General features: G+C 39.5%; 1 protein-coding gene across 4 annotated transcripts; it reads right to left on the bottom strand.

Moving 5' to 3' along the window:
• Positions 1 to 14,098: 14,098 nt before the first annotated feature.
• On the bottom strand, positions 14,099 to 58,257 carry LOC136878970 (gastrula zinc finger protein XlCGF57.1). 4 transcript variants are annotated; one of them, XM_068228899.1, is made up of 6 exons: positions 58,198 to 58,257; positions 57,795 to 57,998; positions 50,751 to 50,827; positions 45,685 to 45,867; positions 24,787 to 24,857; positions 17,180 to 20,530 (listed from the first exon to the last, which is right to left on the bottom strand). In XM_068228899.1, the coding sequence occupies exons 3-6, from the start codon at positions 50,823 to 50,825 to the stop codon at positions 19,636 to 19,638; spliced, it is 1,224 nt and encodes a 407-aa protein (XP_068085000.1). In that variant the 5' UTR covers positions 50,826 to 50,827; positions 57,795 to 57,998; positions 58,198 to 58,257; the 3' UTR covers positions 17,180 to 19,635. The 4 variants fall into 4 exon arrangements, with proteins under 4 accessions (XP_067008726.1, XP_068085000.1, XP_067008721.1 ...); XM_067152625.2 differs by lacking the exons at positions 17,180 to 20,530; positions 58,198 to 58,257 and adding an exon at positions 14,099 to 14,385 and having other exon boundaries at positions 57,705 to 57,811; XM_067152620.2 differs by lacking the exon at positions 58,198 to 58,257 and having other exon boundaries at positions 57,705 to 57,811.
• Positions 58,258 to 72,089: the final 13,832 nt, after the last annotated feature.

The raw sequence follows: 72,089 nt of genomic DNA, 5'->3' as shown, positions 1-72,089 counted from the left end.
TCGTCACTACAGAGAAAACAAATATAAATCGAAAAAGACACAGTTCAGAACTCTTCAAAATGTACAATAGCGACATCTTCTGAGAAACTTTAGAATTAACATGGTTGTTAAAGTTCAGGCTTCCTCCAGTAGAGGAGTTTCAACTGGCGCAATGTTTGAATTAGCGGCGTGGACGTGTACCGCCCGGTACAGACCTCCCCCCCCCCCAAAGTCCTTCCAAGGGGAGATACCTAAGAACACCAAATTTTGTTTTAAAACAAGGTCCGAGTTATGATGTTGATATAGAAATTAATTGCAGAAGGATTTACAAACAAGTTTTCTTAAATTGGTTGGGTCCAGTTTCAAAATTCTTTGTAGTGACTTTTGATGGAATGTCTTTATGCTTGTAGTAGTTGAATTCAGAAGGAAAACTTTTAATTCTTGAAAGGAAAAAAATTTTCTAAGTCCACCAAATATTGCAGTTGAATCCAAAAATGTAGTAATTGTTGATATGAAATGTCCATGTAGCTGATTAAGTATATAACTTGATGGCGAGACCAGCCGCAGCAGCTTGTGTCCAGAGGAGGCCGCTCGGACCCCTCAAGTACCCTGAGATACCGCTCTCCCGCACTATGAGAGGGGTAGTGGTGCTGAAGCACGCCGCACACGCGGCGAATGTTTACAGACCGCGGGGAAGTTGCAGGAGGTGCGCCGCACATCAGCCTTGGCCGGGAGGAGGGCTCCGGCTCGCCGTACACTGGTTGACCTCACTGAAGTAGATCGGGCCCGTGCTCTACTCCAGTAGCGGCACGGCGCCGCGCGGCTGCGGGGGCACTGAAACATTAAGATCTCGGCGGCAGAATTTGTTGGACCATAATGATTTTCGGGTACAGTACTTGTGGTGGAGCTGAGGGGCCAGCGGCGTGGAAATCTTTATTTCACTTTAATTAGCCACTGGTGTGGTTGAGCAGGAGACGGGAGCGTGGTAATGGCCATGGCAAGGACAGGATAGCAGTTTAACTGGTCGGGGGAGGTTGTACAATGAATATTAGGAAACAAAGAACATAATTCCAAGGGCAGAAGGCCTCAAAATGAAACCAAAAATATAACCTTCAGATTCCTTTCAAAATGTAACAAAATAAAAACCAGCTAAGTTAGTGCGGAAATTACACAGGTTTCACCTGGGACAGGTGAATCCTAAATATCCTCTCGGTGGCTGGATTGCTTAATAACAACGTAAGAAAATCTACAATAATGCACGGCCCATGAAATATGGGGGCAAGCTTGCCCGCGGGAACAAAATTCCTGACCATCACCTGGTCACCTACCTTCAAATTGGTGGGCCTCCGTCCACGATCATATCTTTCCCTAACCTTTTCATGAGACACTTTAAGATTGGCTTTAGCCTTCTTCCAAAGATCTTTAATATTATCTGGATCGATTGTCTCAGGTAGAATATCACTAAGAGACCAAAGGTTAGAGAGCGGCGTGTTGGGTACAAACTTGAACATCAAGGAAGCTGGAGTAAACTTATGAGATTCATGAACCGCCGAATTCAAAGCAAAAGCTAACCAATGCAAGGACGTGTCCCACCTAGAATGATCGTCGTGATGATAGGCAATAAGGGCCGATCTCAGATTACGATTGACCCGTTCAACTAGAGATGGTTGAGGGTAATAAGCCGAAGTAGTCACATGAGATATGGACAGATCAAAACAGAATTTACGAAAGAGATTGGATGTGAAAGCTTTAGCATTATCAGATACAATATATTGACACGGACCGAAAGAAGCAAAAATGGAATTTAAACAAGTAATGGTGGACTGAGCGGAAGCCAGCTTAGTCGGGAATAACCAAGAAAATCTAGTAAAACCATCTACACATACAAGGATGAACTTGTTGGCGTTCCCCTTTGACTGGGGGAAGGGTCCTACGTAATCGATGTAGAGACGTTCCATTGGGCGTGATGCTTGCTGAGAAGACAATAGACCTACCTTGGTGGACATGGTGGGTTTACTAAGCCAACATGATTTACAAGATTTTACCAGTTCACGGATTTCTCCGTCCATACCCTTCCAGATGAACATTTCACGAATCTTTTCCCGGGTTTTAAAGATGCCTAAATGCCCCCCTAATGGGGTCTCATGATAGTACTTGAAGATCATTGGTACAAGAACAGCTGGAATTACAACATTCATTTTTTGATCATGCCTCGACGGGCAATATAAAACTCCATTCCTCAAAACATAAGGGACAACATGTCCCCCAGAAGAAAGGGTTTCCATGATCGGAGCCAGCGTCGGATCTTCACGTTGATATTTCAAAATATCCCTAAAAAGGATGGGAGCATCTGTTAAGATGGCATTAACCTCAGATAGTATGGACACGGGAGGTGAAGAGCTATCATCCAGATCAGGAGTCTCTACATCGTTAGAAAACATACGGCTTAGTCCGTCAGCAACCACGTTTTCAGAACCTCTGATATGCCTAACATCAAATTGGAAGGCCGAAATTCGGATGGTCCACCGGGCTATACGACCAGTACGACGCGGCCTACCTAAGACCCAACTTAAGGCTTGGTTATCGGTCTCCAAGTCAAATTTGAGATGTTCCAGATAGAGACGGAACTTTTCTAAAGCAAATAAGACTGCCAAACCTTCGAGCTCATAGATGGAATATTTGGCTTCTTGAGCCGATAGAGTCCTAGATGCATAGGCGATGGGTCGCCTTCCTAGATCTGTCTCTTGAAGAAGGACTGCAGCTACCGCCGACGACGACGCGTCGGTTTGGACGATGAATTTCTTGGAGAAATCGGGCATAGCCAGAACAGGGGCATTACACAGAGCTAATTTAAGATCTTCAAAAGCGGCTTGTTGAGAAGGTCCCCACTCAAATTTGACGCCTTTCCTACGAAGTAAGTTTAAGGGCGTCGCTCTATTGGCGAAATTTGGAATAAATTTCCTGAAGAAATTCACCACACCTATGAACCTAGCAATACCTTTGATGTCCTTGGGAGGCTTGAAAACACGGATGGCCTGAGTTCTAGAGTGATCGACTGCAACACCACCCGGCGACACAATATGCCCTAGGAATGACATGGAGGGCTTAGCGAAGGCAACCTTGGACAACTTCACGGTTAACCCAGCCTTACGGACGCGACTGAGGACTTCTCGCAGATGATCTAGGTGTTCTTCGAAGGTCTCCGAAAATACGACGACATCATCAAGATAGTGGTACAAGTACTCAAACTTGATGTCGGAGAAGACCTTATCTAGCAGTCTCGTAAGTACAGCTGCTCCCGTGGGGAGCCCGAAAGGTACGCGGTTGTATTCATACAAATTCCAATCCGTGGCAAACGCTCTTAAGATCTAAGATGGTGAAGAACTTAGCTTTACGAAACCAAGAAAAACAAGAGTGAAGGTTTGGAAGGGGCACGGATTGTAACACCACCTTCCGATTGAGAGCCCTATAACCAATCACAGGCCTGAAGCCACCTTGGGGTTTCGGGACTAGAAAAATAGGCGATGAGGACCGAATAATGCCGTCCTTCAGCATCTGATTAATGATTTCTTTCAGCGCCTTCATTTTAGGTGGAGATAGCCTATAAGGTGGAAAACGGACAGGAATCGAATCCGTAACCTCATTCTTGTATTCAATAAGGTCAGTAACACCAAGAGTATCCGAGAACACCTCTGGAAACGACTGACACAGCTTACGAATACTATCAGCCTGCTCTTCAGGTAGATGTTTAAGATCTAACAACATCTCATCCTGGGTAGGCGAAACAGATGAACATGTTACAGAACTACATTTTAACAAAGGGATTTTGGAATTACTATCAAATTTGAAAGAGCACGACTTGCTCTGAAGGTCGAGCACTTGACCGGTGTGAGAAATGAAATCAGCTCCCAATATAATGGGGCAAGTCAAGTGCTTGGCCACAAACAGTTTTAATTTCCAAGTAAATTTAGAAATCCGAATTTTGGCACATAAGAAACCTAAAATTTCTAATGGAGAAGAATTAGCCGAAACATATTGAACTGAAGATGAGCAATAGTCAGGAAGTTTACAAACAGTTTTCAATTTGGAGTACCATTCAGCCGAAATAATAGAACACACACTGCCTGAATCTAATAAAGCTGTTACCGGTTCATTATTTAATTCAATTTTGAGAAAAGGAACAGGTGCGGGGGTATCCGCCGCAATCCTAAGACATTCTTTGGGACCTTCAAAAGATAAATTTGAAGACAGAGTTTTCCCTGAAATTTCGACATGATTACTTGGGGCTGAGCCTCGAGGAGAAGGGTTCGCCGACTCAGCCGAAGCCCCTAGTCACTTATTATTATTATTGGCCTTGGTGGAAGTTGCACCAGAAGTTGAGCAGGAGGGAGCGCTGTTAGCATGAGGGCAGTTCTTGGCAATATGTGAAAACGCGCCGCATTTAAAACAACCTTAGGATGAACTTGCTCCATTATTTATCCTACTAGATTTGATCAATGGACATTTATTGCGAAGATGGTCAGGCGACCCGCAAGCGTAACATTTACGGGGTGTGATGGGTCGGCGAGGTGGAGGCCGAAAACTACTAGAGGATGGAGGGGGTTCTTTCGCTACACGCAAGGTATCGGCGTATCTGACTCCTTCGGCTGAGACAGCCATAGCCTCTAACTCAGCGAAAGTTTGCGGACGCGACGGAAAACACAAGTATGAGCGGTATGATGGAGAAATACCTTCCACTATGGCCTGAACAATTCGATCTTCGGGAAAATGAAGGGCAAATACCCTAGTGTAAAACTTAATGTCTTGGATGAATTCTGCCAAATTCTCATCCAACCGTTGCACTCGGTAGTAGTACTTTTGAATGAGCGATGATCTAGCTCGAGCGGGGATAAAATTTGCCAACAGATGGGCATGGGAGTCTTCTATGGATGACTGTTCCGCAATTGCCCTAACTATTTTGTCTGAGAGGACACCAATGGAATAAGGGTAAATTATCTGAAGGGTTTGACACGGAGACAGAGAAAAAACAAGGGCATGATCTTGGAATTCAATTAAAAACCTTAAGAAAGCAATAACATCAGTAGTGGAGTTAACAGAAAACTTGGAAATACCTCTAAGTAACATAGCTAATGGATGGGGTAAGCTGCTGAAACCAGGTGACATAGTAGAAAGGGGCCTAATTGGCGGAGAAGCAGATTCCGAAGGTGCCCTATTTAACACAAAGGGTGGAATAGACATGCGACGATCGGACTCGGTTCCTGATGGGGCAGATGTTCGTTGTGTAGTCGCATCAGTACTACTTCCTTCCTCTTTAGAGGATTCCTCCACATTTACAATATTTACTACCATAGGCTGGTCAACTTTAGGAATAGCAGATCCAGATAACAAATGGCTAACTCTGCTAGACATTTTAGACAAGTTTTCGGCAAGGGCACTAGCTTCCCTACCCTGAAGTTCATTTAACTTCAGAGACAATAGATCACACACCCTCAGTAGATTGGGTATTATTACCCCTGTTCTTATGTGCCTGGAGGGCAGCTTAAAGGTGGAGTTTGGTGTGGCCTTTGAATAGGCTTGAAGTTTAAGAGCGGGTTGCTCTTTCTTAAATTTGGTTTCTGTGTGCCTCGAGTAGGCTTAACTGGGTAATTGGGAGCAAATGCTCCTTGGCATGATTGGGGTTTTCTGCCCCTGTACTATTTTGAGTTGATTAGGAGATGGATCACTTACTTCAAAAAAACTAACTACAGATGCTAGCTCAGTAGTATTATCATTGATCGTGGAGAGAGCGTCGTCAATATCTTTTTCTCCCAAAGTCGGGATGGTAATAGGCAAATCAAGGGAATCTTTTAACTTATTGGAGTCGACTGCAACCGTGCCTCCAGATTGAACGTTTCTGAGAGATAGTTCATAAATTAATTCCTCTTTACGCAAATAGAACGGATGAAGAACCTCGCGAGGGCCGGACATGGTGACAGAATTTTTTTTAAAAAAATCAAAAAAATCCAGCAACTGAGAAAATTGTTAGAGTTCGGATCAAAAACAATGTTCAGCCGTCAAAAGGGGCTAAATTGAGACCCATTCAACCACGCTCTGCTACCACTTGTTACGGAGTTATCCGTGGTAGTTAGAGGTGAAAGAAGGTGTTTACGAAATTAAAGTTAATTTAAAACTTTAACAAAGGTTATATTTTCTTTTCAAGATCAAGAAATAACAAGTATAACAGGAACACAGTTGTATATCAACAAGCTAAGAATGTACAATTACAGTTTATTAATGTATTTTGGGCTTCGAGCCCCAGATTCACAATCCCTGAGCAGTGAGCCCAACTTTACTTATACACAAGGTTCAACAAAGGGGCAGAAAACCTTAATCATGCCAAGGAGCATTTGCTCCCAATTACCCAGTTAAGCCTGCTCGAGGCACACAGAAACCAAATTTAAGAAAGAGCAACCCGCTCTTAAAGTTCAAGCCTATTCAAAGGCCACACCAAACTCCACCTTTAAGCTGCCCTCCAGGCACATAAGAACAGGGGTAATAATACCGAATCTACTGAGGCCTATTAAGTAAAGAAACAGGTCTATTACATGGCCCCAAAATACCAACTTGAGTGCAGGCGTAACGTGCACTCCTAATACACCCTTTCTTAAACCTATTTGGCTCTTAGGCCGCTTATGCAAGGGCTAATCCCATACTACGGAGGTGACACGATAGGAAAATTTATTACATAATGAAGCGAAGAAAAACGGTTATGGAAACGTAGTCACCTCAAAAACCATATGAGATAGAGCTCGAGAGGGTTAGGCACTCTCTATCCCGTTTTGTAGTTAAAGAGACGGAATTTTTATACCAAGTGTCTTTTACATTTTAAAGGAAGGTTACATGATAACAGTTTCGAACCTGCCCCGAGGGTTAAACTGCTGAGCTAGCAAGCAAAGAAGTTATTAAAAGGCCATTACCTGATGGTTGAACTGCCGCCTGAAGAAAGAGGCGCTTCCCGCCCCCTGCTACATAATCACACTAAGAAAGATGTTACTGAAGTGGCCAGGAGACAAGAAAATCAGCAGTTTATATATCCTCGCGGAAAATTCGAGACGTTTCATGAATGAGAACCCACACCCCCCTCAACTTTATTGGCTAGGATCAAGCAACATATCCCATATCAGAGAAGACACACATTATTGGTTAAAAATTAATTAAAGAAATTAGGATTGGCTAAATTCAAAACAAGCGGAAAGAGAAGGGTTATACTGCCAACCCAAAAAATGACTGAAAGAAATTTAACAAAGAATAAACTTATGAACACAAAATTTCTCAAAAAACAGTTCCTTCACTTCGCACCTGGGTGCACAATTGTAGTTCTTCAGTAGTGCCATCTAGAAGAGAATGTTCACACTCCTCACTACAGAGAAAACAAATATAAATCGAAAAAGACACAGTTCAGAACTCTTCAAAATTTACAATAGCGACATCTTCTGAGAAACTTTAGAATTAACATGGTTGTTAAAGTTCAGGCTTCCTCCAGTAGAGGAGTTTCAACTGGCGCAATGTTTGAATTAGCGGCTTGGAGGTGTACCGCCCGGTACAGTATGCATATCAATTTCTTCTCTCATATAAAAATGCTATGCCTTTGCTGGCGGGAGCTAGTGTTTACAGTGCACTGTGTCTTCTGGTATGGGCTAGAGCAATCTTGTTACTTTCATTGATCTGTCTCAGCTTTATCCTTGGCTTTGACAAAATGAAAGTGATTGAGGTATGCCTGATGCTAGTAATGCCATTCCTTCTGCAGCCAGTCCCTCTTATGAATGGTGTGAAAATATTGCTCATAGGGTCGGTTGGTGCATGCATTTCAGTGGGCTTGGCAGACTGATATGTAATAGTAACTTCTGGCTCGGTGAGGAAAGCAACGGGAAACTACCTCACTCCTCATTTCCCTAGTACGCCTCTTCAGTGATGCCTAGGCCATCTATGACAGCTGATGGTGGAGCTGTTGAGGATTCAACCAGCATTCGGGCTGAGGACTAAACATACATACATACATACATACATACATACATACATACATAAAAATGCTATCTTACGCACTCCTTCTCCTCCATTTTATTCAGTACATTTTGACTGTTTATTTTTTGTCCCTTCTGTCATTATCTCCTCTACATCTTGTTTTTCTTCCTCTATTCCTGGTTCCTCGTTGACTGGCCCTCCTTTTAAAAAATTACGTGTTGCTCTAAGTGATTCAGACGTCAATATATATATATATATATACACACACAGACGGCTCAAAAAACTCTTCCGGCGTTGGAGCAGCATTCTTTATTGTCAATTAAGCATCATTCTATATCTAAAGCAGCTATTTTCTCACCTTCGTCTGGGTCCCTAGCAAAGAGGATGGAATAGAATAGGGATGTAACTCAATGATAAATTTCGGTACCAAGCCACTAGGCGCTAGTAGTTTCAGTCTTCGATAAGAGGTAACGCCCGAGTGCGCATTTTGTGCAATACCTTACTGCTATTATCAACAGATAGCGCAGAGAGGTAGCATCCGGCGCACTCATCGGGTTATGCTTACAGTTCCCCTCCCCTCCCTTCCCCACCACCCGTCAATAATAATGCAGTTCTACTACTTCCATGCCCAATACATTGTAATTCATATATTTTTATTTCCAAGTACTTACTATGTTGTAAATAATGACCCGATACCCCTAGTTCGTATGGCATACTGTGTTTCAGAGAACATGACCTCACGCCTCGAAGCAGCTTTTAACTTCAAATGAATGATTGACACACTAACACAAACCTGATGTTATAACAAATAAGAAATCCCTTTAAAAGCAAGACAGCAGAGCACACCATATGCAAGAGAATGAGGTATCACATCAATATCCAAGTATCACATAAAAATAAAAATAACAGAATTAAATGCACTGAGACAGGAAACATATAGACTACCGGTACATTAATAGAACCACTCGGCTTTCAGCCCCTGAGGTGTTCTCAAACAGAAAATATAGGAGTTCAGGAGGACTGGCGAAGGTATATTTTTAATAAACAAGCACAAGGAACAAAGATTTACAGCACAAGCACTTGGAATTAAACAGCACAAATACTGTAGCATCCTGGGAACTATCGCTTAAAATCGATGTAAGTTCGAACAAGGTTAATCGATTGGGTAAAGTCGGATGCAATGCAATCCAGCAATATTATCTTCATAATACTTGACATGATACGACTAGTTCTTTGTTAGAAGGGCCCACTGATTGAGATTATACTTGAAATACTTCATTTCGAGACAAACTGCCTTTAATTATTAATATCTCTCATTTCATGCCTACTTGCGTGCCATCTACAGAACATGTATACAACTATCTACACGTTATGAATGACATCCAGCGCCATCTAAAATCGGAGACGAGAACTACCTGAAGCTAGCTACAGATTGGAACCATAAGCCCCATTAAACTATCACCGGGTTGGTCCCTAGTTATATGGGTATATATAGGAATGAACAAGCGGATTTATTCGCTAAGCGAGCTGCTCGTGATGGAAGATCCTTTCTTCAACTTGCCGTTCCTTTACCCGATTTTTACCCTCTTCTTAAACATTCTGCTTATCGTCAGTGGCAAGAAGATTGGACTCGTTCTGCCTCTTATAAAGGTCGCTTTTATTACAATATCCAGCTTTGTAATCCTCCCTATCCTTGGTATTTGAAGGGTAACTATTCACGCCGTCACATTACAAACATTATTTGCCTTCGCTTTAATCATGCTCTTACTCCTCTGTATAAACATCGATTTAACCTCTCCCTCAATCCTCCTGTATATGTGGTACTCCGCATGCTGATGTAAATCATTTATTTTTCCAGTGCCGTGTTTATGATTGTTTTCGTCAGGCTTTTATTTCTCGTCTTGTCAGTCTCCAAAAATCTGTCCCCACCAATGTCTCCTGTTTGCTTACCGATATGTCTCCTGCTATAATACATGCTATCAATCAATATCTGGATGATTCTCACATTCTTCTTCTTCTTCTTGAAAGGTGTGGTTGGACTCATGTGTTATCGTCCAGTCACGAAAACATTAATTACTTAACACTGACACATGTATCACTCGTATTGTACTTTAAAAAGCAATTGATAGAAAAAAAAACACTCCGTAGGAGTCACACAAGAAACGATGATAACATATAGACAGAGGGTAAAGAGATTTATATCCTACCAAAATTATGATAAACATTTTGCAATGGAAGAGAGAGCGTAAAGAGACTGTCAGATGATTATAATATAATATGTGCATCATCAAGAAACTGATTTATGCTGTTCACAAGAGTAGGAGTTAGAGAGGATAATAAACACGAAATACTTGTGGGGAAGGGGATGCCCATGTTAAGCAAAGAGGATAGGAAGCGCTGGCGGGGAACATCAAAAGCAGGACATTGTAACAGAAGATGATTACTGTCAGTATCAGACAAGCCACAAGCACAGGAAGTTGGGGGAGGAAGATGAAAACGATTTTTATATTGGGGAGATGATTCTCACATTCTTTTGTAAACTGCTGTATTTTTCATTTTTGCGCGGTTACATACTCCTGCTTCCACTGTTTTTGATTCTGCGCACTTCATTTGTTTTTTTGTCTCTCGTTGCCTAAGATGTGTGCATAGACATGGTGTTCAACTGTTTTGGGGACTTTCATCATGTGAATAATTGCGTGTCATTTAGCATTATCAGCGTCCTATAATAATAAGTGTTGTGACTGGGTGAAATAATAGAGCCCATAACTGCTCCAACAAAAACAGCAATAAGTAATGCTTACGTTCAAGTCAAACTTAAATCTAGATGTTATTCCAGATTCCGGCACAAATAAGTCCTACTTAATAGCGATATACTTCATAAAGCTGGACTTATTGGAATCCATAGTCATTGAAGTGCTACTTACAGTATGTATTGAAACGAGTTGAACTTCATCAAGTCAAGGAGATAAAATGGATGACGATTTTGAGGAAATGTTAGAAGAAATGTTATCAATGAGGCTTGCCTGTTCCTCCACTATTGCAGCTTCTTGTTTGCCTGCGATTTTATGACACAGGAAGCTTTCAGGTAAGTTCCATACAATGAAAAATTGCAGTTAAATTTAATATAATGGGATATTGCTCAGTAAGGTTATGCTTCTTTAATATGGAAGTATGATGTGTAACTATACATTTCTTGTGGTTTATATTTAATTCATATCAGTACTTCCAATGAATGTACAATAAAAGCCCATTGCTGCTCCTTGGAGGAAATATATATTTTCAAAATGAAGGAATATTCGGCTTATCTATATTTATCTTTGTATTATTTATAGATAGTTGTTGGGGACCTATGCTCACTGTCACAACCTATAGTATCGAGGGTGGTGGCCAAAATATCACGTATTCTTGCATTACACATTATCCACCACATAAAAATGCCAAGCACACAGCAAGAGAAAGCAGCCAACCGCTTACTTTTTGAGGAAATAGCCAGAGGTCACCATCCCAAAAACTCTTCATTCCTGGAGTGGAGGTTGCTATTGACTGTACCCATATCCGTCTTTGCTACTCGAAATTCGGGGCCCATGCAGAAGCATTCCAAAACTGAAAAGGATATTTTTCCTTGAACGTACATCTTCTGAGCTATGGTATAACATGTTATTTGATCACCTTTAAAGCTATGACCAGCAAATATTTATTCTCGTTCTTTTTTTATTATTTAGGCTGTTTCTGGATGCGAAGGTGAATTTCTAGATACTGTGTCAAGCTGGGCTGGAAGTGAGCATGATAGCAGAATATTTCAGCTCATGGCTCTATATGCGTTATGTTCAAGGAGAATTCACTGGTTGTCTGCGAGGGGACTCAGCATATGGCTGCCAGAGAATTCTGCTTACTCCTTTTTTAAATCCTGTCACTCCAGCTGAGCACAGGTAGTGTGTTTTAAGTTAATTACATTTTTTATGCAAGATTTGTATTACATCCTATTATTTATACAAAAATGTTAAAATGTTTTTCATTCTATACATACAACAGGGCCCACAAAAGAGCAACAAATGTGGTGGAGAGACTGGGGTATGGAAGAAGCGGTTTCCTTGTCTCATGGTTGGCTTGAGAAACAAGCAGGAGAATATCCCAAATATCATTGTTGCCTGTGCAGTGCTTCACAATTAGAGCCTTGAAATAAATGATGACTTACCAGAAGAGGATCCTTATGCGGCTGTTCCCCTTTACGAGCCTGTACCTGTTGCACCACCTGTACAGCAACCAGGAGGTTTGGCCTTCAGGAGAGAACTGATAAACAGAGTGTTCACAAGACTTGGTGATGATGTGTAAATTCATAAAAAATTCACTACTGGTAACAAGATCAGACATCAGAAATAGCTTTCACTTGCATTTCAACAAGCCAGAGGAAAAAAAAAAAAAAAAAAAAACTTCCCCCTCATCCAGACTGTCTCAAACCAGTCCTGGCTCGTGACACCTTCCTCGATCGACAAATCAATAATATCTGTTCTGACCCTGTCCTAGCTAGTATTAAATACAGCTTGGCTCCAGGAATTCATCCTTAAAACAACAAATGTATGTAATTCTCACACCTCATTATAGTCTCTGCTATTCAAATATCACATCGTAACCCAATATTTACACACGTTAAATAACCAATCGTAGTTCACAAGATTTTCCCATGGTAAAATTTCTACTAATTTAATTTGATAGAATTGTGCTTGAATTGAAATAAATATCTACGATATGATTTTACTGAAGTAACATAATAAGGAAAGATTGACTTACATATTGGGTGTTTCACTCATGCCGTGTGGTTTACAATTATACCTCATATCGGATGATTTTGTCGATTTATATACGGCATGGCATTGCCCTTGAGCTCCTCCTCCATTGATATGACTGCTTCATGTCCGTGTAGAGATGTGGTGTTGGTTGATTATTGGTCCCCTCCCCAAATGTTTGTTGGCAATGGGTTAAAGTAGAAATTTATTTATTTTATTTTGTCTTATTTTATTTTACTTTAACATTGTGTCCCACCCATAACACATATTCCAAACCTTCAAAAACATAAAGATTATTAAAGTATTGCCACTAAATCTTCCTTTACATCTTAAACAAAGCTGGTATGTATGGGTACTTCAAGGCAGAAACAGGTTCCAAGAAAGACAATCCAGGCATCATTAATGAAGAAGGGGAGTGTGCATGCGAGGACTTACAGAAGGCAGAAGTATTCAGTCAGCCATATATAAAGACTGTTGGTTACAAGGAAAATGTGCACATTATATAGAGATTACTAATACTGTAATAACAAATTAATGGAATTTACTTACGATAACAAAGACACAAGATCACAATATGGAGATAAAGTTGGAATTCAAGAAGACAAATTTAGGAAAATATTCATTTAGACTCTATAGGAAGAGGAGTTGGGTATTGGATTAATTTACCAAATGAGATGTTTAATACATTTCCAAATTCTTTGCAACTATTTAAGAAAAGGCTTGGTAAACAACAGATAGGGAATCTGTCATCTGGGCGACTATCATATATGCAGATCAGTGCTGATTGATCGATTGATTGAAAACTTAGTATTCATGTTTGAGTGAGGGATATCTGATTATTTGCTTCTTATGTAATTCATATTTTCTTAGAATACAGACATATACAGTATTCATTTAATTTTTTTTTAAACTCTAGTCAATGGAGTGAAGGACAACTTGTATAGACATACATTGTTAAGATGTTAAATGGTAGTAGGCTTACTAGCTTGGATTATTGCTTGTTTTAATTTACTCTAGATTAATTTAGAGATACTAACCTACATTGACTATGGATATGGAAGTCAATTAAAAAGAAAAACTGACTATATAAGTGTAAGGAAGTACAGAGAAAAACCAAAACAAGATAAAGAAGTTTGAAAATACCATACATCAAGAGGCAGATACAGGATAAAAAATGAAAGAAATAACTAATTCCAGCATAATGTGGTTTGGCCACGGAAACTTTATGGACAAATTTTCACATTATGGTGTTTTATATTTTTCTAGTTCAATATCTACCAGTTGTTCTTTCTTATTGCTACACGCAACATGATTTCTGCAACTTCTACTTCTAATTTTGCTTTGCTTTGCTTTTTTTTTTTTTTTTTTTTTTTTTTTTTTTTTTTAGCGAACAGCTGATCATTTTGTCCCTTGAGGTTTTTACATGTTTGTTTCCTCATTGCTGTGGTTGTATTATTTGTTGTTGCTGTTCTTGTCGCCACCATTGCTGCTTTGTTTGTGGTTGCTGGAGTTGGTATCAGTACTTCTGCAGAGATTCCAGATGGCCCAGCAGTTACAATAAATAAGCCGTCATAATGAACTCTTGTGCTAGGTGCACTCTCTACTTCTTCTGAGTTAAGCACTGTAATGTGAATCAAACAAACTAATTATATTGCGTAAAATTTGTCATACAGTAAATTATTTGGCCTTAACAATAATGTACATATGTTACCTTCATGTAAATTCAACAAGCGTATAAGTTGCTTTAACCCTTTCCGCTCGTGTGTCGACCTGAGGTCGACAGCCGTCACTTAGCGTTATAGCTTGTGTGTCGACCCTGAGTCGACACAATGTTTCGCCGCTCATTGCTAGGTTACCTGGCAAGCCAGGACTTTTGTACTTCGTTTCGTAAGTGCTGGTCCCTTCCAGAAACCGAAAGAAACAAAATACGAGTGTTTTAGTTTCTCTTTGCTCGGCAAAATTGCTCCGTTTCCTTGACAATGGAGAGCAGTCACGTGAAGCAACATGGCGGCGCACAGTCTGACCGAAGCTGAGATTCTTGCGTCTATTTCGGCTGATTTTGTTGATAGTGACCATGAAAGTGACGAAAATTTTGAATCTGGCGATGAAAGTGATATATCCATTAGTGATTCAAGTGATGATATCGATATCAGTGTCGCAAGAAATCATAGAGGAGGCGGTAGCATTATGACTCGTCCCGGTCCCAGTCATACAGTGCTGACTTCAAATATACCTTGGAGATCGTGGAGAACTGGTGATGCAGGATTACCCAAATTTCCTTTCAGGTTAGTGAGTGGATTCATAACGTGTGGCAATAGACCTAAAATAGAACTAGAGTACTGGCAGCTATTTTTTACTGATCAGTTGCTAACCTCTATTGTCCATGAGACGAACAAATTTGCCGAAATGAAAATACAGCAAAATACGCCACTTCAGAAAAGATCTATCTGGTTCTCTTGGAAAGCTGTGACTTTAGAAGAGCTGAAGGCATTTATTGGTGTAATTATCAACATGGGGATGAACAGTAAGGCAGAAATGCAGGATTATTTTAGTGAAGACTGGTTGGATAAGCAGGTGTTCTACAAAGATGTGTTCTCTCGAGACAGATTTCTACAGATATTCTCGAATCTCCATCTTTCTTCCCCTGATGCTGATAGGGCAGGCCCACAATCTAGAGGTTCGAAGGTCAGAAATATAGTGTTGTACCTGGACACAAAATTCAGGGAACACTTCATTCCAGGAAGGAATCTGAGTGTTGATGAAAGCACTGTAGGTTTCAAGGGTCGTGTCGTGTTCAAGTGTTACAATAAGCAGAAACCAACAAAGTGGGGACTCCGTATTTATGTACTGTCAGACTCGAGTACCGGATACGTATGTGTTTCAATAACCACACAATCACTTGTTAGGCAAGATTTACCCTTCACTTGCAGGATAGTTATTCATTTGGTTACAAAAGTTTTGCAAGCCACCAACGAAACTGGGTTTCATGTCTTTATGGACCGGTTCTATACCAGTTACGACCTTGCAGCTGAGCTACTGAAACTAAAGGTCCATATTACAGGCACTGTAATGGTAAATAGGAGAGGTCTGCCATTACAAGTGAGAAAAGCCGCAACAAAGAGAATGAAACAACATGACATTATTGCACTCCGAACAGATAACACTTCTTGCTTGGTTTGGAAGGACAAGAGAATTATTGCTATGCTGTCTACTTTCTATGACGATTCCACTCAGCCTGTGCAAAGAATAAGACGTCAAGGTGCCGAGGAAATTGCAGAGAAACCTACAGTCGTATGTGCTTATAATCAATACATGGGGGGGCGTTCATCTTTCTGACCACTATGCTAGCTCATACCCATTCACACGTAAATCAGTGAAGTGGTGGAGAAAAATGTTCTTCTGGCTTCTGGAGATCACAATAGTGAATGCCATCCTACTCTTCAAAGAAGGTAACAATGGAATCACCCATCTGAAGTTCAGGAAAAACTTGGTAAGACAACTTGTAGGAAATGTGCGGAATACACAGAGCAGGAAAAGGGGAAGACCTTCCTCAACGGATGAAGAAGTGAGGCTGAATGGCAAGCTACACCTGCTGTACTCCCATCCTGAAGGAAAAACTAAAGATTGCAAGGTTTGCAGTGACAGGAAAGTTGTTGGAGGGAGGAGAGAGACAGTCCACTTCTGTAAAACCTGTGAGAAGCAACCAGGGCTCCATCCAGGCATTTGCTTTGAACGCTTCCACACACTCAAGGCATACCGTTAAGAAAGTGAAAAACATTATTTTGTGCATTGTAAATACCATAAATTAATTAATTTTGTAGTTCCTTCCTGTATATATTGTTACAACCAGTACTTAATACAAGGTTTAAAAAAATGAAGAATGCTGACAGAAATAAATACGAGAAATCAGGACTTACAAATAATTCGAGTGGAAAGGATTAATAATAAAACATTTTATTTCCAATGTTGTATCTGATTGCTGCATTTCTCTTCTGTTATGTTGTATTGAGGACTCTCTGTTTGTTAATGCTAATTCATTCGTCATGTCGGAATCCACTGCTCCCGTAACTTGTATCATTATATGTGGTGTTAGTTGGGCAACAGTAGGATCAATGCTCTCGACATTTACTGGAGGACCACCCCCTGTAGCCGTCACAGACTGATGGGCTTTGGTCAGCAAATCCCTGTGATGGCATTTCATATTTTCCCATAGCTTCCTCAACTGTTTGGCATATTGATAAAATAAATTATAACCAAATTAGTGCTAGGTATAATACTTACATAATCTTTGCTTTTTTAATAATATTTTAATCATTATAAGAATATTACTTACATTTTCTACAGTATGTATTGAGGAATTGAATTATTCTTTTTACTTAGAAGATACCGCATCCATCTTCTTATTCTCTATAATTTAAGAATGTTTCAGTAATATATACTTGAAAACCTCCTTTTCAATGGAAGTAAAATGCTTGTGTTGGCTTTTTGTAACCATTTAAGAAAGAGTACCTAAAATTGAAGCTGCAGAGGAGGTTATAACAGAGGCAGGTAAAAGGACAAATAAATAAACAAATACAATCAGAATAACGAGCACAGCGTAGATCTTGTTGGCCGTGTCTGAAGGATGATTCGCATATTCAACTGTTGTGATGATGGCTTTGCTATTTCTCATACTATAAAGTTTGACTTAATTGTGCTGAGCATCTGCATAAAAATAACGCTTTATCAAGTCTAGCTTAACAAAGTAGAACTTGACCTATGACTATGAATACGAGAAACGTTTAAGTCGACTTCACGAAAAAGTACAGCTTTGTTAAGTCGTTCTTATTTGAGAAGTAAGTCACCGACTATGAATACCGGCCTAAGTGTTTATATAGATGGACTGAACTTCAACTAGCTTCACTGACCCATAACAGCATTTTCAACTCATATGTTTCTGTATTGGAAGTTATTCATTAAATTATCAACCTGCACTGATTCCAGTAATCAGTAACCCAACTTCATGAGGAATAGATCGCCAAATTCAAGTTGATCCTACAAAACAAAGATCCACAAAAAGAACGATTCCACCAAGCGGCAGGCAACAAGCATGGAAACCCCCTCCCGCCGAGAGTCGACCCGAGTACCAGTGACGACTGAAGTTGCTAGTGTGGCAATGGCCCGTTAAGCATGTCAGGTGGCCTGGAAGGATGAGCGACAGTTTCATCATATCAGATAAGTTTTGAACACCATTTCTAGCATAAATTAGGACAATCTAGGATTTGCATTTTTGTAAATATGAGTTTAATAATGCCTTCAGGCAAGTCATTATATACATGAAAATAGGCTTAGACCCATGCATCTATTAGTTCAGGGACATTAGCTTTGTCCTAGATAGGGTAACGGTCTAACGAGTTGAATGTCTTGTCAGGTAAACTTATTCCTGTCTGTTTTATTTGAATGTCTGAGGTGATATGGTCATCCAGAAAGTAAGGTCAATTGTGCCTGATATGTATAAAACTGGGAGATCAGTATAGTGAAGGACAACCAACCTAAGAATAGGAGTGTATGTCGTGACAGATTAAGGCATGCTTTTCTCAGTTGCGCAGAATAAACTGTGGACGTTCAGTCCCCACTGTTGAGTTAGAAAGATTCTTCTGGGAAAATATTGGCAGGTAACGCATAGCAAAGCGTATGAATCAAACATGGGTCTGCAAGATAAGAAACGTGATTTATTGAGTAACAGTTCCGGATAGCCCAAAATGAAGATGCTGCAGACAGGCCTATCTGATGTTGAATTACGAGTCTGGGGAGAAACTTTACCAGCCCAATGAGAGATTTTGTTACGAGATATAAGAGAGCCATGGCCACTCGCACTATTGAGATGTTTCCCCGAGTGGGCAGATAAGAAAATAGCCAGCTGAGGGAAGTATCCCAAGTGACAGGCTGGGTGAAGACACATTTAAGCCATGTGTTATGTTACAGTTATGCGGCGACCTTCCCCAAGTAAATAAGATTCTGCAGTGAAAAGGAATGTTTTGTTTGGGACGTAGAAAGATGGACGACCTTTTTAATCACCCATCTCGACAGTAGGTTAATGAAGATCAGGTAAGCTGCCGACTGGGAAGACGAGCATGTATTTTTATGTATATTTATTTAAGTTTTTTCAGGTATTTGTATGTATCATATTTTGTTGCACATGTGTCTTGGGATGTGAGGATTCAGTCCTCATTCTTGATTATGAGAGCAGGCTCATATTTAACTTCAGTGATTATTTTGGTGGTATTATAGTGGTCCAAAGTCAGCGTGTGCTGTATCATTTCCCTAACCTCTGGAATCATGTTAGTGGAAATAATGTGCGAATCTTACATTCCTAATCTCATGTACATGAACATTTCAAATGATAACATGTACAATGTTCAAACTTACTCTTTAAATAAAATCACGCCATGTTAATAACTTGCAGTTCCAAGAATGATAAAGACTTTCAGATGATTCGGGCAGAGACCAATAACTTTCAAGGCTATTTTGATATAAATTCATTTTTCCTGTTTTGTTTATTGTTTTTCATATTTTTGGGGAAATTTTACTTTTATTTTATGTTTTTCAAGACTAAACTTTTCTATCCCTCATCTTTGGATTCTCATTCATGAATAGTTGTTAGTATCCGTCCTACTTCAATTTTAGATCATTGTTAGACCCATTTTACAGACAGACCATCCCTCTACCGACTGAACCGCCATGCGGAAGAAGAGGACATTAGGTAAGGTACAATACAGTACCATCAAATCTCACGAATGAATGAAATTCATAATCTTGTGGTGGCTTCTGAGAATATTTCAAAACCATCCTTTCATCTATCAACATGAATCACTTGACTGATATTTTTCATCTAAGAAGTCTCCTCAGCGTCACTAGATGAAAGACCATGCTCAGGAATGTCAGGATCAACAGTCAATTCTTCAACATCATTACTTTTCAAAACTTCTTTTATTTTTGAGAGACTTTGTTGATCAGTGGAGATTTCTTGTGCTACAACAAAAGGAGTATTCCACTGCTTTGTCGAATTAGCGCTGTTCCCTCTATAAACAACAGGCAATGTGGGCATGCCCACCACAATAGTATGAGTTGCCTCATGCCTCTTTAAGGAACTTAACCGTTCAAAATCCTTAGAACATACAGAACATTTGAATTCTCTAACTTGATCGTGACTGGCTGCATGTTTCTTAAGCACACTTTTCAAGGCAAAAAGCTTGCCACATACCGAACAAGGGAATTTCTTTTCTTTAGTATGGGAGATTAAGTGCTGTTTCACATTACATCTCAAAGCAAACTGCTTATTACATACAGGACATTCATATTTCTTCTCCCCAGAATGAGACACCAAGTGACGATTGAGGTGATCTCGTTGGACAAAGTCTTTACCACACACTGGACACTTGTAGTTCTTCATGCCTGTATGAATGAGCATGTGTCTATTTAGCGTACCCTTTTGGCCAAATTGTTTAGAACACAAACTACAGCTATATTTTTTCTCTCCTGTATGGATTATGGAATGTCGATTCAAGTGTTCTTTCTTAGAAAAGAATTTAAAACACACATCACACCTAAAATTCTTTTCACCAGTGTGTGAGAGTAAATGAGATTTTAAATGAGTGCGACGACCAAATGTTTTTGGGCACAGTTCACACAAGAACCTATTTTTACTTTTAGGTGGTGGTGAAGGTACTGAGTTGGCATCGATTATGGGCTTGCCACAGGAGCAATTTAGATGATCGGTATGCGAACTGAAAAATAAAAATGAGAATAGAATGCTATCCTATCATTTTATAGTGTAAAATTTAAATACAGGCATGTTTATAGTTGGTTTCCAAAGAAAGAAAAAAGCACATATATTTTCATCACAGACTGCTATGCCTTTCAGTGTTCCATCTACAAGCCACTGAGGGTTAACTAAGTGCTTCAATAAACTTCAATTTGCAACTAGCTTTGTGGCTTACCATTAAAAACTTAGCCTAACCACTGCTGTTTTGGTCTCCCTCTACTTCCCGTATCTTCAATGGCCAAAACCATTAGGTTCTAAGGTAACATATCCTCCTCCCCTACTGACATCATTTGAGTCTTGGAATTGCTAAGTTTCATATTGCAGTTGCTGTACCTATTTGAAAAATTAAAAGCTATTACCTAGTACTTTAGTTTTAACCTCATGCCATACTTTGACAGTCCAAACATAGGATAGACATTCCCGTCCGTGCACACAGACTACCTTCAAATGCATATTTATCATTACAAGCCAGCAAGGTTTGTTCTACAAGTTTCAAAATCTAACCAGTAGATGTCTGGAACTACCTGAACTACATTTTTATACCATAAACGGTTTCTTCCTCCTGGAATAAGACAAATAAAATGTGCTTCACTGCATGTTATTTGTAAACAAATATGGCAGCAGCCTGGAGTGGGGCAGATTATGTTCTTCATGATTGCCTCGAAAATATTGATGTTTGGATTCACTATGAAAGCATGCAAAGTGAAAGTAATTCATCTTCAAGTGATTTTAGTGAAAATGAATCTGATTTAATTTCCAAAGAGCCAACGTCAATGGATAATTCAAGATTTACACACGGTGCAACAACATCAATGGGCAGGAAGATCAAAAATCATTGGATTTGGGGACTTGTAGCTAATAAACCCACTGATGTCACATGTAAGCCAGTTTGTGAAATTCACTCTGAGGTAAAGAGAAGGTTAGGAGATAATCCAACAGAACTGTAAGTGGTCACTGAATTCTAATCCCACATTCTTGGATCATATAACACAAGATAACAATGCTATGGCTATATCTTGCATCTTTGCCATATTCCACTCATACTGGTCACATTCCCTTGATGCTTCACGGTCAATATACTGGCTCCTACCCATCAAAAAAGGCTCTAACTCTGAAGAAATTAGTGCCATCCAGGTGATGCAGAATGTGTGCAGCATTGGGACTGCAAGAAACCTCATTACAATACAAAAAATTTTAGATCAAAACAAGGGGTTAAGAGGTACTTGAGTATAAGAATTTCAGGCAGAAGTTTTTTATATCGATGGCCTAGAATGAAAACCTCGTATCTCACAAAGTTCTTCCTATCAATTACTTCCCTTAAGACTGGTTACGCCTCCCAGCCACACATAAATACGCAGTCCATCAGAACAATGTTCGTTGTGTTCTTTATTCCTATGCCGACATGTGAAGGAAAATGAACCTTATCGTACCGTACTATAGGAAAGTATGTCTGCGTGACGTATTTACTAACTCCTAGAGTATACTTTTTATAAGGTTCATTTTCCTTTACGGGTGAGCATAGGAAAATAAACCCAATGAACATTGTTCTGATGGACTGCATATTCATGTGTGGCTGGGAGGCGTGACCAGTCTTAAGGGAAATAATGGATAGGAAGAACTTTTTGAGATACGAGGTATTCAATCTAGGCCGTCGATATTGATCATGTTACTAGTTTTATGTTCCAGTAATAGGCTCGATCTTTATTTTGGTCTCAGAAGTTGATGAGTTGTTGAACTATTACTTCCACCTGTCACTATGCAGAAAGGATGCTTTGGTTTTCCATTACTGATGTTGCGATGAAATTTTCCAGTCTGCATACAATGCTGACTCCATTCAACAGCAAGGCAAAATTTGATGAAAGAAATCTTTTTAACCCTTGTCTAGTCGCACGAAAATGATTACGTTACTAGTCGCGCACGGAGGTAACCTCCGGGGTTCAAAATGCGCGTCATTTTCGTCCTTTGAGATGTTGTTTTGGTATGTTCGTTTGCAATATTCTTCAGTATAATTAAAAGAAACCCTTTTAAGTACTTGCAGGTTATTTTTACACAGCTTGTTTGATCTAAAAGCAGAATACTTGAATAGCAGAATGTCGAATGATCTTATGATATTAAATTCATGAGACTCACCATTACCTACGACGATCACATCATATGAAATATGAAATAATATTTTTCTAAAATAAGTTTAGAAGAACAAAACAACAAGGTCACGACCTCCAAAATAAATAAAAAATATGCACTAAAATTTAAGGTATTTTACTTAATCACACATGGAAGAAACGTCCACGCGATGTCACTTGTCAAAACAATGATCCCACACTCACACACAGGATGCACGATCGCACTGAAAAGCTGACAGGATGAGTCCAAATGGACAAGGAGAAAGGTAGAGGGGTGGGGAGACCCACAGTTCAACTGGGAAGTTCAGTACCGTGCAAAATGTAATCGGCCCGGAGGAAAACTTCGTGAGCGACTAATTAAGGGTTAATGATGAACACTATAAAGTTAAGTGATTCATCCAAAAGCTGTAATAGAACATCATTTTTAAAACATAAATGGAACACTTTCTGATGATGATGCTTGTTGATTAAAGTTGCCTAACATCTAAGGTCATTGGCCCTGAAACACTTTCTTAACCACTCTTGTTAACATTAATGTATGCAACTATTGAACTACAATAATTACATATGTATCTATGTCCTATTCATAAGATAACCACGAACATAAAACTGATAATCAAAATAACTCTTACCTCTAAGTGAAGAAGCATTAATAATAACAGCATGAAATATAATATTTCACATAACATACTCCCAGGTTAGAACCACACTTGCTTGATTTCATGCAGTGTTATTGTGTGAAATATCACATAAAAAGCACACTAATTAGGATGGGATCGAACACACACAGAGAGATTTCCCGCCACGGGACAAGAGACAAGGCACATCTTAAAGGTCACCCACTCGAGAATGGGCCAAGGTCCATTTTGTTTGCATGTTTTCCCGTTCAGTACCTGGCCACACTTGCAGAATTAAGATGCTGCAGTATTTGCTCTTGTTGGAATACTACGCATGTTCCAGCTGCATTCGTTTTGTATTTTCATTTTGAGAAATGGAATTAGACAGTGAATTAATAATTTTGGAGACACAAAGGTACCTGTACCTTTACGATGCAAAGATCCAAGAATTCAAAAACAGAGACATGAACAGAGATACATGGTTATCAGTAGTGGGTGCTGTGCTGGGTGAGACATTGTGTTTCTTTTTTTCAACAAAGAGAAAAGAATTTCAAATTAGTCAGAGATATTCTGCAATACTCAAATTTCTCTTGGTTGTCTTTTAGTTTAGGAGCACAAATTGTCGACTTGATGACCTGTCACTTATTACAGAAAGCATCCAATATTTTCTTTGACGATAAAACACACATCATATAACACAACAATGGTGTTATTATTTAATGGAATTCCTTCCATATGCAGAGCAATGGCAATGCTTTGCTACTTCACAATATAGAAGACACTAATAAAATAACTCCGTGCAAACACGCAAGTGTGGGCACATGCCCTGTTGTCCAGTTGCATAAAAAACACGCAGAAATCCAGCGTGACAAAATGCAAGTGTGGCCATCCACCTCACAGATCATCCAGCAGCATGAAAAACATGCAGTAACACACCTTGAAATCATGCAAGTGTGGCCCTAGCCTCAAAATTAGGTGAAAAGTAAACTGAAAATATTTTGTGACAAGAGAAACTTACATCATTTATCACTCATTATTATTACTAAAAAAACTAACGAAACCTGTGGTCAATAGCCAACTATGGAGCCTGGCCTGCCAGAACAATTACTGGTGCCCAGCCAGAAGGATTACAGATAATGTAGTGTCACGTGGTCAGGGTGACAACATAGCCTATAGCTTCACTTTTGTGACAGGATACTCGTTCCCTTATTAGAAAGCTTCTCAGTTGGTCCCATGAGGCTGGGCAAACCCTGCTGTACCCATCAGTCTAGAATTAAAATCCTTGGACTGGTCAGAATCAAAACCAGTGCCTCCACAGAATAGGTATGTATGCTACCGCTACAACACTAATATTACTACTGGAAACTGCCCCTGGTTGTTTCAATACAAGTCATCTCAGCATAAGAACTGCCATAATTTTAACATTTGGTTGAAGTTTCAAGAAAATAGTAAGATATTAATTCAAAGACAATACTTACTGTATGTGCACCTCATTGAAAAGATCTGGATTGAGCCTGTCATCCTTACTTTCATCTTCATCCTTTGAAGCCTGTAATTCAGACAAAGAATGGATACAGACTGAAGGAAAAAATTGCTAAAATATTCCATTAGAGGCTGTAACTTACAGTAGTACTACTAAAAGGCTTTCCCTTAACTCTCACTGCCATATTTACTTTTATAAGTATTATGTTTATACCTAGTATTATGGGGAAAATTTTAATTCAGTGAAGACATTAATATTCAAGATGTACAACTCTCATCATCATCATCATCATCATCATCATTTTCCTTTATCCAGCTGTAGCCGGGTAGGGGCAAATATGGTTCCTCTCCACTTTCTTCGGTCTTTCCACCACTCCTCCAACACTGTGTCCCAGTCCAGGTTTCTTTCTATAATGCTGCGTTGGATGGTATCCTTCCATCTCAATCGTGGTCGTCCACGGCCTCTGCTTCCTTGGATTTGCATTTCCATCACCTTTTTTGGCATTCTTTCGTCGCTCATTCGCTTTATGTGCCCAAACCATCTTAGTCGGCTCTTCTCTATTCTATCATTCATTTTTTCCACTCCAATTTCTTCCCGGATTTTCTCATTCCTTATTTTGTCTCTTCTACTCTTCTGTATCATACTCCTCAAGAATTTCATTTTGGCTGCCTGTATTCGACTCTCATCCTTCTTTGTCATTGTCCAAGTTTCTGCTCCGTAAGTTGTTATGGGTACGTAATACATCTTGTACATAGTATCCTTTGCTTCCATTGGCACATCTTTGTCCCATAACATATTTCTTACACTATGATAGAAACAACTTCCAGCTTGAATCCTTTCACTAATCTCAGCATCCAGTCGAGCATTCTCCATTAATTCACTCCCCAGGTATTTAAACGTTTCCACTACTTCCAGGGACTTGTCTGCAAGTCTAATCTGACCTTTCCCTTCTTTCTCCCCTCTAGTCATAACAAGAGTTTTACTCTTTTCTACACTTATTTTCAATCCACATTCTTCAATCTTCCCATTCACCACATTCAACTGTTCTTGAACCTTCCTGTCGTCTTCTCCCCAAATCACAATATCATCTGCAAATAACATCATGTTCATTTCTCTTCCTCCATATGCTGCTTTTGCTGTTCTCATGATGTCATCCATTACTATTGTAAACAGGATTGGTGATAGAACACTTCCCTGTCTCAGCCCACTAGTTATTTTGAACCAACTTGTCCTGCCAACTTGTGTTTGCACGCAACTACAACATTCCTTATACAATGCCATGATCATTTTTATTAATCCCTGTCCAATTCCTTTTTGCACCAGACTGTCCCAAACTTTCGTCCTAGGGACACTGTCATATGCCTTTTCAATATCAATGAATGTCATCACCATATCATTCCCGTACTCCCAATGCTTTTCCATTAGTTGTCTCATAATGAAAATGGGTTCTATTGTTGACCTTCCACTTCTGAAACCAAACTGATTTTCCTGTATCTGCTTCTCAATCCTCAACCTTATTCTACTTTCCAGTATCCTTTCCATTATCTTAGCAACATGGGATATTAGAGTAATTCCCCTGTAGTTCTTCAAAACTTTTTTATCACCTTTCTTGAAAATTGGGATGATTATTCCTTTTTGCCAATCCTCAGGGACCTCCTTATTCTCCCAGACATTCCTGAGAACCCGATATGTCCACTGCAGGCCTACAGCTCCAGCTGCCTTTATCATCTCCACTGAAATTTCATCTATTCCAGCAGTTTTTCCATTCTTCATCTTTCTTACTGCCATTTCAATTTCATTCATTGTAATTTCTTTATCTATTTCTTCGTCAACTAATTGCCTTTCCTGGTCGTCCATTGAATGACTGTCATCCGATCTTATGTTCAGCAGCTTCTGAAAATACTCTCTCCATCTATTTCTTATTTCTTCTGGCTTTGTTAAAATTATGCCACCTTCATCCTTCACAAATCTGGTGTTTACTTGATCTCTCTTTTTGTTTCTTAAGATACCATACAGTAATTTCTTGCTGCCCTGCGTATCATCTCTCAATGTCTGTGTGAATAAGGCCCAGCTTTTCCTCTTTTCTTCCTCCACTACTTTCTTGGCCAAATTCTTTGCCTCCACATATTTTCTTCTACTTTCTTCAGTCTTAGATGTTTTCCATGCTTTCCATGCCATTTTCTTTTCCTTCACTTTAATCTTTACCCTATCATTCCACCAGTGTGTTCCTTTGTCTTTCACATTTCCTGATGTTCTACCACACACCTTTTCTGCACATCCAACCAGTGCTTCCTTAAATCTTTTCCATTCCTCTTCAACATTCCCCACCTCTGTCCTGGGTACCAAGGGTATTATTTCCCTTTGAAATTCTTCTTGTATGCTTTTCTCCTTCAACTTCCATACTTTAATTCTTTTCTCTCTTCTTAATTGGGGTTTTTCAATCTTTCCAACTTTCAATTTTCCTATCACAACTCTATGATCTCCACCAAAGGCTTCTTCAGGCATGGCTGTTACATCTACAAGGTTCTTCCTCTATGATTATATAATCAATCGTGGTCTTTGTTCGTCTGTCTCCCCAGCCATACCTTGTAATCTGACTGTTCTTCTTCCTAAACCAGGTGTTTCCAACAATCATTTGATTCCTCATGCAAAAATCCACCAACAACTCGCCTTCTGGATTTACATTTCCATATCCAAAGGGCCCTACAACATCTTCCTTTCCTTGTCTTTCCATTCCAACTTGTGCATTTAGATCTCCCATCAATAGTACTTCCTTATCTTCTATCTGTCCCTCCACTTCCTCCAAGAAGTCCTCTAGATGTTCATCTATGCAACCAGTTTGTGGGGCGGGGCATACAACTGAAATAGATCTTTCACGCGATTTTCAAACTGGAGTCTCATCATCATCATCCTATCACTGACGTACTTTGTATATTCCAGATATTCTTGGATTTCTCTTCTAAGTATGATGGCCACTCCATTTTTTGCTTCAGGTCCTCCGCTGTAATACAGCCTGTATCCTTCTCTCAGAGGGATCTCCCCTGTACCCCTCTTCTTGGTCTCGCACAGTCCAAGTGTGGCTATATCTTTTTCTATCATGAAGTCAACCAGTTCTTCTGTCTTTCCCGTCAGTGTCAGTACATTAACTGTTGCAATTTTGATGTAGTTTGGTGCTGGTTGCCCATTTTTCACAGTTCCCCCAGCACCTGAAGAGCTGCGCGTCGCTTTTAGCAGGGGACGCCCTAACCTTTTCCGAGGCACCATATCTGCTTTGTCCATATAGGCTATTGTTACGATGGGCTCGCCACACCCAAAGGCATTTTATACCTACTGCCAGGTTCAAAATTAGGCCGCCCCTAACATGGAGACAGACGCCTTTCATAGCCGCTCCTCTGGAGTACAGACGCTACGGGTATGCCCCTTCCGCCATCTCTGCCGTACTGAAGTCCACCTTCTCCGCCGTAGATGCCGTTGAGGTCTTCACTCGTAACCCTGAGCTGGGACCCATACCAGATGTTACACACCGGGTCAGTGTGCTCTGGGACTCACATAGGCAGGGGCGCCACTCCCTGGGTAGGGCTGCCTCCGAAGAGGGTCCCTACCTGCTACCTTGATGTACAACTCTATCACACCTAATGTATTTGAGCCATGAGGAATTATGTCTAACATGTACTGTTTTGTTAACATCTCCTGTTCTACAATTATGATATGCAGTTCTTTTGCAACTATAAATGATCTTTCATTTTGCTAGTGGATTTACGTCGCACCAATACAGATAGGTCTTATAGCAACGATGGGATAGGAAAGACCCAGGAGTTGGAAGGAAGTGGCCATTGCCTTAATTAGGTACAGCCCGAGCATTTACCTGGTGTGAAAATGGGAAACCATGGAAAACTATCTTCAGAGCTACCGACAGTGGGATTCAAGCCCACTATCTCTCGGATGCAAGCTCACAACCGCACGCCCCTAACCGCATGGCCAACTCGCCTGGTATAAATGATCTTAAAGGGATCTACCTCACATTAAATTACTCCTAAGTGCCTAGCAACTGTACAAGGTTTTGATTTCTTAACCTTTAGCATAAGAAGTAAGTGTCAATCAAATGTAGCACACAGTGGCCAATAAAGATTCTAATGTTGCAGCTGATGTATAGAAAAAGTGAAAGTACAAGTTGAGAAAGTTGAAGAAGAGAGCTGTTAGCATTTGAGTTCGGAAATGGAAGTGCATGTCTATAGAAGCCTGAGAACTTGTAGATATCTTGCAGAATATCATGAGCCTCTCAAGAAGACTATGTTCTCTCTACAGTGAGGGTGATAACATGCTGAGAGTTTGGTCTTCCAGTAACAGCAAACAGCACAGATGTGAAGTGTCCAGGGGAAAAAGGTGAATGTCCAGTTTTATTCTTACTGAGAAAAATGGAATTGAACATTTAAAATGTTACAGCTTACCTAATGTAATTTTATTTTTTTGCTTTGGAGTATTACATTATTAAGAATGTCAGATGAAAAGAGAGTTTATACACATTAATTGAGCTTTTGTATTATTACATATAGATTTTACCAAAATATTCACTGAAGGCCTAAACTACAAGGGAAGAAATATGAATGTCCATAAACTTCATAAAGGCACAAAACAAAACAACACTAACTTTTCTCCTTTACTACTTTGTAGGAAATGGTTACTGATTTTTAAGACCTCCTCTTGTGTCTAGGTTTTGCTGACCTTCGTTTGTGGTTTGAGAATTCCCAGCAGTTCGTCGTCTGGGTGTAGGAGCAGGTGTGAATGGCAAAACATCGTAGAATACATGATGTTCTGGCCTGCAAAATCTCTTCAGATGTTGAAGATCCAGGCACTTAGCTTCAGACAAGGGTACTGGTGCACTGTACTTCAACTTTGGAAGCCTAAACTCTCCATGTGGTAAAGTCAATCGTTTCCCCCTTGGAGGTGTTGTGATTGAATATTCCCAAGAACCATTATATATGTCTCAGATGAGGATGTTCCCTGATTATCAACAGTCCTTTTATAGTTCTGGACTTGAAAGGACTTTTCTTCATGTATTCCTCACCAAGAATGTCAGTCCAAGAACAAAATTCAAATGGAGTTGGTTTTGTCCTTGAATTAGCAATGACATCACTCCACTCTTCAGGTAACTCTACATGTGACGGTTGATTCACTAACCCTACATTTCGGTCACATTCTAAATATGAATGGCCTCGAATGGGAAAGGTCAAGTGCTTCACTTCATGAACAATACACCGCAGAGTGCAAAAAGCAGTAAAGTTCTTATTTTGGCTTGCTGCTGAGTCGCAAAATATGTAAAGATCTTGTACCTCGGTGTCCAAATAATTAGAAATGAAAAATAAGTGACGATACTTCATCTGCACCTTTATGACCACATATCTCTGTGTAAGTGTAAAACACTGATTTCTTTAATGACAAAATGTGTACATTGAACAAAAGAAAAAGAAAGTTGGCGACGGTAATATACATCATTGGTAGTAATGTTCGGAATGCTCAATTTTTTCTGAAAATCGAAAACAGCAGCCTCTTTTCGAAAACAATTTTGTCCTGCGTAGCTTGGTGCTTTCTTATGTCTGTAAAATGCCTGTGCTCTCTTGAGATGTAAAACGTTGTTTTTCTAGCTCCTTCAGTTTATTCCTGATATCTTGGACAGTATCTGGATTTTCTGGTAATTTTATATATACTTGAGATTGAGACAGTTTGCTGTGTACTAATTGCAAAAGCTGCAAGTATCACAGCAAGGGTATCTGAACTTGATGCTAAATTTGGAATTCAATATGGTACGGTATGACTCATAGCTTAAAAGTTTCAAGGGACATATTGTGCATTTTTTTTTATGCTAAGTTCTGCGGGAAGAAAAATTCAACTGGACTTGCCTAGGCTGTAGTGGGAGTTCCTGCCTTTAAAGGGCCCAATATGTTCACACACACAGTTCACTACTTCATCAGATAAAGCCTGGGGTCTGTTGCCATGTTTTCCCCGACCATCGTTACAAACATTTCCTTCGGTCATTTTTTCTGAATGGTTTGCACCCATTTAACTGAAATACCATGGATTGACAAGAAGGCCTTGTAGCAGATAGGAATTTCTTGAAGTACTCCCTCTCTAACTACCCTAACTTTATACCTGTAGGTGTAGTTATGTAGCGAAGCCTCATCTTCTGTCCTGTGTAACTGTGTCTTTGAATCTGATGGCATGAAATAAGTGAAGTTAAATATGCTGACTATTCATCATAAGAGGAAAGAGAATTAAGTTGTTTGAGGATTTCTAAACTTTCCTCTTGTAAAATAATTTCAAAACACTTCAACTGTATAAAATGACAGTCTGGCCCCATTTCATGAATATTTAACCTCAGTTTTTTACTCATCTCTTCCATGCGTCCATACTTAATTCTTTTCTTGGCTGAAGTAACAGGCTTTTGTTCATGTTGCAATTCATCAACATTCATCTTCCATTCTGTAAGATTGCAAACAGCAATTAATGTAATGAAATCATCCACCAACAGCAGACAACACACTAACAACAATACAGTGACTATTGCCTGTGAATAATGCAACACGTTGGCCAACTCCAAAAAGTAAAATTGGACATTCATCTTTTTCCACTGTTTTGCCTGGACCTTCATCCATATTCCCCTTCATGCCTATTTTTAAAATGTCCATAGCAAAGCACTTAAATCTTTCTTTGCAGATTCTACACACAATTTTGCACTGTATAGAAGCAGCATTTCAATTTTCGTTATTGGTGGACGTTCATCCTTCTTCCCTGGACGCTTCATGTGTATTAGTTTCTAAAGCAAAAAATTCCTGTTGCGTATTGACTTTAAATACCTAAGATAAAATTCTAAAAGTATTTAATTGTATAAAATTCACCTGTTCAACACACGTTTGTCATTTGATAAATGGTCTGTCTAAAAAGCTACATAGGACATACTTCGACCTAGCCTAGAGGGCATCATCAGCTAAAATAACATTTCAAAAGAATATGTTTGCCGATTTTAGCAACTTTGATTTTAATATTTAAAAACAAATTTGTATTTGTATAGGCCTGGTTAGCATTATTATTACAAGTAATGTACTTCTTTCCCGCCCAGGTGAACTTAATACAATTAAATTCTTGTAGAATTTTACCTTAGATATTTAAAGTCAATACAGAACAGGAGGCTTCAGTACACTTGTCATCATATAGGCTTTTATTATGATGGGTTCGCCACTCCCAAAGGCATTTTAAAGCTACTGCCAGCCGAAACTTGTAGGCCGCTCATAACATGGAAAACAGATGCTTTTTGTAGCCACTCCTCAATATATTGCATCAAATGATGGAAAGGACATGGCGGTAATGTTTCTAGATATTGAAAAGGCATATGACGGTGTCCCAAGGAATTTGGTACGGAAAACATTGACAGAGGCACAGATTATGAATGAAACAATGCAGATGGTAATAGCATTGTATCAAAATTGCAAAAGCTGTGTTAGAACCAAAGTGGGTAAACTAAATGGTTCAGAGTTGAGACAGGCTTAAGACAGGGAAGTGTATTGTCTCCCTTACTCTTCATTATCATGGATAGAATTCTACATAATGTCAAGGAGAAGATGATGGGCAAGCAAGTAAAGTCTATGCTCTTTGCTGATGACATTGTAGTTTGAGGAGATAATGAAGAGGAAGTACAGACACAAGTTGATTTATGGAATGAGGAGAAAAGAAATTTTGGAATGAAGATTAGTACTGCGAAAAACAAAGACTATGACCATGACAAAAGGTAACAGAAAATCCAGGGGAGTGATAAAAATAGGAAATGAATCTCTTGAAGTATTGAAAATTTTTAAGTATTTTGGCAGCATGATGTCACAATATGGAATTTGGGTAGAGAAATCAATTTAAGAATACAGCAGTCTGCAAGTTTCTACCAGTGTGTGAGAGACATTGTATGGAACAAAAATGTGCCAATGAAGTGCAAGAAGGTTTTGTACTTGTCCTATTATAAACCTATACTGACTTATGCTTCAGCACCCTGGACGTTGACCAAGAGGAACCAAAGTAAGATACAAGCAGCTGAAATGAGGCTTTTGAGGGGCCTACAGGGAAAGACAAGACGAGATAGAATATGAAATGAGGAAATAAGAAGAACCGTGGGAGTGAGTAAACTTCAAGAAGAGACTGATATAACAAAGTTAAAATAGTTTGGACACATGATGAGAATGCTAGGAGAGAGGAATACCAAAGAGAACATTCATGGATAGAGAGACTGCAAAGAGGTCTAGGGGACGGCATAGAATGAGATGGAAGAGCTCTGTTGTGGACTGTATTGCAAATAGAGGAGTCGATAGCAATAAAGTAGGTACTAGAAGAGGAGTGGTGGAAAGATCGAGTTAGGGCTTTGGTACACTACCCTACCCAGAGAGAATCTGGAAAAGGGAATGGATAAAGAAGAGGAGGAGCCAGAACAGGAATGAAGTTATTACTTGTAATAATAATGGTGACCAGGCATATATAGACACAAAATTGTTTTTACCAAAGTTGCTAAAATTGGCAAAGACATTATTTTTAAATGTTATTTTAACTGATAATGACCTCTAGGCTAGTTCGAAACATGTCCTACGCAGCTTTTTAGACAGACCATTTATCAAATGGCAAACGTGTATTGAACAGGTGGACTTCATACAATTAAATTCTTTTTCGAATTTTATCTTAGATATTTAATGTCAATATGGAACAGGAATGAAGTTCATTACTTGTAATAATAATGCTTAACAAGGCATAGAAAAACGCAAATTTGTTTTTAAATATTAAAATCAAAGTTGCTAAAAAGACAAAGACATATTTTTTGAATGTTATTTTAGCTGATGATGACCTCTATGCTGGGTTGAAACATGTCCTATGTAGCTTTTTACACAGACCATTTATGAAAGGGCAAACGTGTATTGAACAGGTGGATTTTGACTAGCAAGATACCCATGCTTTGCTATGGTATTATAATGAAATTTATAATTGAATGCTTAACGTTTTACATATAATCCGCTGAAATTCGCGATCTGACTCGTTTTCTGATAGAATCTGCCAAAATTCGCGATCTGACTTGTTTTCTCAGAGGTTATGGCCCAGATCCTCCCATTTTTCAATCTTTCTTTCCAGCAATCGATTTCATACTTCCCGGGCTAGGTCCGGGTATTTCACCCGGTCAGTTGGGTCCCTAAACCTTTGCCATCTTTTCCTGTAAGCATTTTTTAATATGGATCAAATCCTTGAGGAGATCCAGCGTGGTGTCGTTTTGGGTGCCTTGGCGGTATTGAACCCGCAGCCAGACTGCATTCGTAGTCATTACCCGGACAGAACCCATTTCCAGTATGGTCCGCACATTTTGACGATGGTCCAGAACATTATTATTATTATTATTATTATAAGGGTGGGTGATATTAGTTGAATTTAGGTTATTATTATTATTATTATTATTATTATTATTAATGTTCTGGACCCTGCAGCAAGATGAAAAAACCGCTACTTGGTGGTAAATTACATCTGCTGCCATTGTCATTACTGACAATGTGACCAGCACCATTGTCACGCGTAAGAAAGTGCGCGGGATTTCTGGCGATACGAATATATACTTCCATGCATTATGGACCTTAATATAGAAGTGAACAACTGCACGGTGAATATCATTCCTATCGTTTATTTCATATGTGTTTACATTTTTATTTATATGCCAGGAGAATCTACTGTAATCTAACTTTCAGTTCTCCAAAGGAAAAGATTGCGCTTGAAAACAAACCCAGGAAAGATTAAAAATGATCAGTTTATGATCAGAATAAAGCACACTATGAACAGTAAAATCAATTTGTTTCAACTCCTTTTACACCCCACCGCCGTTAAGTTGATTTACTCCTCCCCCCCCCCCCCCCCCAAAAAAGGTGTGTTTCTTTATGTTGAAAGGAAATTCCTAATACCAATGTTCACATCTACTACCTTCAGTTTTAAGATATAAGTATCCCCCAAAAAAGAATTCACTTTTTTCCACTTCCTTTCACAATACACATTCCCCCTCCTCCGTTAAGTGAATTTTCCGGAAAAAAATACTTGTTTCTTTATTAGTAAAGGGTCTTCTAAATACCAATTATCATGACTGTAACATCTTCAGTTTTTGAGATATGTGTCCTCATAAAAGGAATTCAACTGCTTTTCACTTCCGTCCCCAAGATGATTTCTGCCCAAAAATGAGTTTTTCTTTGTTTTTAAAGGAGACCCAAATACAGATTTTCACATCCATAACAACTTTAGTTTTTATTAGATGTAAATATCCTCATACAATTAATTCAAATAATTTTTCAATTCTTTCACCCCCTCTCACTGTATTTTCCGAAGTCAAAGGAATACATGGTGGGTTTTTTTTTTACTTTTAAAGCAGATTGCAAATACCAATTTTCATGACTGCAACATCTTTTGTTTTTGAGATAATAGCATCTTCATACAAATAATAAATAATTTTTCAATTCACCCCCTCCCATTAAGTGGATTTCCGGAAAAAAATTTACGTATTTCTTTATTTTTAAAGGAGATTCCAAATACCGTTTTTCATGTCTGTAACATCTTCAGTTTTTGAGATATCAGTATCCTAATAAACAGAATTCAACCCCATTTTCAGTATTTTTCTGAAAACAAAAAATACATGTTTCTTTATTTTTAATAGAGATTAAAAATACCATTTTTTACTTCTGTAACATGTTTAAGATTTTGAGATATACTGTAGACTTTGAAAATTTCACCCCCTTTTTAGTTCCCCTTAAGTGAAGTTTCCAAAAACAAATATCCTATTTTTCTTTACTTTACAGGAGATTCCAAATACCAATTTCTACGCCTGTAACATTTTATGGCTCTGAAATATACTGTAGATATAGTCTTTCTAAAAATTCACCCCATTTGTTCATCCTGTTTAACTCCCATTAATTTGATTTTCCAAAAACAAAAAAATATGTTTTTTACACTCATTTTAAAAATTTACCCCCCTTAGCAAAGGAATATCCAAAAATCCTCCCTTAGCAAGTATCTACATTGTAATATAAATGTATCCTCAAAATTTCATTTCTTTATGTCCAGTAGTTTTGGCTCGGCAAAGATGAATGAGTCAGCCAGGACATGTTTTTTTATACATATTGTAACAGTAAATGTGGTACTTCGGTGAGCACGAGAAACGCAGGGCGTGTACCAATCTGTTGAAGTGCATACAGAGGGAGAGGGTTTGTTTAGAGAAAATCTTTCAAATTTTTTTTCTGAGTTTATTAATAAGTACAAAATCATGTCACCTCTGTACAGAAGATACAGTAGAAAGTGTTCCTCGCCCTAGGGTTGGCGATGTCCTTGGATTCCGACAGCTCCTCTCCTTTCCATACTAGCGAACCACCATTCCTCCCTCGATGGAAGATCTAGAAGATCCATTCGACGTCTAGAAGATCCATACGGTGCTGATGAAGGGCGTCGAGATAGACCATGTGATGAACACCGTTAAGCCTTGGGGCAAGTTAATGCAAAAACTGCTTTCGAATGAGCATATAAGTTTAACACTCATAAAATGAAAATCCACTTGAAACTTATTGTCAAATTTCAAAATAGTCACTTAAAGTTTGTGGCACTTGGCATAATGTGAAGTTATGCCACACGACTTAGTTCTTAGTTTGAAGCACCATTCAATGTAATCAATTGGATTGGAAAAAATAAGGAAGTTTCACTCGTGAATTCAGACTTGTTCACGCATTGGTACTGACATGAAATAAAAATAAAACGAAATTAATCATGTATTAACAGTCCTCGGTTCGACTGTTCATAGAATCAAAACGCACAGCTGAATGTTCGCAGAATTGAAATGTACAGTTCTTAGTAGAATTGAAATGCACAGTTCACATACACAGCCTACAGTTCATTACCTACAAATATTTACACAGTTCATGAAATGGTAAATTAGCGACGTCATGCTTGCAATTTTGGTAATTCTGAATTAAAGTACAGTCTTGTTAACTTGAAGTATTCAGTACTTTGTAAGGAGGAAACTGTTCCAAATCCTGTCTACAACATTAAACTTTAAATTACGAGCACTTGAAAAATATTCACAAGTCTTAGACACTCGTGTAGAATAAACAGTCACTTGCTGATGTTCAGATGAAGCACAATTTATATCACGCCCTGTTGGAGCAGAAGTTAATCACTCACAGTTTAAAGGAACTCGTACAAGTTCATACTCGTCGCGATTGAGTTAAAGTCCATGGACTCAAAGTATGACGGCCGCTTCACGCTATATCGCGGTCCTCGCGAACCGATCGCACAAACTCCACTGCCATGCGTGCACATACACACACTGGTCACACACTGATCTGCTAAGCGAAGCAGTACTGTATTTATATCCAATCTGTGCCTTCACATCTCATTCCATAACTTCGTCGTCTCATGTTGGATTTACGTGAAACTTTGCAGGAACGTAGATAAAGGATTGGGCTACACGATGATGTGATTAATTTTATCTAATTATTATTGTGGGGAAAGTTATTATCCATAGAAACTCGAGGAACATTCCACACTAGTCTAGGCTCTGTGTGTTGCGGTGAGGCAGGCTGTGACATCACTCGTCCTACGTCACACGCACACAGCTGTTGCTCGTTGTTCAGTCAGTCTTTCGCTGCCGGTCTGGAGCGTAACGTGTAAGTTTTTTAATTTCCATTACGGGGACTTAGTTTTGTACCGCCGTACAATATATATGTATATATATATATATACATATATATATAGTAGATAGATGTGTCAAACTTGGTGTGATAAGAAGTCTTGACAGCTGATGCAGAAGTTTACTAGTAACTACTGGACTTTTAAGGTGTGTTGTGAGGTTATTATTGCAATGGTTAAGTACATTACAGCACAGAGAATATTTTTGGTTGAGTGTTATTTGCACAAGAAAAAGAAACCAGTCAAAAGATGCCTTCAAAAATTCTGTGAACAGTTTCCCAGTTTACAGTACCATCAAAACGTTGCAAACAACAAATGGGATATTTATACGTTGAGTCTGGTCTGTACTTCCTCTTCTGTTTCACCCCAAATCATGATATCATTAGCAAGGGCCACTGCAACTTTTCTTTGACGTTCTTCATTATACTGTCCCTAAGAGTGATGAACAATAGTGGGGACAGTGTTCTTGCTGAACTCCGCTCTTGGTCTCAAACAATGTTGATTGACCTTCCCCAGTTTGTACACAGCTAGTACAGTCTTTGTACGTCTGAAGTTTCCTTACCAGTCCTTCAGGCAAATTTCTTTTCCTCAGGGACTCCAAGATCTTATCTCTTGTAACACTATCATAGGCCTTTTCTATATCCAGGAATACAGTGACCAGGTCCTTGCGCTTCTCCCAATAAAAAATGTCAAAAACATATCAGATGTAAGGCTTTTCAAGCATTCACCTGCATACACCTCAGCGTCAGTAGGTAGGGTCTGACACATCCCACTGTGATGAGTCTAGTGTCAGACCTAAGACAAAACGCTGGTTAATAGAGCAAATGCCTGAAAAGCCTTACATCTGATATGTTTTTGACATTTTTTACATGCTCTATTGGTGAAAAATATCTAATTCCCTCCATGGGAATTTAGAATTCTCCCAATACTTTTCCATCAGCATGCGGGTGCTAAGAATTAGATCTGTTGTTGATCTGTTATTTCTGAATCCAATTGCTCCTCCTCTAACTGTGGTTCAATTATGGTTCTCAATCTTCTTTCTATGATCATCTCTAGAATTTTTAGCTCATGAGACAGCAGGGTTATTCCTCTATAGTTGGTGGGTTTCCGTCTGCTGCCTTTCTTAAACAGGGGAATTATAACACCCATGCTCCAATCTGCAGGTATTTTGTTGTCTATCCATATGGCATTTAGTACTCTGTGCAGCCATTTTATGCCCTGGATGTCTGCTGCATTTATCACTTCATCTGCACCTGAAGATTATCCTTTAGGTATAGATTTTAAAGCTGTGTCAGTTTCTGTCCGGGTGATGGGAGGTTCCCCATTGTAGGCTTGGATTTCTGGTTCTGTATTTTGTTCTTGAACTGGTCTATTTAGTAGGTGGTAAAAATGGTTCTTCAGGATTTCCTCATGACACTTTCTGTCCTAACCAGATTTCCATTTTCACCTTGAAGTGCCTTGATGATATTCATTGGTTTTGTTTTACCTCTGATAACACTATACAGTAGTTTCTTATTGCCTCTGCTGTCCTAGTCCACTTCATGAGTGAATATCTTCCATGCCCTGGTCTCTTCTTCTGTAAATGTTCTTTTAATGTCCAGTTTCTTGTTTTGGTGTATCTTTGCCTCATCTCTAGTAAGATCCGGTTAATTTTTCTCCCGATCCCTTTCTTTCCCTGACTGCTGTTCTCACACTTTCATTCCACCAAGGTGTTTCCTTGCTACTTGCTTTTATACTTGTCCTTCCACAAACTTCAGTTGCTTCCTGAACCAATGTGTCCCTTAGTCTTGTCCATTCTGCCTCTCCATTTTTCCTTTCATATCTTGGTAACGCTGTTTTAATCCTATACTCTGTTCTCTTATATGTTTTCTGGAGTTCCCATACTTTGATTTTTGGCATTTCCCCGTTCTGTACTTTTGGCAAATACTAGATTCTCAGGTCCGCTACTAATAGATAGTGATCACTGTCAAGACTCTCAATGGGTATTACTTAGACATCTGTTACCATTCTGCTCTTTCTTTCATCTGAGATGACATAATCAATTACAGACTTTTGTAGTCCATCCCAACTGTATCGGGTCATCTGATGGCTCTATCTCTTCTTGAACCAACTGTTTTACACTACCAACCCATTCCTCATACAGAAGTCAAGGAGATGTTCACCTTGTATATTTCTTCCACCATATCCATGAGGTCCCATTACATTCTCTTATCCTGTTCTATCTTTCCCAATCTGTGCATTCAGATCTCCTATAATGATTACTCTCTCTTCACTAATAACTTTTTCCAAATCATCAAGAAACTGGTTCTTATCCTCTTGACAACATCCAGTTTGAAGTGCATACCCCTGTACCAAAGTTAGATTTTCTTTCCCTAAATCCACAGTCACCTTTATTATTCTCTCACTAACATACTGAATGTCAGTGACGCCTTCTAGATCTTTACTTATGATGAAACCAACACCATTCCTCATCTCTTTGTCATTTCCATGCCAATACAGTGTATACTGTTTTCTTAATTTCCTCATTCCTTTCCCTCTCCATTTGGTTTCACTCAGCCCCAGTATCATTAATTTCCTCCTTTCCAGGGTCGCAATGCCAAAGAATGTCATAGAGAGCTTGTGGAAGCTGTGGCGAATAATGCCCTTCTGTACCGAAACATTGCGAGATGGGCAAAACATTTCAGTATGAATGTGAAACAAGCAGTGACATTCACAGGTCCAGAAGACCCGTAACAAAGTACTGACACAATTCTGTCAGTAAAATATAAACGCACTGTAGAATGGTAATTGTGAATGAAAATGCGTGGCAGTGCTGTATTTCATCGTCCACATGGCCACCTTCACGACTCCGCCAGTAACTGGCTTGCAATGTTCCAACAGCATGCAGAAGTGCAAGATAAGAGTAGTGAGTGCATGAAAATTGTATCGCTGTTTTGGCATTATTTTGTTGCGGACAGCGAGCTAAGGAAATATTTTCTACGCTGAAACCTCTCAGTGTGAATGAGCAATTTGTGTTTCGGACAATAGCATGGTTTAAACAAATGTGTGCTACTGTTGATCACATCAGATCAGGCCTTCCTCGCTATGTATACAGAAAAGAAGTTGTGAATGCTGTTCGGCAAGGACCCAACGCAATCCTTTGCATAAACAAACAGTTTTCTCTCATGAAATTAATATCTCCACGAACTACATCACATATTTTGAAGAATGCATATAAAAATGTGCATATAAAAGATACACACAGCATTTTCTAACTGAAAAGTTAAAGGAGATACACTAGGTTAGATCCCAAGCTTTGTTAATGACGTATGAAGAGAGCCAGTATTGGTTCATCGTTGATGCTGATTGGTTTAGTGGAAGTCTGGACCTCAATCCATTGAATTATTCTCTGTGGCAGAAGCTTGAGGCGATAGCATGTCAAAAATAGCACCGCAATATTGAGATGTTAAAAAAATCAATCATGTAATCTGTCAAAAACAATCCACTAGATACGATTCATGCAGTTATTGATTAGTGGCCTCAACGTCTTCGCAGCTGTGTTGCTGCGTATGATTATCATTTTGAATAAGTTTGTGTTCATTTTGTAGCATTTATTTGTGGCTTTTCATAATATATGTATATCAATGGGTTTGCATAGTTTTGTTTAGTAGCTATATGCATTGAAAGTACTGACAGAACTTATGGCAGTACTGTGTAGTGTATGAACTGATGTCTCACGTGCAGTAATTGCCTAGTGCATGGGCATGAACACTACTTGAGTTACAAGCCAAAACAAATGTCACCCTTATCCATGGCAATGCCAGACCGCATGCAACAGAGGCTGCACATATGCAACGTCAGTGCTGGAGGCGGAAAGTGTTGGAACACCCACTATACTGACTGGATCTGTCTCTGTGCAAATTGGAGCTCATCCCCAAAGTGAAAGATACATTACACGGTAGATGGCTTGGCACACACAAGGACATTGCCAGCACTGTAAAACATTAGACTGCAAAATTCACACAAAGTAACGTGATTCGTATCCGATGTCTCCTGCATTGCTGGGGACATGTTTTAGACAATCTAGGGAATTACTTTGAGGGTTACCAAAACATATAGGGCTGATTTCAGAAATGGTATTTAGACAATACTTGCGGTTAAACAACATCTAAGAATGGCTGCCGCATTGCAAAGATGTTATTCATCACTTAGATACTGTCTAAAACTGATGTTCAACCGGCCATATTTAAATACTACTGAGAACACTGTTTAACTTTAAATTTTAGGAGTGTACCATGAAACATACGACACAAGAGACAGTCCAGTAACTGTCAACTTGATTACAATTCTTGGCAACCTACATATTTTATTATATTTGGGATAAATTCCCTGCAGTTAATGCATGTAACGCCAAGTAAGCACACATAATAGTGACACTACAAAGCAGGTTGAGCGTGATTTTTTCTTCTTTTGCGGATAATCGTTGTGCAAATTCACGTAAGTCTAACCATTTGCTTTATGTTGCACCGACACAGATAGGTCTCGTGATGACGATAGAATAGGGAAGGTCTAGGAGTGGGAAGGAAGCGGCTGTGGTCTTAATTAACCCTAGAACTGCTGCAGGTTTACCTGTCAAATGCTGCAGTTATTTTTCTCAATACCCACCATGAAAATTAAACCATGCCTGTAATCACATTTTAATCCTAATAAATCCATATTATACATCAACACAAAGCTGATCTACATGAAGATGAGCAAAATAATAAAAAACATTGTAACGATTTTTAACTATTGTAAAATAATATTACATATTTTTCGAACAAAGGAAATTGTTGAAACATTTTGCTCTAAGAAAATAATTTCTGATAAATAGTTTATTCCTGAAACATGATATTCTGAAAACACAAGTACACTAGTGTCCAAAAGTTAAGCATAATCATTCAACGAGGTCATATTGCCTGATAGAAATGTCAGACGGATTGCTGAACAAACAGAAGCTGACTCACACACCATATGTCACACAACTTGTCCAAAAAAACAGTGTCAGAAAGGTTCTGATAGCTATGGTACACCTCTGACAACAACTAACAAAACTTGTCAATGTCTTCCACAACAAAATATGGAAATGAGACATAGCTCTCATAGTGCATTGGCACTGCTGGTGGCTTCAAATAGCCTATGTAGTGGCCTCCGCGGTATGCACTAGCCTTGCGTCTTGGGTGGTGTGCTAAGTCCCAACTGACAAGCCTAACTTAGCACACGAGGGCGAAACGCAGGCAACCAAGAATGAGTTAGCTGGAAAATTTATAATGTCCAATAACGGACCATTATATCGGTATTATAAATTTACTCATTCAGGACAAATATTTTAGGTTCCCTATGGGAATCAACATCTACATCATTCAACATGATGCCGCTCCACACCATGACGCCACCACCATCATACTGGTCCCGTTCCACAATGTTCCTGTGGTACTATCGGCTACCCGCTCTCTCCAGATTAATGTGCGATGGGTATCGTTCTGCAAACTGAAGCGGGATTCATCTGTGAAGAGGACATGCCTCCATTCATTCATGGTCCAGTTTCGATGTTGACGGCTCCACAGTAAACGGGACCGTCTCTGTCGTGGAGTGAGCGGGATGCACACCGCTGGATGGCGGGCAAACAGCCCTGCTGTTGTGAGCCTCTGTTACACACTTTACCAGGAAACAGCAACCCCTGAGACGGATGCAAGCTCCGCCGACAATTATCTTGCATGTGCACTCCGATTTCGTCGGGCGGTTAAGGTCAGAAATCGGTCCTGCTTTAGGGCGGTTACCCTTGGTCGACCTGGTACTGGCCTATGTCTAACATCTCTTGTGTCTCGAAAGCCTGGAAATGACACTCAATGGCACATTCAAGGATACAGCGACTTTGATCTACCCTGCAAAACGGGTCCAAACGGCATTGTTGTGTCATTATGTTGTCACGCTCACAAAGAGGCTACACTCCGCACACTATAACAGGGAAAACACGACTGAGGGAATACGGGGGGCAAGCATTGGCTCTGTTTACCTTGCGGTTACGCCGCTAGTCAAAGCAGGGAACACTCCTTTCCTACACAGAGCGAACTCGAAAAGGTTGGTAGGTGCATATGTCGTGCGATTTGCAGTGTATTTCCTGTTGCCTTGCTTACTTGTAATACATGCTTAACTTTTGGACACTAGTGTATGTTCTTACATATTTCCCTACAGTTCTTCACTTTTCATTTAAAATGCTAAGAAAACAATTTATTCGAAACAGATTTTGAGCTTTTTCACGAATTTTGAAACTACAGCTTATCTTAGTTTTCTTACGTCACTTTCATTTTTTCTTATAACAATCTAGAAAAATATCAACAGTTCACACTTATCCCTTCATTGGTTTCTTCAAATATTGACATTGAGCCAATAATAACATAACCTGCACGGACTTGAACATCATTCCGGTTATCAGAATTTCAAATTACTTCCGAGGCACCTTGTACTCCGCTCTCACTGTCGTTACTTTCAGGAATAATTTCCTCTTCATAATTAACACCATAATCACTGTCACCATGAATACTGTCACTAAGATCTTCGAAAATCAAGCGCTTGATTTCAGAATCGTCAACAAAGCAAGCTGCCATCTTGATTCAAAGAACATATCAAAGTACTTTCATTTTTACAGCTAAATAAACCTCTCCAGAACATCGCTTCTTTTTCAAAGACTTTCAAAAATGAAGATAAAGGTATCAGCATTCGGCTGGTACCTATAATAGTGCCATCTGGTTACAAATCTACAGCAGAAGAACGACACCGTCTGACAGAAAGGCAATCGCACTTGACAAAACAGTGAACCATCTTCAGAAAGACGGTCGACAGTTCTAGGGTTAAGGTACAGTCCCAGCATTTGCCTGGTATGAAAATAGAAAACCACGCAAAACCATCTTCAGGGCTGCCAACAGTGGGGGTTGAACCCACTATCTCCTGGATGCGACTTCACAGCTGTGCGACCCTAACTGCATGGCCAACTCGGCCGGTAACTAAGAGACAGGAAAAGGAAAGGACTGGGAAGGAAGAGTTGTGGCCATAATAACAACCCCAGTATTTGCTTGATGTAAAAAATGGGGAAACTATGAAAAACAATATTCAGGGTTGCCGATGGTGCGCTTAGAACGTATGAGGTCTAGAATGCAAGTTGCATTTATATGCCCCATACAATTCATTCGGTTACACAAGTATTATAGTTTCATCTTCACTTCCCAGAAGTTATTTCGAATACACTCACTGGAACAACACTATAATCAAAGGTACACTTCCTCGTATGGTGGCGTGTCGCTTTAAAATCGATAATATTAAAAGATTTTATTTCCATCGAAAGCGATATCCTTATCTGTGGGCAAATCATTCTCATTCTTAGCCATATTCGAATAATGTGTAGGAGGATGTCAGCTGACTGACGTTTGGCGCACGCGCTGACGAATTTCATTAGCTGCGACAAGCAAAGAGTTGCATGGATGATACTTCTATTTCCATCTTTGAACCAATATTGAAACTTTAAACAACATCTAACTAAACACCGGCTGAACATTGTTTATGCAATGGAAGATCATGATCAAGTTAAGATGTTGATTAGGTAGATGATGTCTAAGGTTTGAAACTAATGATCATTTCTGTGATCGACCCTTACTATACTCTATATACTATAGTATACTTAATAAGCTTCTCTGAGAATAAACATCATGCAGCATTGGTAAACCTACTTGACATTACTCATACATTCCACAGCAACTTACACTCCCCACTTCATCTGTAGATTTCCATTTGTCAGGTAGACTCTGCATTTAAGTGGAAAAGAATAGTTGCCAAGACTTATGCCCCAACCTTGTAAAATAGGACCAATTGGAGACCATTAAAATACTGGCATTAAAGAAAAATATGTTAATGTTTAACTTTGTCCATCTCCATAGCTGATTGGTTATCATGCTTTGGCTCAAGGGGTCCCACATTTGATTGATGGCCAGGTTAATTCCTACGGCATGGAAGTTGGGTGTTTGTACCATCTTCAGCATTAGATTTAATCTTAGGTAACACCACATCCTAACACCTTGAAAGACATGCAACAGGCCTCTTCAGAGTCCATGCACCATTTTTATACTTTACATTTAACTAACCATATATTACCTACCTTAGAATTATCATTAGCTTCATATCCAGAAGCCTCCATATTTCCTGCAGAACAATTGTGTTCTTCATTGTTGCTTTCTAGCCCAACTAGATCTTCAGAAATGAAGTCCTCTGAGTCTGGATCATGTTTTACCCAAACTTCAGTTACTGTATTAGAATATTCTTCTAAAACACAATGAGGTTCCTGAAAGAGGAACCAAATCACTCTATTATACACATATGTTATATACAGATCATATAACTGCCCATTTTATGAACTGTGCAAATTTTTTTACATTTCATGAATTTCAAAACTGCACTGAACAATCTGTAGCACAAGTAAAATATGTGTCATTAATGAACAGAGCAGTAATATTTCAGCCCAGTTCATGAACTGTTACTATACATCATACATTCATACTATGCAGTTAATGGTAGAGATACAGTAGGCACTGGCAATGGTTAATAATTATTTTGTGTTTAAAAAAGACACTTGAGATAATTCTTGAATAATATTTTTCTGCAGAACATAACTGACAAAAACTAATAGTGTATAATGAACATAAAGGTAACATTATTGGAAGAAAATCATACCTGTTTTAATAATGAAATGAAAATATACAGCCTGTTTCCAGTCATTTGTCCAGGTCAGGAATGGAATGAAGCCCCTTCTTGGGGCGAGGATAGGAAATGTGCCGGCTGCTGAAGCCTGTTGCACTCCTCTCGGGTGATGATTAATGAATGACAAATAAAATGAAATTATATAGCGTGTGTTGCTGGAATTAAATATGACAGGGAAAGCCTGAGTACCTAGATAATAACCTGTCCCACCTCCACTTTGTCCAGTACAAATCTCACATGAAGTGACAGGGATTTGAACCACGGAACCCTGTGGTGAGAGGCCAGCCTGTTTTAGTAATACAGGGCCATTATTTTAACTATTGGGGAGATTCTCACTCACCTGGTTGCCTGCGCTGCTAGCCTGTCTCCCAGTAAGCACTTCGCCATAATGCGACCAGCATGTGTTTTCGCACAAGATTTCCTATACTTTATAAAGGTAATATGTATATACACATGCTCACATAATGAAAATGGCATTGGAACAACACACTGAGCACTAAACATGTGAAAACTTGACTACACTGAGCCTTATACTGATAAAGCACTCAGCAGATTGCATAGGAGGGGAGCTTGTGGTGCCGAGAAGCGCATAAATGGCAAAGTGCCTGGTGGGAGAGAGGCTCGCAATGCAGGCAACTGGGTGAGTGAGAATATCCAAAGAGATAAAATAATGTCCCTGTATTTATTTTCCATTGTCAAGTAATGAAGAGAAACTAGTATTCTCCAAACCAATCAATCAATTCATCAATTAATCATGTAGCCTTGAACAGGTTAACAGCAAATACAAACAACAAAATTTAGAGCACAGAAAAGTTATTAAATTTTAGATACATTAAAAACAATCATAAAAAACAAATAAAACCATGTAAAAGGAAAAAAGCACCTAAAAATCAAGGATGTGGAAAGAGGAAGGATCCCTATGAGGCATTGAAAGAAAAAAGTCTGTTGACCGAACTTAAGTAGAAAGTAATTTTTCTACGAGAACAATTCATTTTAACATACAGTATTCTAAATTTCAGATTCATGAAAATAACATAAACATTACCAAAAGATAGGTAATAAAAAGAAAAGGTGAACAGATTAATGTAAACTTACTTTACAAAAGAAAACCATGTGTGAGAGACGAGGACCTAATCTTAAAACATACATTATAGAGAAAAAGGAAATTAGTTCAATCAATCACTACTGATCTGCATTTAGGGCAGTCACCCAGGAGGCAGAATCCCTATCTGTTGTTTTCCTAGCCTTTTCTTAAATGATTGCAAAGTTGCCTCACATTTATGAAGGATAATACCATGTCGTCTCAGCTTATATACAGAAACCCTCCTTTGAAGTTTAACATCTATTTTGCACAGGGATGTAGTCCCATATCTACACTTAAATTACAAAATGATGGTTAAAATTTACATATTATAAACCATAAAAGCAAACAAGGTTAGAAGGTGAACGGTAATCACTTCTTGGATGACAAGTAGTAAAAAATAAACATTTCGTTAGTTAAACAAAAAGTACTAGAGGCGAAACATGATAGATAATTAAAACATAGGTTACAAACTGTTATTAGAAAATGGTTTGCTTTGATAAAAATCGATAATGGCAGTAATTAATGAATACTGCATTGAAAAACTTTGACAACCTTTTAGGTTACACTGAAAGTTAATTTAAATCAGAAAAATTGCAAGCTGCTTACCCCACAAGAAGCTAGGGCTCCTATTGAGCACGGAGCACATGAACAATATGTCCATGTGATGGGATTCTCAAGATCGGAATGAAATCACGCAGCGACGTGCTTTCAGAAGGGAGCACACGCTAGGTGAAGAAACAGGAAACAGCACCACAGGAAAAATAACTGATGAATACATGAGTTACTTTTTCGATTTTTCTAAACCAATCACATTTTAAATCTTTTGCTACCTGCTGGTCATCTCATCCTTGGTATGTTCTGCAAGCTTGAAGATTTTTACAATCAAAGCAAGCTATCGTAAAATTGACACATGTGCAACTGAGTGTCCCGCAGGTTCTGATGATTAAACTTTTGTCGGTCCAGAAGTTGTGTTTAATTAGGTGATTAAATAACTGAATAACACTCTTATAGCACATGAAATAAATCAATCAACCAATCAACACTGATCTGTATTTACGACAGGTGGCAGATTCCCCATCAGTTGTTTATTTCTTTCTTTATTTAAAAAATTTCAAAGAATATGGAAATTTATTGAACACATCCCTTCGTAAATTATTCCAATCCCTAACTCCTCTTACTATAAACTAATATTTGCCCCAATTTATCATCTCAAATTCAGACTTTATCTTCCTATTGTGATCTTTCCTACTTTTAAAAACACCACTGAAACTTACTTGTCTACTAATATCATTCCATATCATCTCTCCACTGATAGCTTGGTTATACATTTTAGTTGAGCAACATGTCTCCTTTCTCCAAAGTCTTCCCAGCACAAACTTTGCAACATATTTTTAATGCTACTCTTTTGTCAGAAATCACCCAGAACAAACAGAGCTGCTTTTCTTTGAAAATTTTCCAATTCTCGAATCAAGTAATCCGGATGAGGGTACCACAGGCAAAAAGCATACTCTATTTGGGGTCTTACCAGAGACCTATATACCCTCGCCTTTACATCCTGAATATAAGCCCTAAGTATCCTCATAACCATATGAAGAAATCTGTAACCTTTATTGACAATCCCGCTTGTGTGATTACCACAATCACGATTTTCCCTTATATTATCCCCTAGGTACTTACAATGATCCCATGAGGAACTTTCACCCTGTCAATGCAGTAATAAAAACTGAGAGAAGACTTTTCCTCTTCGAGAAACTCACAACCTGACATTTCATCTTGTCTGCCATCATACCATTGTCTAATTCCTATTCTAACGGAAACTGCTAAGAGTATATGTCTAAAATCTCTGTTTGTGGACATTATGATGCTGGGGGCATTTCATTATTATTTATTATTGCTAGGGGCTTTACGTCGCACCGACACAGACAGGTCTTATGGTGACAATGGGATAGGAAAGGCCTAGGACTTGGAAGGAAGATGCCATGGCCTTAATTAAGGTACAGCCCCAGCATTTGCCTGGTGTGAAAATGGGAAACCATGGAAAACCATCTTCAGGGCTGCCAATAGTGGGATTCGAACCTACTATCTCCCGGATGCAAGCTCACAGCCGCGCGCCTCTACGTGCACGGCCAACTCGCCCGGTCGGGGACATTTCAGCATAGTAGATCTACCAGTTATTATGTGCTCTGATGTGGACTGAAGCATATAGTTGTATCACTGTTCTTAATAAAAAAGTTAACTTTTAAGTATCCTCAAAAGTAAATGATATTTGTTGTTTGGTCATTTGATCATACGAAAAATATCAAACATAAAATATTAAATGATGCTACATAAAATGTGTCAGAAGACACTAGGCAATAAGGCTATACAATTTATTAACAGTGTACAAATTTGCTCAGTTCATGAAAAGAGCATATAACTAATGTAAACAGAGGTGCCAACTTTGAAGTGGATTATGAGTAATCGCCCTCCGCCCCCGAGAAAAATTTTGAGTCAAGTCCAAAGCATACTCCTTCCTTCTTGATAATGACACCCCTTTTGCCCTTCCCTCTAGCAATCTATCCAAAAGTATATCATATTACACAATAACATTTGCACGCAACCTGTTGGTTCTGTGATAAAGCATTCCTTGTAGCTTGTTTCTCACGCAGCAGCTGCTTTTCAGTGTAGTTTTTCTTGAAGCATCCTTACGACTGTGATGACATTTTCGTTTTCTGAACCATAAGCGATACCAGTGCAGACGTGCTTAATGCAGGCCTCACTTCTTTCTCAATCTTTCTGTCAACTGTCAGGTACACTAACAGCAAATACAACATTACTGAAGGATTTGTAGTGAAGAAGAGCAGCGCCTGAGCTCCTTCATTCATAATGAATTTTACAATGCTTATGGGTAGCAAAAGGAAGTCACGATCGAATAAGTATCGTTGCCAACTCACAAGCATTGAAATCAAGACGATTTCGGAGAAAGGCTCGAAAGGACTCGCCATTTTTCCTTTTCTTTTGTTTCCGTCAAAAATTACTTTTTCGTGATAATGTCAGCTTTTCCGTAATAATTTCCCCTTTGACCGTAACTCCGTAATCGTGAGGTGAAATCCGTAATAATTATGGACAATCTGTAATAGTTGGCACCTCTGTGTAAATAAAAAATGATCAAGAGGAATCAGAGTCAAATCTGATCAATTTTATTATGAATAACTACTGAAAGACAAAACAAAATGGTTAGAAGTCAGGAAATGGGGCTGGATGATGATGATGATGATGGTGATGAACATTCATGAACATCAAGACCAGAAGTCTGTAAAAATATGCAGGAACAGCAATCAAAGTGGGACTGACTTCGGCACACTGCTTGTAAGGTTTAAATGTAATTTGCAGCCTTCACCCACCTCAATGGACTCCAGCTCATGCTCAGTACTCTGAGACCAGTCAGGCTCACATTTCACAGTGACCACGTTCTCCATTCCTGTAGGAACAAAATCAGATTACGTTGAAATTGTGAGTGTAATTTTCCTGCTGATATTAAAATGCACTTCTTATGTTTTGTGAAAAACATTTTTTTTTTTTTACAATCCACTTTACATCGCACCATCACACATAGGTCTTATGATGACAATGGGAAAGGAAAGGACTAGGAGTGGGGGAGGAAGGGGTTTGAACCCACTATCTCCCAAATGCAAGCTCACAACTGCATGCCTCTAACCGCACAGCTAACTCACTGGGCAGATCATCTATTAAAAATATATTTTTGTGAGAATACCTCAATTTTGGCCCCATACTTTGTTCAGGTCAATGCTTGTCTGTGTGTCTGTCTGTCCAAGTGAACATCATGGAGAAATAGCTTGACAGAATTATTTGAAATTTGATATTTAAATTCTGAGATATCTGCAGAGTGCTCTAGGCTAGATACTTATTTGATAGCATACAGTGGCATAGAGATTACAAATACCATCAAAGTTGTAAGAAAACAAGAATTAACCAATTTTAATGTGTTTTGTTGATTCAGTGATCTAATATATCACGAATTATGCTGTACTGAAAAGGTGGATGAAACATCTCTCAACAAAGTGAATAGTTGATGTCAATATAGAATATAATATGAAGTATATCAAATGTGAAATAAATTCCCATAGCTCAATTGTAAGAGTACCAGCGTTTCGCCTCAGCGTGACCTGGGTTATCAGTTGGAAACTGAATCTCTCTAAGATACCGCCCAGCTAGTAATCCACTGTGACACTACGACTACTACGACTACTACTACTACTACTAAGAAAGTAGATAGTAACGCTATCTCTAAGACCAGGGAGATTTGATACGGTGAAGATGTTCAGAGAAGGTGAGGGGGTTGGCGCCTGTGGCCTATACTAGGAATTGTCCCAGCATTTACCTTAGTGCAGGAGAATGGAAAACTACGCCATTCTCAGGACAGCCGTGGCCACCCTTCCTATGCATGGTTGGTCAGACGGAATGCAGAACTGTCATACTACAGACCAGCCGTGGCCACTTGTAGGTCAAAACTTACTCTGCACCCATCGACTGGCACCATATCATCATCATGAAAATATTTCATTTCCCAGCCTGAATTGTTGGGGTGGGCCACCTAGAGGGTTACGCCCTAAGGACATCAATTACCATGTTCATTAGGGTCTGTTGATTATCCAAGGCAGTAAAATTAGAATATTAACTACATGTTTATTCAGTATGAATAACTATAACTTTTAGTAGGCTTAATTAAGTTTTAAAGAGGTGATTAACCCTGCCCTTTAGGGGCTGTTGTATGGCAGGGACAATGAAATAAGAATAGTATTTATAGTCCGCACACCTTTCAGTGCTATTACTTTGTACGGGGGTGAGGACTAAGGAGGGAGCTCTCCTGGTTCCTGTTATACTGCCAACTGAATGGAAATGAAATCTGAATTGAATCGATAATATGATCGATTAATATGAATTTTCTGAACATTTATCATCTTACGCCACCAACTGTGTCACATATATTATTCAACATTATATAACATTTCTCAATGCAAATTTTGTTCCTAGCATTTATTCTATAATTTGGCTTTGCTGTGTAAACAACAGCAGTACTAGTATGTAAAGTGTATGCCAGATGTCGCACTGCAATGCATACGCGATTCATAGTTTGTGTTTCAATGGTTGCCAATACGAATCTCAAAGATAACCGAGGTCGACCGATTCAGCACTAAGGTGCGCATGTATCACTAAAAGGTGCACGTACTGTAGCAGAATTTTTGTGTTACAGTAAATAATTATCTTTAAATAGCCTTCATTTTGTTTCATAGTTTCTAAAGTGCTCAGTTACCATGCTTATTAGGGTCTGTTGGTTAATAGTGAAATAAAATATTAACAAAATGTGAATCTAATGTGAATAATTTTATGCCCCCAAAATAAAATTAAGTCTATTTATTCGATAGGAGATTAATAACCCTCTCCATCAGGGGCCTGCTGATTCTTCTCCATCTCTGTTCTGTGCAATCTCTCCTCCTTTTCCACTTCAAACTTTTGTTCCTCTAATGCTAATTGCCTTCTCTGGATTTCCAGCTTTTCTTTCTTATTTGTTCATTTCTCCACTCTTTCTCACCTGCTTGTTTGTTGTTTTTTTTTTTTTTCAAGCAGTTCAAGGCATTCTAGATGTTAGCAACAGTTTTTGATTCTTCTTGAAATCAAGGAATGCAAATTCTCTCACTATTTTCCCAAAACCACATTCCACACTTTGTCTCACATAACTCATGGTACTATTGAATGGAATTTGATGCTTTGGCTTGAATACGGTCTAAGGAGCAACTCTCTAAGTGGATATGCAGAATTTCCATACAACACAAATTTCCCACCATTGGGAATAAATACTGCACACTGTTCAAGTTCATTGTAGAAGTTAGAATCTGGTAATATTCCAGCATCGTGCATCATTCCAGGAAATGACCCTTTTAAGCTAACAACAATACCATCAGGACACAAGACACAATGTACAATGATACAATGTACCCACTTGTGTCCAGAAATATAGTTTTCTTGATTTCTCACCAGCCTACATATTGCCCTTGCTGTTCCATCAATAAATCCCCAACAACTGAATAGTGGAGATAAATTTTTTCCAAGATTCCTTTAGTTTATGATTGAAAGTGAGTTTCATCAGTGCTGTATACTTCTGATAGAGGATGCAGTGATGATATGTGAAGTTAGTTCGAAGCTGTCGAAATAGAATTTTGCGGCGTTTAACCACTGCATCACATTGTTTATCCCACCATCGTATTACAATTTTTTCAGGATTGGTATTGCATTTTTTTTTTGAGTGAATAGGATGATAAATGTTGAGATATTTGGTAATTGCATTAAGAGATGAGAAGTATTGGGTTATAGGGGAAGAACTGAGTTGGAGATTGGCATATAAATAGCAGTGAAACATATCAAAATCAAAGCCATGGAATGACCTGTTGGGCCGGTATTGGTTATTTGTAGAGGAATCGAAATTTATATGGCCAATATTCCCACTATGGGAGATAAATATAGAGAAATGGTCACTGAGATGGATATCTTTAATTGTTTGCCAGAATTTATGGTGACCCAATGAGAGACTACAAATAGAAAGATCTCCAGCGCTTTTAGCTTGCCCCGGTGCAGTGAGTCATGTAGGAGATCCATAATTTAATATTAGTAGGTGTTGGGTCTGCGTTACATTAAGAACTTTCCTACCTTTAGTAAAAATGTTCTCAGATCCCCTTGCAGTATGATGGACATTCATATCACCAGCAATGATAAAATTAGGATAAGGAGTAAACTGAGAGAAGAAAGTATGCCATTGTGTAGCTGCACCTTGTATACGAGTGGGACAACAGAGATTCACTATGACCAGGTCTTTAATTTTTACTGCTACAAGAAAAGTGTCGGTAATGCAATGTGCAACGTCCAACTGTTGATATGTTATTCCATTGGCAATGAGCGTAAGCATGCCGCCATATCAACCACCATCCATTCTCTTTGCCTTATAACCCGCAAGTCGAAAAGTATACATTGGTTTCAACCAGGATTCTTGAATCAATATTATGTGGGAATGATATCCATTAATAAGTTTAAGTAACTCATGTCTCTTACCTAGTAAGCTTTTACAATTCCACTGCAGGATCAAAATTGCCATATTCGATGAGACTATTTACTTTATGATTTATGCTCTTAACCAAGTGACTCCATGAGTATTAAAAACTCAGCACGTAGTGCAGATTGCAGTTTACTTGGGTTAAAGGGTAGTTGATTTTCCTTCTGGAAACTACATCCAGGTTCATTAATTGAGGACGACACTGTAGGCCGAATCCCTCAACTGCTTCTCAGTACATGGGTATTATTAGTTAAGGGAGATGAACGATATTCTGTTCTGGGGGTTCCAATTATTTGAAGGTAACCTTCCCTATCATAGGCAGGAGGAGGGGTGACTAGAGGCTCACGATAGATAACTTCCATACACTTCCTTTTTTAAGGAAGCTCTACGGTTTGGTTTGGTTCGGAAGAGGGCAGTGGGGGAAATTGCTGTGATACTGAAAGTGGATTATACGCCTTCGGTTGCACTTGATTTTGTGCCTATTCAAAAGAGACATATTGGATGCACATAATATTTTTGATGGCAACTTGTTTCTTACGCACTTGACATAAGTGTGATCCTCCTGAATGATTGAGATTGCAGTGTAGACATTTCATTTAAACATTGTTTGTTGACATTCACGTGTTGAATGGGATAGAGAACATCTCCCAGAACGAGAATTGCTAGCCCTACAACTTTTAGCGATATGTCCATATCGCTGACAGTTTTGAGATATAATTGGATTATAAATAAAGACTTCAACCTCTAATAGCACATTAAAAATAGAGACGTGATCCGGTAGGTTTTGAGATCTGAAGTTTACTTTCATGGAACCAGTAGGCACATAAACTAGTTTATCACCAACAGTAATCCTTCTGTTCATTCTCTGTACTTATTTAATGGGTATCGGAGATTCAATGAATTGCATTATGTCTTCATTGGATAAGTTTTTATCCACACCACGAATAATGCCGATACGATAAATGTTGGAGGATGGAATGTAGGCTTTGAGTTTCTTTTCTAATAAGATTGGATGGTGCAAAAAACTATTGGTGTGTTGACCAGACTTAAATGCAATCTGAATCCGTCAAGCACTAACAGTTTTCATGCTACTGATTGGTCATGAAAAATCTGACCTAAGGCCATAGGATGCAAATTGCTGTATTATTATTACCTAAAGGTTCAACATTAATCAAATAAGGACCCCTATGATAACATGGATACAATTCTGTAGTTGGTAAGCTATTTTTACGATTTGAGATATCCTGTTGTTGGTTAACTGGAGGCCTGTCATCAGTAGCGTTCCCTGCTACCTGTTCATTATTTGCGGAAATTTCTTCTTCGTGGTGACCCCCAAATCCATGTCGAGATTTGGGGGACGGTTCGTGCCACCACCTCCTAGCTCGGTCTCCATTTAGCACACTTCTCACCACTAACTATGTCACACTGAGTCACACGTCAGCTGATTATGATGTTCACTGCACCGCTGGTACTGACGAACTGGAATTGCTTAACGAACGAGTACAGCGCAAAAACTCTAATTTCACTACACAAATTACATGTCTGCCTTTTGATGTGTCAAGGAATTCCTCCCCTCACTAATAACTTGTCCAACTTTTCGTATGAACTCGCCCACAAATCTTGCAACATACAGCATTTCTGTTACCTTCATTGGTTTCAAAGTATTCCTACACAAGCGACAATTCTTTAGGTGGCATGGTTGTTGTAATAAGATAGAATGATACAAATGGACAGTGATGAGTCAGTAAAAAAATCAAAATAGTCAAACGGTGAGACCAGTTCAGTTAACGTCCCACTTGTAAAACACCTTCCACAGGCGCTTGTAAACGTCGTGCTATCTATCTCTCGCTAAAATAATTAAATGGTTCAACTGGTGACAACCAACGGCAGCCCTTTCGCCGCTGTCGCTACATTCAACTCACCCACTGGTTGTAGCCGTTCCGTGTCCAACATTTTTTTTTTTTTTTTTTTTTTTTTTTTTTAGACTTCCTACTTGCGCCCGACGTGTGTAATGACAACTATTACCGACGAAACTGACACTACGGAGGAGCATTTTTTATGGTGTGTCGAGAGGAGGGGTGTCTTCAATTAACTGCCTAGGTCGGAGTCTGCAGTTATCCTTCCGTACAGTACACGCTTCATCGTGTGTGTTGCAGGACGCCTAATTCAACAGCGAAACTCGAAACACTCGATTGCTTCCTCCAAAATTACATTATTTCTTTTAATAAGGCTAAAACATTTATGCCCTCTGGCAACACGTTGCCTAACGGGCAGCTTAAACTGAAATGTTATTGACGTTTACAATGTTTAACTGTAGTAATGCCACCGTTCAACATCATCGGCAGATAAGACGTTAACATACCGGTACCATCGTTTCTGACGTCGAGTGAACTTTAAAACATGAAATCATTTTCCAAATTTCCATATCACTTTTCGGCGCTTTTTTTTTTTAAGCCAGCACAGATTTGTTAATTGTTCAAAGCATTCCGGTCCGGCAATCTTATGTTATCAATGACGAAATTCAACGCAGTACTAATTACCTCGAACATTGATCACCACTTATTATACTTACTTCTTGTTTCTTATACAGCGGTATGTCGTATCACGTGACGTACGTTATTACAGAATGTCACCGAATGTCAAAGAGAATAAGTCTTGTCTTGTCTTGATAATTTAATGGGCTTCTCGTTATAGGGACCGTGCGTTACAACAAATTTTCGTCCGCAGCGCCCCTAGCGGAAAAGGTGATTATTCATCAGTAGAAGAACTTTCAAAAGAAGTATCTGGTTTATGTTTGAGAGAGACAAATGTTAGTCAAACCCCATATAATATTAACATCAATGTAAGAATTTTTAAAAAATCTTAATTTAGATCCTTTGGTTACGTGAACGAATCCAATCCACGAAATGTCACGGTATTATTTGTCCCAAATGGAAGATAATAATTGTTTTTACTCAAATAAAGTGTAAAATCTGCGGTAAATTACGAAAAAGTACGAAATATTTTACTTGTAGAGAATAATATGGATACATACTTTACTACCTTACGATTATTTTTTTCTGCTACGTCGCAGCGCTTCCGTACGTGTTTTGTCTGTCTAACACTTTCGTGTGTAAAATTGTCAGAGTTTCTGAATCACATTTTGAATTATCACTGGGTAAAATATAAATTACAAAATAGTACATTTACATTTCTCTGGTCATATGAAAATGGTAAATTATCGTCTGAATACCTATGCCAGAAATGTTGGGGAAATTGTGATTCAGGAACAGAATTCATGTTTTCTTGCATTTCACTTTGTCTCCCTTTCCTCCTCTTGTACCTGACTGTCAGTTTCCTCTGTATTTCGTCCTCATTAGTTCTTCCTGGTAACATATGCAAAGTAGGTCTCTGGTAGGTGTTCCATCAATGAAGTGTCGGGTGCAGATTCTGGAATTACTGGCAGGAACCTACGGTTTTTCATCAAGTGTTGAACGATTTAAAGATATTCTCCATGCTTCCCTTCTGATCTTATGGGCAGCTGAGGCTGGAAAAGAAAAAAAATAGTTCCTGGTGGGCTGTTTTAGTAGGTGTAATTACAACCGTACACAAAACAGTTCACGTGACATTTACTGCGTTTACTGGTACGGTACTATGAGTTTCGTTCATGCTTAGAGAATTAGCTGAAAGAACCTAATCAAAACGTAGGCTACCTCAGTAAGCAATGTGAAAAGTCAAAGACTTACAGCTAGTAAAATAAAAAAACACTATTCACTAACTCGACGGTGAAAAATGCTCCTACCGCTCCCACCAGTTACTTCAGATTAAGCCAACAGATGGCAGCACTCGCTATACGCACGATCCCTATAGCGGTGTACCCAGTCACTAACACTATATAGAACATCAAATTATTGAGGAGGCAAAAACGCAAGAGATAAAGTTAACAAAAAAGAAGGTTATGAAATCTACTACTAATCTACAATACACAGGAGTAGCATAAGGACACAAGGTACAAAGCTTCATGCCAGAGATCTGTCTCGGCGACTTGCTACCACACGAACATGACCGGGTCAATATAGAGGGGAGAGACAAGACATAGAGATTAAAGGAAAGTGTTGGTGTCAGGAAGGAAATTCGATAGAGCTACTACCGTAGTTGGCGTGGGATTGAGTATCCAACAGGACAATTGAGTGGGTTAAGCGAATTGTTGCCTAAAGAGCGGCTGTAACCATTTTATTCTACTAACTTCGAGCAGCGGACATTGAAACAAGATAGGGCCTATGGTTAATTGTACCAACCGACGTACGGCATTTACAGAGGTTAGACTCGATCAATGTCATACGAAATAACCGATCAGGCGTGCACATATGATTTAGCCGCAAACGAATAATATTAGTGATGTGACGTCTAGTATAATAATGCAAGGTAAACCACGGAGATTTCGGAATAGTCGGAAGGAGCGTAAACAAACTACGACCTTTTCGACACGAGGGGTGACTCCAATCATACTGCCATAATTGTCTGGTCTTATCGCGACAACCGCTCCAGAAATCAGCGAAGGGTAACGCCAAATCGTACGTAATGCCCTGACCTCGAGCTGCCACCTGAGCCAAAGCATCAGCCTGTTCATTACCTTTAATATTTGAATGACCCGGAATCCAAATTCAGCTAACCCTTTCACCTAATTTGTGTAAATCGAAACAGAGTTTGCGAAGATTTTAAATGTACCGTGCCAATTTTTCCGGAAACTGGGATTAGTTAAGGCTTGGAGCACACTCAGGGAATCAGATGCAATGTAGGCATTGTCTAGTGGCGAATACTTTACGCATAGTAAGGCTTGACGGATTGCAAAAGCCTCCGCCGTAAAAACAGCTGTTTCCGACGGGAAAGAAGATTGTTTTGAAAGGTGTAAATCGGGTGAGAAAACAGCAGCCCCTACACCTGGAGGGTTGTGAAGTTTAGACCCATCAATTATTGGTGATAGGTAATGAACATCCTGGGACAAAGCTAGACGTAGGTACGTACTTCCTAGCACTGTTTGTCCAGAACTGACCAAGGGGTTGAGATCCACCGAATGATGGTAAAATAAGGGAAGGGACATAATAGTTTGCTTGAAAGGAAAGAAGATAATTAGATGTGGACGGGGTACGAACAATAGAAGTGCGAAGGGAATTAAAGTAATTACATGCCCAGGCAAGGGCTGGGTAACGGCGTAGGGGAGTACCACGTTCTTGGTAGTAGCGTACGAGTAATGCTAATTTGGGAAGGAGTGAGTGTGAGTTAAGAGAGAGAGTAATTGTATGCCTCGAATCCTCCTTTCTTGTAAATGTCATCCAAATCACTTCTCCTACATTTGATAACCCACTGATCACACCTACAACAAAAGAAAACAACAACAAATTAAAATCTAACTTATGAGTGCAACTTTTACGCCATTGTCTACTTTCGATTTAAGTAATTAATCCAAGATAAGAATACTTTTTGATACCTAAATGTTAAACCTAATGTGATGTGTACACTAATAATTTACAATATTGGAATTTACTTACACTGTTTTGTCTCGAGGAAAGCGGAAGAAAGAGTTTATTGTACTGAAGTAGGGCCTATAACACATTTTTCTTAGCGGAGTAAAACATTTGCAGCAATTGCCTGTTGTTCGCTCTCAGTAGGCCTTGACAAGGACGAAGAAAGTTTTCTTATGGGGCTTTTTTGTGGAAAATAATCGTCGCTGTGTTTCAAACTTAATCCCATTTAAAGATGAAGGTGCTGTGCTGATCATTGCTTTTGTGCTATGGGCTTGTATAGTTGGGATTATTGATTGGAGGTGTTTCTCAATTATACCTTCATGTTCTGGTGATTCTATTGTTGCGAGAATGCTTTCAATTTTTGCTCGGAACTAGGCCTTGCGCTCTTCTATGTCATCACTTAGCCTTCTTTTCAGGGGATTATGCAATTCCTTCAGAATAATGTCCTTTTCTTCGTATTAAGGTGCTTCCTGAATGACTAAATTTGTATCTGATTCTAAAGTTTGTTCGTTAACACCACCAGTATATTTAGCCACTAGGTGTATATGTTTGCACATATTAAATTAAATGGAAGAGTCGTGGCATGTACAAACGTATGAATGAATGCAGGTATTGCACTCTGTACACTTCAGGTCACAGTCGCAATTCATTTTACCCGTTCTTCTGACCTCGATTGATTGATTGATTGATTGATTGATTGATTGATTGATTGATTGATTGATTGATTGATTGATTGATTGATTGATTGATTGATTGATTGATTGATTGATTGATTGATTGATTGATTGATTGATTGATTTATTTATTTATTTATTTATTTATTTATTTATTTATTTATTTATTTATTTATTTATTTATTTATTTATTTATTTATTTATTTATTTATTTATTTATTTATTTATTTATTTATTTATTTATTTATTTAGCAAAATAAGTATGGTATTTTAATTGATGTCTATCATAATGCGTACCTACTTGAGAGTCTTTTAGGCAACTAAAATAACCTGTTAACACCTAAGGATCCGAAGTCTAGTAATCACTATTGCATGTTTCTACGGTGGTTGGAAATGCAGTGTCCGAATGAAAACTTACAACCTGTTTTCCTTGACTGGGTCAAGGATGAAATGAATGAAGCATATATAGGCTATTAGTACGATGGGGTCGCCACTCCAAAAGTGATTTATTAATGACTGATAGATACTATGAAATGAGAATGGAGAGTGTTGCTGGAATGAAAGATGACAGAGAAAACCGGAGTACCCGGAGAAAAACCTGTCCCGCCTCCGCTTTGTTCAGCACAAATCTCACATGGAGTGACCGGGATTTGAACCACGGTATCCAGCGGTGAGAGGCAGAAACGCTGCCGTCTGAGCTACGGAGGCTCAGTGTGTTGTCTGAATCTTACGAGAAAAGTGGTGGAACAAACACTAACACCCAGTCTCTGAGCCAGAAGAAGTAATTAGACGGGATTAAAATCTCCGATCCGGATGGAAATCAAATCAAATCTGGGACCTTCTGAAATGACGACCACAACGCTGGCCATTCAGCCAAGGATTCGTATAAAACGAAATCCTTATTGAGTACTAACATTCTTCTTTCTTTCTTTCTTAATCAGCTTAGCCTCCAGGGTTGGCTTTTCCCTCGGACTCAGCGAATGATCCCACATCTACCACCTCAAGGGCAGTGTCCTGGAGCGTGAGACATTGGGTCGGGGATAGAACTGGGAAGGATGACCAGTACCTCGCGCAGGCGGCCTCACCTGCTATGCTGAACAGGGGCCTTGGGGGATGGGATGATTGGAAGGATAGGCAAGGAAGAGGGAAGGAAGCGGCCGTGGCCTTAAGTTAGGTACCATCCCGGCATTTGCTGGAGGAGAAGTAGGAAACCACGGAAAACCACTTCTAGGATGGCCAAGGTGGGAATCGGACCCACCTCTACTCAGTTGACCTCCCGAGGCTGAGTGGACCCCGTTCCAGCCCTCGTACCACTTTTCAAATTTCGTGGCAGAGCCGGGAATCGAACCCGGGCGGACAGTATTAACATTCAACTATCGCAATAGAAAGAAGCAGAAATCATTATTTAGTTTCATTATTTCTATCAATTTTGAACACGTAACGTTCGTTGTTTCAATCTTGCCGCCTGATTCTTTTTCAGGGACTTAAGACTCTAGGTTTTAAAGTTATACAAACATGTAAGGCACATGGACAGATTTTATTTGTACTATTGCTTAAGAATGAAGGAAATTCATACTTTAAAACGTGGGAGCGGCTCCACACGCTGCGCTCCCGAGAAAAGCTGCATCGGCTGCACCTCGCGGAAATTCTTCATGGCTGCACCAGCATGAGCGATTCCTGAAGAGAGGGGGGATATACGGTTCAACCAGTACCTGCACCGCTTTCCACTAAACTACTTCTAAGTAATAAGGTCAATGAGGGAGGAATAACTAAAAACTTATATTGTTTATTCGGGGGAAGGCTATCTCAGGAGCTCCGAGTATAAGTGGAACTAATCAATTTCCGAAACTCCCAATTATAATAGGTATTACCGTGAAGAAAATTATTACAAATGCGTGGGCGGTGACGATTACATTATAAATTTGGTCGTCACCAATTAAGTAGCCTGGTTGTCCTAGTTCGGCTCGAATTAGTAAGTTGAGAGATGTACCTACCATTCCTGCTCAAGCACCAAAAATGAAGTATAATAGTCCAATGTCCTTATGATTAGTTGAAGAAAGCAAAACAAAACAAAGCTACTTCTACTTCTTGCTCCGCACGTGGCGCGAAATCGCTAGGTAGGAGGTACTGAACGCCGAGATCCCTCGAGCAGTCCCGAGCATAGCCGATTATGGCTGCACCTCGACATTCCCTAGACACAAGTGGTTATAACAGAGGCAGGTAAAAGGACAAATAAATAAACAAATACACTCAGAATAAGGAGCGCAGCGTAGATCTAGTTGGCCGTGTCTGAAGGATGACTCGCGTATTCAACTGTTGTGATGATGGCTTTGCTATTTCTCATACCATAAAGTTCGACTTAAGTGTGCAGAACGTCTGCATTTAAGTAACGCTTTATCAAGTCTAGCTTAAGAAAGTAGAACTTGACCTACTGTACGACTATGAATACGAGAGACGTTTAAGTCGACTTCACGAATAAGTAGGGTACAGCTTTGTTAAGTCGTTCTTATTAGAGAAATAAATCACCAACTATGAATACCGGCCTTAGAATTATAGCGTGCCAAACTTTTGTTGGGTAGCCTACTCCGGATAGATAAATACAGTACTGAGTACTGTGACTGGTTGGGCTATCTGTCGTCAGTGTAGGTGCGTTAACTGGGAGGGCATCAACTCCCATGACTGAAGAACACACAGGAATGGCTGATGCAAAGATACGCGGGTATAAAACAATGAGGAGTTATTTCCATCATAAGAAAGTTGTAGGAAAAACGCAAGAAACGATATAAAACATATTGTTGCTGTGCACCGTATAGCACATAGTCTTCAATTAAATATATTAAGTTCTGCAAAAAACTATGTTGGTGAAGTTGATTTATTGCTGAAGTCGTTCTATATAATCTACCTCCGTTCTCCAAAGAGGCTTCGAGATCTGAGACGAGAGTTCGGAAATTTCAGTACCGGTATTAGCACAGTGTCGTATCGGTGGCCAGCAAGGTTGATTGTGTATCAGCCCTAGTGACTGACTGGAACTGTGCACTTGTAAAATGTAATTGTAAGTAGCCTATATACCGGGTGGTTCACCAGGCCCTTATATTTTCGGAAGCAGGAAAACCAAACAACGCGTATAACCTAAAGATCAAAATATTCGCATTTGGGCCATACATAACCCACACGGTATTCATGAAAGACCCCTGAATCAACAAAGTCGGAATTGGGTGTGAAGTCTCGGCAAACCGAATAGTGGGTCCAGTATTCTTCTCGGATACGATGAACACTGACGGATACAAGGACATTTTCCTGCAATTTATCGAGCAACTAGACTATATTGAACTCACTCAAGGTTATTTTCAGCGACTTGCCACACCTCAACCGAGTCTCTCGCTCTGATTCTGTGAGGACAGAGTAATCTCTAAGAATGTGTGGCCGCCAAGATCACCGGACTTAACGACACCAGATTATTTCCTATGAGATTATCTCAAGTATAGAGTGTATCGAAATCGACCACGAACAGTTGAAGATTTGAAGATCAACATCTTGACTCAAATCAATGGAACACTCGAGGAAATGTCGCAGTGAACTGCCAGAAGCATGCAGCGGAGGATACGGCTGTGTCTACAAGAAGATACGGGACATATAGTATCGCAGGGCGAATAATAGATGGTAAAATCTTTGACAATATTTATTAAAAATATTCATGAAAACTGCCCTGCAGTTGAAACTTCAAAATCAAATTTCCAGCCAATATTTTCAAAAGTGCAGAAATAAAATATCGATGCTGTTGTATTCTGAGACATCCACTTGCTTAAAAATGTCCAAAATAAATATCACTCGTTTAGAGATCGTAAACACCCTACAGATCATCTAATATGGATTTAAATACCAAAATAACACTTTGCATTTTGAATTTCATTAAGTCCATCACTTATGATGCAGACCTACAATTTTTCTAATATTTTTGAACATAATATTAACACACACTTTCATGAATAAGTTGGTAGTTCAAATAAAAATATTTGATCACTTGCTGTATACTTCTACAGTTCGTCTAAGTTGAAAAATAAAATAGTGCACTCGCAAACCCTAGAGTTCATCTACGTGAAATTACTTCAAGGTATAAATGATTTTAAAAAGGAATTTACAGTTCAAAAGCAAGACATGAAGCTTTCTTGAATTACACTGACTGACAGAGCAAATGCAACACCAAGAAGGAGTGGTCAGAACTTTATGCCAATTGCAGGGTAGACTGACGTCACTGAGGTATGCTCATGATGTGAAATGCGCCGCTGTGCTGCGCACGTAGCGAACGATAAATGGGACACGGCGTTGGCAAATGGCCCACTTCGTACCGTGATTTCTCAGCTGACAGTCATTGTAGAACGTGTTGTCGTGTGCCACAGGACACGTGTATAGCTAAGAATGCCAGGCCGCCGTCAACGGAGGCATTTCCAGCAGACAGACGACTTTACGAGGGGTATGGTGATCGGGCTGAGAAGGGCAGGTTGGTCGCTTCGTCAAATCGCAGCCGATACCCATAGGGATGTGTCCACGGTGCGGCGCCTGTGGCGAAGATGGTTGGCGCAGGGACATGTGGCACGTGCGAGGGGTCCAGGCGCAGCCCGAGTGACGTCAGCACGCGAGGATCGGCGCATCCGCCTCCGCCGCCAAGCGGTGGCAGCCCCGCACGCCACGTCAACCACCATTCTTCAGCATGTGCAAGACACCCTGGCTGTTCCAATATCGACCAGAACAATTTCCCGTCGATTGGTTGAAGGAGGCCTGCACTCCCGGCGTCCGCTCAGAAGACTACCATTGACTCCACAACATAGACGTGCACGCCTGGCATGGTGCCGGGCTAGAGCGACTTGGATGAGGGAATGGCGAAACGTCGTGTTCTCCGATGAGTCACGCTTCTGTTCTGTCAGTGATAGTCACCGCAGACGAGTGTGGCGTCGGCGTGGAGAAAGGTCAAATCCGGCAGTAACTGTGGAGCGCCCTACCGCTAGACAACGCGGCATCATGGTTTGGGGCGCTATTGCGTATGATTCCACGTCACCTCTAGTGCGTATTCAAGGCACGTTAAATGCCCACCGCTACGTGCAGCATGTGCTGCGGCCGGTGGCACTCCCGTACCTTCAGGGGCTGCCCAATGCTCTGTTTCAGCAGGATAATGCCCGCCCACACACTGCTCGCATCTCCCAACAGGCTCTACGAGGTGTACAGATGCTTCCGTGGCCAGCGTACTCTCCGGATCTCTCACCAATCGAACACGTGTGGGATCTCATTGGACGCCGTTTGCAAACTCTGCCCCAGCCTCGTACGGACGACCAACTGTGGCAAATGGTTGACAGAGAATGGAGAACCATCCCTCAGGACACCATCCGCACTCTTATTGACTCTGTACCTCGACGTGTTTCTGCGTGCATCGCCGCTCGCGGTGGTCCTACAGCCTACTGAGTCGATGCCGTGCGCATTGTGTAACCTGCATATCTGTTTGAAATAAACATCAATTATTCGTCCGTGCCGTCTCTGTTTTTTCCCCAACTTTCATCCCTTTCGAACCACTCCTTCTTGGTGTTGCATTTGCTCTGTCAGTCAGTGTATTATAAATAGCAAGCTGAAATTCACACGACGCACTTTTCTGTTGTTGGAGCACTATGATTAACTGAGTGCTTTGTTAAAAGTCAGTCAGTGGGATCACTCACTCAAAATATGGAGATCACCTGGAATCTGATTATAAGTGTTGGTGTTGTGCTGTCCAGCGGCTTGGTGCCTGGAACATTCTGCAGCGTGCAGCCAAAGCTCGAACTCAGCACCAGCAGCGTGACAAGTCCGTTCAGTGAAGATACCACGTTAATATCCCTCGTCGACGTCCCTCGATGGGTACCATGATCGAAGAAACCACGTTAATCCCACGTTGGAAATGACGTTCGATGCAGCAGAATCTCACAACACTTTGCCAAGATTTCCGATGTTCTTTTAGAGATAATGTTGGAACACGGAAAGTTCAATTGGCACTATAGAGCTTTCAGTTATCACTAAGATTGATAATATACACCGACACAAGTCTCAATGCACAGTTCGTATTCTCACGTTAGTTTTACGGTGTTGAATATGTGACTTAGAATATCACAGTCTATGCTACGGTACGATTCGTAAGTCAGGTTAATGAAGTAATGACTTACAATCGTTTTCAACATGGAAAACACAGTTTTTCACACACACAGTTTATAGAATTAGGATTTAACACTGTCACAGTTCATAATAGTCACTGATTATGCCTGAGGTTCGACCGTAGAATAATCATCACAGTCCATAAAACACTGGAAAATATGTCATTAACAACAGTCTCTGGAATAATACTGTTCATAGATTAAGAAGATTTTATGACTAAATTTGCACAAAACGAGTCCGTACGACTTAATATTGTCATAAAAAGTTCTTAATATTCATTTAGTTTCTCGTAGTGTGATCGAAAGTTCGAGAGAATACACGAAAAAATAGTCACATTTAGCCTTGTTATTTGGTGAATATTTAGTGGAATAGTATCTCACACAGTCCACAATTGTACTAGTATAGGAGAAATATGTCTCTGAATCGTTAAATTGGTCACAAATTAGAAGTTTAGTTTTTCACACGCAATGTCTTAGAATATTGTCACGGTCAATGATACAGTTCAGAACTACGTGAACATGAGAAAGTCCACAATACCGTCAACTGCTAAATGAAATACTTGGATCTCCAATTACACTTCAATTCCCAATTTCTACTGTAACTTCACTCGGTTAACACACTCCTAAATATTATATAACGACGATTTAGTCGGAGAAAATTTTAGAACATTTTCTTCGTCGCGATGCGGTAGAAACTTTACTTGCGACGTCTTCGCACAATTTCAAAGTGTTCGAGTGTGACTTCTACGTCCTCGCGGATCGCGACGGAGCATACTGTCCTTCTGTCATAATCGCAGAACACACTGGCTATAACCTCGGTTCGTTGACCTATTTATACCTGGGTGGGAGCAGCGCTCGAAATCAGGTGATGAAAGGATGATAATACATCCCAAACTTTAACTTGTTACATCTTGGAAACCACTGGACGGATTAATCTCAAATTTGCAGGTTTCACTTTCAGAATATGGGCTACAATTTAGTGTTGGTCTCATGCTAATCGATCCAGGCGTTAATAATTTCAAAAAATGGTTTCGAGAGAATTCTGAGGGGAGGGAAACTACAGGCAGTGCTGAAGTCACTTGACCTTGCTTCATTCATGCGGTCACCCTACGCAGTGCAGTGAGAACGAGAACTTCTCTCACACAGCTGTCTGTGCATCGAAACTTACCCGTTCGCTCATGAATAAAGATTTATAACTCGTATGTGCCAGGGCCTATGCCTTCCTGGTAAAATATATTAGAGTACTGCCATTCGTTAAAGTACTGCTGTTATATCAACTATGTATTTCCAACCAACCTTATCCGATATCTACTGATATCGTATGTAGAGCTATCCTCAAATTTGAAAGCAACAATCCAAGTGACATTGATTTCGGATGACTAACACCGCCGAAAATTGTGGTAAAATAGTTTAATGTTGCTAACAATTTGTTGCCGCAAAAGACAAAGAAGATATATGAAAAATTCGATGCGCAGTTCATGGATTGGAGAAGAATCGAGTTCATTTCCTGTGTTTTAATGTGTCTTGCTTTGAGGTTGATTTCTCAAAACCACAGCCCTGCTCCGTGGATACCACCTGTTGAACTAGTCGGGAACATTCACGGCCAATATACTGTATATTGTTGCGGAAATTTCGTAGGTTTCAGAAGTGTAAGAAAGTGCCGGGGTGAATGGGTATACAGAGAAAAGATGAGAGCACAATTTAAAACACTAAAATTGGAAATGTTATTTCTTTTCTTTCTTTGCCTTTTGACTTCAAACTTTGATAAACAACAACAGCCATTGAGGAGCTCGACGGCTCAGATAACACGAATGATTAACCTTCAGATACACAGTAATTTGCAGAATGATCTTGTAGCTCCAACGTTACACTATTCCAAAGAGCACCTTGGCTCCGCTCGACTTACACTCTAGGAGATTGAACTCCGAAACTTACTACAACCTAGCCTCTCCAAGGCACAATTTTCTTATCCAAACACTTGATAAGCCTAAAACACAGAGTTCGCTGTCTTTTCTGCTCGACAGTCTCATCCACAATAGTCTATGAGTAAGTAAGAATTAAATAGAGGCAATAAGTGCCCATTCTAAATGGCCTTAGTGAAGAAAAGAAAAGGTTTAAGAAATCGACCATAGACAAAATGCTAAGAGGCGAAACACTTGCTCTCCTTTTGAAATACACTTTGAAACACTTAAGATCCTATATGGGCTTATGGCCCTAAGTTACAGAGGCTAAGCCTTTACTACGGAGGGTGAGTAGATGGAGAAGATATTAAGTTCCAAAAGTAGAGATAAAATTTAAAATTGTACAAAATCATAGTCACCCCAATACCAAGTAGAATGGGAATTAAACGAGGGTGAACATTCTTTATTCCCTAAGTTAAATCTTTCCCAGCCGGGATATCAATAAAGTCTTTAGACTTGCTTGAAAATGTATATTTAAAAGATGATATTAACTTGAGAAATTTGCATTAAGCATGAATTTTGAAACCTTCCTTTCAAGTCAGCTATCTGGAGCAATCACATATTTAAAAGGTGTCTGCCAATACCTCGAGCTGGTGGGCCTTTCGACGGCGGGAAAGGCTTTCCCCTGCCTCTACTACTTATGCACTCCAGACTGGAGCGATGAAGAAGACACAATGGCCCAAAAGCTCCCAGCTTTTATAGCGAAGGGGAAAGTTTCAGAAGTCTCTAGGCCGATGGCCTGTACACACCCTCGATTTTGATTGGCTAACCGAATAAATATCAAAATTTCTGATTGGCTAATACTATCATGAACAAGGAGGCTATGTAGTGCTGACAACTTCAGCACATAAAGAAACAATTTTACAAACATTTCAGGTTATTCAAGTTAGAAAATACAAATTTATTTGAAAGTTAATTGTCTGTCCTCCCACCAGAGGGGGCACGTAAGTAGCCAGTAGAGACATCTGAAGATTAAAGTTCAAAACTTCTTCCAATACACAGTTCAGGGTTCACATCACAGATGGCCTTCTAACAGGCGCTCCGTTCAAATGCACGTAGGTGTACCTCCAGTACATATATAATGCCTGCCATTTGTTGCAATAGTCGAGAACAAGCTGAATTGTTACTGTTTAATCATCAATAAAGTAATAAGGTAAAATATACTGTAAATAAATATACGACATTTATTTATGGTCGAACAAAAACAGGCGTATGCATGCCTATCCTATTAAGGAGAAGTAACACTGGAAGAATGAAGATATCAAGAAAAGAAAGGGCAAGGTCACGAAAGACGTTAAACTGAAAGACTCCCTAGGGCTCGCAAACCTATAGTCCGAGCCTCTTTGAGTTGCCGGTTATTTCCTGAGCCGTGTCTGGGCAAATAGATGATGCAACAACCGCCTGATCCATAAAGCCCAGTGATGCCATCAGCAAGTCTGCGATAAGCTTCCGTACAACGTAAAGTGTGATTTATTATTCTTAGCCTATACAGCAGTAACTGCGTTTCGTGGCTTTTGAATTAAGCGTTGAACAGCGTATTTCCTTGTGCTGTGCATTTTTAAAGCACGAATCTTTTGGGAGAGTGAGAAGAGAATTACGCAAACAATTTCCTGGACCACGAGTGCCAAAGTGTATTTAACTGATGAAAAAACGAAGGATAGTTGTTAAGGACTTGAGCGATCCCCCGTGTTTAAGGAAACTGGCTTAGCAAAGTGAGGTTTCATATTCTTCTGCGCGGCGGGCGGAAAGAAAACTGATATTTAAGCCCTACGACTAAACCTAAAAACTATAATACGAGACAGGGTTACAAAGAACAGTGGACTTCGAAAAAGCGTACGATTCAGTAGACAGAATTTCGCTACTGAATATTTTAGAGGAATTTGGAGTAGACACAAATTCAATCAATATAATTAGCCAAACTCTGACCGAAACAAAGTCCAGAGTGAAATCTATGGGAGAGATCTCAGATGAATTTGAAATTAAATCGGTGTCAGGCAGGGAGATGGGCTTTCCCCGGTTCTGTTCAATATCGTCCTGGAAACAGGCAATAACAGTATGGGAGAAAGACTTAAAGAAAGGAGACTCCAGCATGAGGTAAGATTAGGTTCAAAGCACGAAGAGGTTGGTGTAAACTGTTTGGGCTTTGTTGACGGCATAGCAATCCTCTCTGGAAGTATAGAGACTGCCTTAGAGCAAATTAACCTTCTGAAAGAAATAACAGGAAAAGTTGGTCTTCATATATCTCTTGAGAAGACTAAATTCATGTCAAATATTAGGGATTAATCCACAGTACCAAAAACAGAGTACGGGAAAATCAACAAGATTAATAAATTTAAATACCTAGGTGAAATATGTCAGGTTAATGGACTCGTTAAGGAAGCAAACAGATCAAGAGCAAGAAAACTAGAACTAGCATACCAACTCACTAAAGATACCTACAATAAGAAGAATCTCTCAACGAAAACTATAATCCCACACTACAACACAGTAATCAAACCAGAAAGTCTGTATGCCACAGAATGCATGTTCTCTATGAAAGCTGGTGAAATGGAAGAGAGAAAAATAAAGGAAAATATTGAGGAAAATTTGGGGTCCATTGTAAACGAAGGAAGGAGAGTTTAGACATACGGGGAATAAAGATCTATACAAGGATGAGGAAAATGAAAGGCTGATAGACACGATCAGGAAGAGAAGAATTACATTTTTTTGTCACAAAATGAGGATAGATAACAGTAGATTGACAAAACGAGTGTTTAACCACGTTTACAAGAGCAAGAATGGCAACCAGTGGATCCAAGGAGTAAAAAAAGATATGTCAGAGATTGGAATAACAGACGATGTAATACAAGTCAGAACAAATTTCAGAAGGTTGATACAAAATTTCAAGGGTTTCCAGGAGAAGGAAAAGAGGAAAGATAATAACATCTGGACACAGGAGAGGAGGAAACAGCAAAGTGAAAGGATGAAGAACTATTGGAAGTCAAGGAAAGAAGAATTAAGATGAATGCACAGGGTTACTTTCCATGGTCCTTAAATGGCCAAAATCGAATAAAGAAGAAGAAGTTGCAAGGGTGCAAAGTTTAAGCACAAGAAACCCAGCTACAAGAAAATATTCAGTCTGTCAACAGTGATTAAATCCTGAATTTGTGCTGTTTTCTGAAGAGGCGTGGTTTTATTTGCTGTTGTTGTTGTTTGTTCTTTGGGTCATCATTCCATACACTGGTTTGATGCAGTTCTCCACGCCACCCTATATTGTGCTACCCTTTTCATTTCTACGTAACCACTACATCCTACATCTACTCTGGTCT

This window comes from Anabrus simplex, chromosome 8 (genome assembly GCF_040414725.1).
Source record: "Anabrus simplex isolate iqAnaSimp1 chromosome 8, ASM4041472v1, whole genome shotgun sequence".
Lineage (NCBI taxonomy): Eukaryota > Metazoa > Arthropoda > Insecta > Orthoptera > Tettigoniidae > Anabrus > Anabrus simplex.
Note: the sequence above shows the minus strand (reverse complement) of the source record. Positions and strands in the feature narration are given on the sequence as shown.

What these genes read in the sequence shown, in the direction of transcription:
- LOC136878970 (XM_068228899.1), bottom strand. Translation starts at nt 50,825, where the DNA reads ATGGAGAACGTGGTCACTGTGAAATGTGAGCCTGACTGGTCTCAGAGT. An exon ending in ATGAGCTGGAGTCCATTGAG is followed by an intron (nt 45,868 to 50,750) that starts GTGGGTGAAGGC and finishes TTCCTCTTTCAG; the next exon opens with GAACCTCATTGTGTTTTAGA. An exon ending in AAGCTAATGATAATTCTAAG is followed by an intron (nt 24,858 to 45,684) that starts GTAGGTAATATA and finishes TCTGAATTACAG; the next exon opens with GCTTCAAAGGATGAAGATGA.